The sequence below is a fragment of the Amphibalanus amphitrite genome, unplaced genomic scaffold (genome assembly GCF_019059575.1).
Source record: "Amphibalanus amphitrite isolate SeventyFive unplaced genomic scaffold, NRLGWU_Aamphi_draft 000501F_arrow, whole genome shotgun sequence".
Lineage (NCBI taxonomy): Eukaryota > Metazoa > Arthropoda > Thecostraca > Balanomorpha > Balanidae > Amphibalanus > Amphibalanus amphitrite.
The window spans coordinates 361,528-433,013 of NW_024881995.1; the positions used below are offsets into that span (position 1 = coordinate 361,528).

Genomic DNA, 71,486 nt, shown 5'->3' on the forward strand with positions numbered 1-71,486 from the left:
AGACTCTTCAGGATAACCGCGAACTCCCTGAAGAGTTGACGAGATTCGCGAACCACCCGGGGAATCCGCGGAGTAACGATTCATTCTAGTGAGTTTGCGAAGTTCCTATGCTTTTCGTGCAGCTATCTTATGACAAGAATGCAAGGCATATTGGATAGATCGTCTGCGACTTAACCCTCACCCGTATTGGTGTTTTCCCAGTTGCTGTTGGAATTCACCGAGTAGGTACCGATTCATTCTAGTGAGTTCGTGAATTATTCTTTCATCTCGCTTAGACGTCGCTCGCAAATATTAATATGCAATTAAGTAATGGACGGTAAGCCATTTTTGGCGTGGTTGAACTTCTGCGACCAGTCTGCTTACTTTTCTCCCAACCATTAATGGAAAGCTGGAAAGGCTACCGCGCATCTGAGCGATCATGTGAATGTATGCAAGTATGTATGCATAACAGTAATGCTCACTCTTCTCCAGGGACGAAGCTTCCCGTACAGTTGGTGGGGTAGTTGCCCCCCCCCCCCCAACTTGCCCTTTTACCACAGCCGACCTGACTCGACCGGTCAGCACCGCGCCTATACAGACGCTCCAGCCCGGCGCCACAGTATCTATTCTGGGGAACATTTGGACTGGAGGGGCAATGGCAATGCTGAACTTCGATACAAGAACCCAACACGTACATATCAACCCGCCTTTGAATATAGTTATTTGACCCAAGTTGACCGTAATTGGCTGAAGCCATTGCGTACTTGCAAACAAACTAATGAAAACTTAATCACGCATTGGCATTAATTGAGGTTGTTGGCTGTTGCGTCTCAAAGGCGATTAAAAAGACAGGATGTCCCCTATGCTATTTGGAATCGACCTGGAATGTCAACCAAATACCAATTGGCCTGGGGCCGTATGGTTTGGGTATTATTGGCTTCTTCTATGTAACCACGGAAAGCAAGCTATTTTTTTTTCCGCGAAAGGTTTAGCTCGATCAGGGGCCGCACGGCAAGGGTTCCAACGGAACCCTCCCCCGCGGACCCCTCCTCCCGCACACGGTAGCGTCCGAGAAAACAATAATACGGGCGAGGGATAGCCCTCGCCCCGTTGGGGGAGGCAATTTGCCACCCCCCTATGGTTTATCCTGAATGCCAAATTTTTAGTTCCTTCCCGGGCATCAATTTGACATCTTCACACAAAATTTCAAGTCTTACGTTTCCTTAGGTCAGGAGTTATTGAGGTCAAACTGAGGTCATGTTCGAGCAAAATGACCAAAAAACATGAAATCTTGAAACCATCACAAAAGCTACGGTTACCAAGCAATTTCAAAGTTCTTTATGTGGTTGTGTAGAAATAAAACGGCGCTAAAAAACTGTTATCTCAGATTTTTAAAATTGTGGGATTTTAACCCCCCCCCCCAAAAAAAAAACTTAGTCTTTTTTAGAAAAACGCAAAATTATCCCAAAATTTTACGAAAAAAACGGAATGTGTATGATAGTCCGTGCGCTCTTCTATCTCCATACCAAATTTTAGATCGATATCTCCTTTTTTGGCCAAGCTATGCGAAAAAAACTGTTCAAAATTGATACGTCAATTTTCTTAACTCAATTTTTAGCAATTCTAGACCACGTAGCGCAAAACAAAGACCACCATTAGGCTCCCCGTGACGAGCTGCATCGAATCGATTACCATTTAAAAAAATCAGCTTAAATTTGACCTAATTTGACCTGACCTTGACCTGAACTTCACCAGAACATAACCTTAACTGGCCCCAAAGGCTGCCTGACCCACATAATCGCATTTGTCATGTAAAATGGACCATAAAACATGAATCACTGATATTTTCATATTCTGACCCTCAGTGACCTGACCTGGCATCAGTAACCTCAACTAGCAAAATATGTGTTTAACGAACAATTCCCATCGATGATTTTCAATGACATGCATTTTACTCGATTTTACAACACATTTCTTGAAATGCCTGTAAACGGTGAAAATTCAACATTTGACCTGACCTCACTCGCTTTGACCTAGGTCAATGAAATTGGGTCACAAGGTAGTTCTCCGCCGTGGCTACCCAACACTGTTTGCGGCTTGTTGCTATGTTGCGTGGTTCTCGAGATCTTAGGGGGAGGGGGCCAAAATGCCCCCCCCCCCCCCACAACAGGGCGTGTTGCTCCGGCAGACCCCAACGGGGCGCGGGTTAAGTCGCAGATGATCTACCCAATGCATTCTAGTCTAGGTAGCTGCACGAAACGCATAGGAACTTCGCAAACTCACTAGAATGAATCGTTACTCCGCGGATTCCCCGGGTGGTTCGCGGATCTCGTCAACTCTTCAGGGAGTTCGCGGTTATCCTGAAGAGTCTTGTTCATCCGCGGATCCCCGCCCGTTTATCCGCGAATATACTAGACTTGATGTTCATCCGCGGAGCCACTAGGGACTTCGCGGATACCCTAGGAAATCCGCGGATCCACAGATTTCGCAAACTCACTCTAACATCGATACCGCTATCGTGGCCCTAGAAGAAGTCGAGGTGATCCCTGAAACAGTCAAAAGGGAACTAAAACAGTCTACAATCTTTAGGTACACAAAAACTTGACTCTTCCGAAATGAAGTGAGTGATTGGTGAAAAATGAGTAGGTACCTAGATTTTAGGAAAGTGTGTTTAAGGGTCCCTCTAAGGACCCTTAAACAGTTTGCCAAACTAGGGGATATGAATCTAAATACTGAATCAATCAATAAATTGAATCTCTCATCAGCCATAACCCGCGCCCCGTTGGGGTCTGCCGAGCAACGCGCCCCGCGGGGGGGGGGGCAATTTGGCCCCCTCCCCCTAAGATCTCGAGAACCACGCAACCTAGCGACAAGCAGCAAACGGCTTTGGATAGCCCCAACAGGGGAACCGGTAGGGGTTGTGACGGGTATTCGTAATACGTGTCAACCGCCTCTGACAGCTTCGTAACATGTTACGAAGGCACCAAAACTACTTCGTAAATGTTCAAATGGTTGCTAAATTCGAATTCAGCTAAAAAAACTAGCCTAGAAACATGTAAAACTCGAAAAAGTGAACCGAGGTCACCCGAGGTCACCAAAGGTCAATGACCTGACCTGACCTTCAGGTGACCTTGACAACCACCCTAACGTATGGGAGCAACATCAAATCACATGTTTGGACGTTTGAAACCACGAAAAGCTTGCAAACGCGCGGCTAATGCGAGCCGACATACGCCGAATCGCGATTTCGGCCAAACATGGTCATTGGTCACGGAGAAGAGGTCACAGGTCAAAGGTCATTGGGGTCAGGGTCATGAAATTTTCAGGGTAGGTGTAAAATTGATCAATGCGACGGTACAGAAAGTTTCGTCGCGATCGGCCGCTTTTTACGCGAGTTATTCGCAAAAAAACCTTAGGGGGGTGCATCAACCCCCCCCCCCCCTGTACCGGCGAGGGTTAAAATCCGAGATAGCAGTTTTAGCGCGAAGTCTTTTCTCTACATGACCATATAAAGTACTTTGAAATTGCTTAGTAACTGTAGCTTTTGTGAGCGTTTCAAGATTTCATGTTTTTTGCTCATTTTTTGCTCGAATATGACCTCAGTTTGACCTCAATAACTCCTGACCTAAGGTGACCTTAGACTGGAAATGTTGTGTGAAGGTGTCAAATTGATGCCCGGTAAGGTACTAAAAATTTGGCGGCGCTGTGCGCCGCCGTTTTCTTGCTATTCAGGAAAAACCACAGGGGGGGGGGGAAATTGACCCCCCCAGCGGGGCGAGGGTTAAGTATAAGAAGAGCATACATATACTGTTTAAGCGGCATCACTTTGCATTTGAAAAGAGCGGGAACATACACTGCATAAATGTGGACATGTGGTTGTAAAACGTTGAGCCGGAATATAAAAACATACGCCCTAGTTTTAAAAGCCTGAACTTGGATCCAGGGGGAGAGATTAAGTCATATTACTTAAGTCATAGACCCGCTTTTCACCACCACAGCCCACGCTCCACCCCCCCCCCCCCCGGTCAACGCCTTTTCCACTGCTGGTTTTTCCCTCCCCCCCCCCCGGTCAGCACCTTTCGTCGCCGCCCCCACCGGCGTCCGTGGCTCAGCCCCCCCCCCCCAACCTATTTTGCGATCCTACACCCCTGGCTTGTAGTCCGTACATTTTTAAGTTGCAATGATATATTGACGCGAATCGAGCATTAGCAGCGGTAAGCAGCGCAACGCAAAGACGTAACCGTCCGGCGCCGGCAGTGAAAATCGGCCAGCACCGCCCGCGTCGCCACTCCGGAGGGATTTTTGACTGTACACCCCTGTTACTAAAAAAGAGGTTGCACACCGATTTACTCATTGCTTTCATGGCAAGATGCAGAATTCAATTTTAGGCATGTACTGTACTTAAAATTTGACGTTAACCCGCGACCTGGTGGGGGGGGGGGCTATTTTTTGCCCCCCCCCTCCAGACTTTTCGATATATCTCCAGAACCGCTGCGCCGATCGTCACCAAACTTTCAGTACCCTCCCGGACATCAATTTTACACATTGTGACCAAATATTTTTCCAAAGGCTATGATAGGTTGGCCGGAAATGGCGTCAGAGTGACGTCATATTCTGCCGTTTTCGACCCAAAAAAGGGTTTCGCGGGAAGAGCTATCAGGCCTATAGCTTTGCAAATACAGAAAAATGATAAGGACATAAAAGCTGTAGAATCGACAGGGCTACAAAACTGCTATCTCGGATTTTTGAAATGTTTGGATTTTGACCCCCAAAAATCAAAAAATATATTTTTTGGATAAAATAATCGAAAAATCCAAAAAGTGTTTTGAATTTCGCAAAAACCGGAATATATGTGATATTCCTTACCATCTTCCATCCACATACCAAATTTGAGATTGATAACTCCTTTTTTGGCGAAGTTATAGCGAAAAAACTGTTCAAAATTGATGACGTCAAATTTTCAAACTCAATTTTTAGCAATTCTAGACCCCGTAGCGCAAAACAAAGACCACCATTAGACTCCCCGTGACGAGCTGCATCGAATAAATACCCATTTTATGCAAAACTATCAACTTTAAAATTTGACCTTTTTTGGCCTGACCTTGACCTGACCTTGACCTGAACTTCACCAGAAAGTGACCTAAGCCGTACCTGATAGTCTTATAACCAACACCATTGAGTTGAAAATGAAAAAATTGGCCATAAAACATGCATCACACAACCTCAGTAAAGTTGGCTCATGTGACCTGACCTGTGACCCTTGGTGACCTGACCTGTGACCTGACCTGGTACTGTCAGTGACCTCTAATAACAACATATCTACTAGGCAACTGACGCCCTATCGCTGATTCTCACCAAAATGCGTTTTCCTCGGTGTTATAGCGCTTTCCCTAGAAGACCCGTGAACGGTGAAACATTTCATCTTTGACCTGACCTGTGACGTCATCGGTGACCCCGAGGTCAATGAAATTTGGTTTCCTTCGACAAATTTGACAGGCCTTTCGAACGCCGTTTGAATTTTGTGAATTTTGCGGATCCGTCCAGTAGTTTCGGAGATACGAGGGGGCAAAAAATAGCCCCCCCCCCCCCACCAGGTCGCGTTATAAACAGACCCCACCAGGGCGCGGGTTAATTAGATGATAATGGCGTGAGATATTTGCGAGAAAAAAAACAGGAGGGGTTGGCAAAATTCGCCCCCCCCCCCCTCCACTTCGGCAAGGTCCTGTACTTTCTCAGAAGGGTCAGGTGACATCCTTCACTAATATTTTTGGCGCTCCTACACCCATGGCTCCGATCCTGTATAGTAGGCTTTGGCAATGCGCAACTCTTGCCATCCAGATGATTCGGCATTAGAAATCCCATTTACTTGTAGCATAGCTATTGTTCTCAATATCCTGAAGAATTTAGCTGCCACTTTTTGCGACTCTTTGAGTTATTGAAGTTTTTGTAACACATAACTGGTCGATTTTGGGGGGCACGTCAGCTGGTGAATAGTTAGAGGTGGTTTGGCACACCTTGATATCTCGAGAACCGCCCGACCGACTTCAGTGGAACAAACAACATCCGATTCGTCTAATCAAAAGCTACATTATTCTACCAAAAAAGTTCAAAAATTTGCAATTTGTGAGAACAAGAAATCAAAAACGACTATGTAAAAGTCGCTGTGTTTTTACATATGTTCAGAAGTCTAGGACGTCGTTGTTTCTTGGACAATATCAACCAAATTTTCAAACTAGCTTTCTCAAGAGTGTCACTACGTTTCAATGATAAGAGTTTTAGAAAATCATAGGCGTGTTCAGGTAGGCAAAACGGGAGGGGGAATATTTTGTGTGCTTAACTTTGTTAGCTATATATCGTATGACATGTTTTGCAATGATAATTTAAGACCTGCAACACCTAACAATAATGCCTCTGCCAGGAGAGGTGAATCTGTGCGATATGTTAGTCGTGGGAAGTGCACCACAGAAAATAGGTACCACTTCTGATACCAATCAACACTGTCTTTGTAAATTACCCCCTACCGCCCTCGCTCCCACTCACAGACACAGCACACTCACACATTCCTTTCACTCAGTCATCCTTTCCATCCACCTACTCAAGGTTGCATTGCCTACTATTCCTATGATGTAGAAATGGAGAGACTGTGTGTGTGTGTGTGTGTGTGTGTGTGTGTGTGTGTGTGTGTGTGTGTGTGTGTGTGTGTGTGTGTGTGTGTGTGTGTGTGTGTGTGTGTGTGTGTGTGTGTGTGTGTGTGTGTGTGTGTGTGTGTGTGTGTGTGTGTGTGTGTGTGTGTGTGTGTGTGTGTGTGTGTGTGTGTGTGTGCGTGTGCGTGTGCGTGTGCGTGTGCGTGTGCGTGTGCGTGTGTGAGAGAGAGAGAGAGAGAGAGAGAGAGAGAGAGAGAGAGAGAGAGAGAGAGAGAGAGAGAGAGAGAGAGAGAGAGAGAGAGAGAGAGAGAGAGAGAGAGAGAGAGAGAGACATAATTGTGAATGTCCTGTTGAACACCTACGTAGTCCTATGCAATCATATGATTGCAAAACTGGCCCACGTAGTTTGCAACGAAGTGGGATATCCGTAGCGGACGCCTAGTTGATCGGTACCTAAGTCATTAGTTACTTTGAAAAGGTCACAGTAGTTTTCACTTTCAGCTTTCCATCCTGTTATAAGCCTATGGGGAAGGCATTGTTTGCTTTATTGCATATTGCAATGAAAACACAGCAGTTTCTGACATAAAACACAATGTCAGGTGGAGCGCAATGAAGTGTTCTACAAAATGAGAGGTTACAAGCTCAGTTCTTTGGAGCCTAACTCGAGATATAAGCCATGACGTGCTAGAATAGCGAAATCGCCTACTGTGCGCTGGCGAGAACCTGCGCTCAGGTGTGTGTGGAGGGGAGGGGGGGTAGAGGACATCAGATCCAGCACCTCCCCGCTGGCGAGAACCTGTGCCCAAGTGTGTGTGTGTGTGGGGGGGGGGGGGTAGAGGACATCAGATCCAGCACCTCCCCGCTGGCGAGAACCTGTTCTCTTGTGTGGGGGTGGGGGGGGGGGGGTAGGTAAGGCGCTTACAGAGAAGAGCGTAAGATTTATTGAGGGCAAATAGCCTAGAGACTAGGGTTACCCGCGTGCTCCGCAACGCGAAGAAGGGTTATTTTTCACCCGTGGGTATTGGGTTGGTCTATGTCGATTTGGTTGGTATCCATTTCGTTCGATTGCTTTTTGACGGCCAAGCATTTTGTGATGAAACAAAAAAGATCCATCGCATCGAGGTGCCCGTGTCGGATTATCATGCGTTCTTCTATAGAATGTTTCGAAAACTGTCGTGAAGATGGAAACCAGTATAACGCCTTTTGGGGCGACTAACGGAGCGAGCGAGAGGGTGAGCCTTGCACGTGCGAAATTTCGAGGGGGTACCTCCAGCTGACTTGTGCACGGCACCCTACTAACCGGTCTCTAGCGATGTGCCAAATTTGAGTACAATCGGCCCAGCCGTTCTCGAGATCTGGAAGCGGCACCCTGCACGTGCGCACGTGCAAAATGGGTCCCAACTGACTTTTGCACGGCACCCTACTAACCGGTCCCTAACCATGTGCCAAATTTGAGCGCCATCGGTCCAGCCGTTCTCGAGATCTGGAATCGACCCCTGCACGTGCGCACGTGCAGCAGCACCCCAACTCTGGCACATGGATATGCATTGCCTAGTGGGTGCCTACCTACATGCCAACTTTCAGCGCAATCGGCCAAGTAGTTACCGAGATATTGCAACAATTACAAAAGTGACACCTCTTCGTTTTGCACGTGGCACGTGCATAAGGGGTCACCCACATGCATCGGGAATAGTCCAATACTTGGTAGAAGGAATGAAGCTACCCTACAAAAATTACCGCATGTAAATCGGTCAAGTGGTTGGTGAGATATAAGCGTCGCAGAAGCGTGACCACGGCCGGCCGGCCGGCCGGCCGGCCGCTCATACTCAGAAATTTCCGTTTTTTTTTTTTTAGATTATGATGTATTTGGTCACATAGTTTACATATAACACATTTTTGACTTGAAGAAATAGCACGTGATATCACCATACACTATTTACACGCACGCGCGCACACACACACGACCGCACATACACTCATACGCAAGTAGGCGGTCAGGGTCGTTCCGCCGCCGGTGCCGCTCAGAACCTGTGCCCCCTGCCGCGTCCGTCACAGTGCCCCGTCAGCACCCTCCACGCTGACTACTTGGTTGCATAGGTCTTTGTGGAGGTAAAAGAAAATATAGCCGTTTCTCTGGGGTCCATTAACCAGAACGTCGGTCTCGTCGACACAGCTGACTCGGCGATCGTCATAGTGGAACCATCGGTCCCTGCCGACGCTGTATACGTCCGACACGTAGTGTCCGGAGTGCGTGGCGCTGCCGTAGTGGCTGACGACGCTCACCAGCCGGTAGGTAAAGTCGCCGGCCAGGTCCACTGAAGAGAGAGACTGGTCGTCTTTCATGGAGTCGGCGTCCAGCACCACACGCTCGGCCTGCGCTGACGGCGGCGGCGGCTCGGCACCGGTCGTCGGTGGCGGTCTCTGGCAGGCCAGCGGTACCGGCCGGCACCGACGACGGTCCACGGGCGGTGGACGACGGCGACGGACCCGAGCTGGGCGCCTCAGACTCCTCGAAGTCGGAGAGGGTGTACAAGGGAGGTTTTGTGCACTTCCACTCGGGAGGCCGGGTGACGTCGTCCGCGACGTGCTCGTTCAGCGAAAGGAACTTGGGAATGCCGACATATGCGCAGATTTTCTTCGAGTCCTCCCCAAGGAAGGCGTACCGGTTGAGCTGGAGTATCAGCGTCCTGGGCAGCTGGCTGATTTTGGTGGTGACACGGCACTCGTCATGGCGGCAGTGCTGACAGAGTAGCTCGCGCCGGTCAGGCTGCATGCTCAGCCGCAGTGCGTCCTGCAGCGTGGGCGCCTCTGTGCCCTGACGGCGCGGCACGCTGACAAACCAGCTAATGTCCTCTTGCCGTTTCTGCACGGTTTCATGGCAATTGGTGCACATATAACTCTCGACGGTCTGGTACTGGAAGTTGTCTCGCACCGGGTTGTCGGTTGTCCGCCGCGCGTCGATCTCTTCCTTCGTGGTGTCTAGCAGGCGAAGCAAGAACTCGTTGGCGTCCTGCATCTCACTCCCTTGGAACGCCGGGTCGATGTCGGCGAACACGTTGCGAAGGTCATTAAGATGGTTGGCGACTGATTTGCTGAGCGCCTTCTGGCGCAGCACCATCAGTTTGGCGACGGCGCGCATCGTGCGGCCCTGGCCGCTCTCGTCCTGGCCCGAGATCAGGGAGACCATCTCACTCAGGAACGGACGCAGGCCCAGCAGCGACTGCAGGGTGGCGTTCTGATAGCAAGAGTTTCCGCAGTTGGGTAGGCCGATATACAGAGGGTCCTTACCGTCCTCGTCAGAGTCGAGCGGTCGGATGGCCGGGATCAGCTGCAGGCCGCGACTTGCCGTCTGCGCCTTACTGCAGTGCAGTTGCGGGTTCTTGCCGCCCTCTCCGGACTTGCGCGGCCACGGCGTCGGCCGCATCTGTGGACTTGCAGCGAACCGCGAGCCACCGGCGTCGGCCGAGGCACCGTAGATCCGGCGCGAGCCGACGCTGGCCACCTGCAGCCGCTTTGTGTTCTCCTTGTCAGCACGGTCCGGGCAGCTGGGTGCCCGCTCCACCGATCGCGGACGCTTGGCCACGGACAGATGCGGCGAGTCGCCCTCTCGTCGGGAGGCATCGCTGAGCCGGCGCGGCGACGGCGACTCGTGAGGGTCCTTGTCGGTCTCATTCGAGTCAGTTGCTTGGACGACCGGAACAAGATGCTGATCAACTGGTCTTTGCTTTTCTTCTTCATGTGGTTGCTGCCGCCTGTTTCTTTCTCCGGGGTTACGAGGCTGACCTGACGACATTCTAGGCCTCATTGAGACGTGCCTCTCTTGCACCGAGGAGGCGGTGGCTAGAACGGCGGCGGCGTTTCCCCGGATGATGGCTAGAGACACCCGTTGACGCAGCCAGGTGACTTCACGGCGATCTCCTGTTGCCTCGGTGATCCTCCTTCCGAGCTCCGAAAGGAAGGCGGAGGCTGCTGGGCCCAGGATGCCGGTAGTCTCCACTGCCAGAGGGACAAAGATGTGCTTCTCAGCGATGGCCATGTATTTGTCCCGTTTGCGGCTTTCTGCTGCAACGGCAGGTGAACCTGGTTGAAGAGCAGCATTGACCACTGCACTTTCGGCGAACGTATCCACACAGGTTGCGTCCCATGTGAGACTTTTTCCGCGCTGGTAAGGGAACAGGGTGAGCCCATCAGGCCTCTTCCCATCCCCTCTGTCCAGACCCTGTGGCTCAAGGACCGAGGGCACTCCTGCACTGGACAGCGCCCGCTTCACCACGTCATTGAGGTTAGCGTGACGTGGGAGGCGTCCGACTGACTTCTTGCAAGAGAGCCCGTGGCGTCCATAGCGGTCCACTGGGTGGCAGCACTGAGTGCAGCTGTGCGGCTCGCATACCGGAGCCCCCAAGCGTAAAGCCACTGCGACTCTTACTGTCTCAGCATCCAAGTGGAGACCGAGACTAGCCGCAGGGATCGCCTGCAGCCAGGCGGCTGTGTGAGGTGTAGAGGCTGCGAGGAGACGGGCTCTGTCCACTTGGTTTGCTGATTCGAGTAGCGCATCTCGTGCCATCCCGCACACCAGATCGTCCCACGGTCGTTGATTGGATGCCTGGTCTCCTTCTGGGACATCATCTGAGCGTATGAGCTTCTTAAACTCATCCAGAGCCGACTGAAAGGCCAGAGACGCTTCATTTCTAGTGTTAGGAGGACTGATAGAGGCTACCAGAGACGATGCGGCACGCAGAGAAGCCAGGTAGCATGGGAGAGACAACGACTCGACAGATCGGACGCCAAGCCCCCCGTGCCTTAGAGGTAGTGATGCCTGATCCCAAGCTGGCCCAGATATGTTGACGTTGGTGACATCAGACAGCGTTGACCGAACCTCTTCGTCAATCTCGTGAAGGTCAGAGCTGACTCGATACAGCGGGCTGGACCTCAACAAATAAGTGAGGCGGGGAGCCGACACGTAATGTGCCAGAAAGAAGAGGCCCGTGTGACGATCAAGCAGACGAACGCGCTCACATAGTTTGGAGATGGCTTCGGCTACCATGGCCACGGCGTCTGGGAGGCCGTCATCATGCAGGGGAGATCCTAACAGCTTTAGGCGGGCAACTGAGGCTTCTGAAATCTCAGGAAGGGTTCTTTTCACTTCCTGTATGACCGATTCGTGTTGTTCCGATCCCAGGTTACCCAGAACCGACACCTCACATTTGGTGGGGCTTAGTTGTAGGCCCAGATCTGGGAGTGTTCTTGTGATCAAGCCGAGGTCGGTGACTACATCGGCGACAGGACCACCAATTGTGGCATCATCTAAGTACCATATGTTAAGTGGCGATTTCAAGCTACGTGCGCATGAGTTCACAGCTAATGCAAATAGGATCGGACCCAGTGGATCTCCTTGCTGGACTCCGGTGGATGACCTGACTCTGTGGCCAGCCATTAAGAGCGGGGTGGGTGCACTGTACGATTGATAGACCATCGCGTAGATCTCTGGGCAGGTTTCCTTCACACAGCGCAGCAGGACGTCACGCCTTGCAGAATTGAAAGCGTTCTTAACGTCGACCTTGACCAGTACTCGTGTTTCCTGGTCCGACGAGCTGCTTATGAAGCCCCGCACCGCATGCACTGCTGCCTCGCAGCCGAGAGGAGTGCCTACACCGAGTTGCACGGGTCTCAATTCAGGACCGAGGAGATCAGCTGCGAAGCGTGCGGCGATGCGTGCTGGAAGGCGACGGTAGACGCTGCCAACAGCGATCGGCCGCAGCCCACCGTCTTTCTTTCGGAGGGCACACAGAGATGCACAGTAGAGGACATCACGGGCGCACAGTGGGATGCGACCAGCCAGGACCAGGTTGGCGAGTGCTGTTAGAGAGGTCAGCAGGCGCGAACCGGCCTCTCCTGCCTCTGTTGAGGTGAGCTGCCTCAAGTGGAGGGGCCTGATGCCATCCATTCCGCCTGCGGAACCTGTGGGCATCGCAAGAATCGACTGCTTGACCTGACCTTCCGTGACCGTTAGTGGGGGCGTGTCCGTGGTGCATGGCGGTGGTGGCATGTCTTCGTCCTCCGGGGCGGGTGGATGTTTAAGGCGCAGCATGCTGATGACCTCTTCCGTGGGCTGCGCGAGGGATTCATTAGATGTGAGTATTCTAAGCGCTGATCCGATGTCACCATCTGCGCATTTCGCATGCACTCTACGGGCTATATCCTCTCTCAAACTGAACTGCGGGGCCACCCTGTGCTGGTGCTCTCGATCTTCAGTCCAATCAGAGGATTGTTCTTCGACTACCTGTCGTTTGATAAGTGTCGCGAGGGAACATGTGCGCTTGGTGCCAGGGTCTGGGGATTTCAGAGCGCTAAACGCAAAGGAAAATAGGCGTCACCAGGCATCCACGCCGGAGCTGGAGACAGCGTCGTTTATTCGCTCTGAGAGACTGTTAGCCACTGCCGCTCGTGCTGGCTTCGGGATGAGTCTAGTTACTCTTGTAGATTCTCGGAGTCGAGCCAAACCTGCCACTATGTCGACCGACTGTGAGTCTTCGATCTTTTGGCGTGTCTTCTGTCCAGTTTCTTTGTCTTGAGTAGAACTGCTGTCCTTTTTCACACACGTTGAGCAGTGCCACACGGCAAGGGCCCGTGACTGAGCTACGGTGAGCTTTGCGCAAGAAGTGTGCCATCGCTCACCGCAACCAGAACAGATAATCGCAGCCTTGCGGATCGATAAGTTCTGGCATGCTACGCAGTGTGCAGTGTCTCCTCTGGGTTTCGAAAGCGATGGCATTGTCGTGACCGCATCTCCATTCGTTTTGTTTCGGTTTTGTGCTTGGTTGGAGGATTTTGAGCTAACTTATTTGGTTCAGCCGGGTTTCCGTCATAACATCCGACATAACAATTATTAGCGCCTCTTCATAAATGGCATGCTCAATATCCATTCAACATTTGTTTAAATGGAGGAGTCACGCTCACAACGTCACGTTTCTTTAATTACTTTTTTGCGAGAAATTATGCATGCCTCGGTCAAACTGATTTTCGACAAAATTACACCAAAAAAAAGCCAAACTTTAAACCAATAGATCACTGTGGCTTCTTACCTACATCGCTTGATATTGCGGCCCCTGGGAGAGAATGCATCAACTATTCTTGCTATCAAAACCGCAGCCAGAAACGTTCATCTTCAGTCCTGAACAGCAAAGAACAAAGTCTGCGCCAAAGATCGTCTCAGCTTATCATATTTGTCGAAATGAAGAAGTAGGAGGCTTGTGAGCATATTTAAAAGTTTTGAGGAAGCTTCGTTTGGCTACGTGGTCCAAACAGCAAAAAATAACTGTTCGCGGCACATTTTGTGCAAATGAGTGAAAAAATAGCAAAGATATGAGAAGAAGACGTAAGGAGCTGTTTTCCCTGTCAGAGTTCCCTGTCAGAGGAACTCTGACAGGGAGTTCTGACAGGGAAGTTTTGCAATTTCCCACATGCAAATTTCCCACAATGCATGTGGGAAATTTCCGTTATTCTACGTAAGACTCCGCTCGCTTCGCTCGCTCCGTAATCATATATTCATCGTACAGTGAGATAATAATGGATTGGTGTCTTCGTAGTTTTTGGCGACATTGAGCTCAGGCCTGCCATCTAGCGGGAGAATTGTCGTAAGTTAGGAGCAAGCCGAGTGAACGTCGCTGATTAGCATTGTGACACACGGGAGTGTGGTGTAGTAGCAGGCTTGTTGTGCAATTTTTCAAAAGGTTATGTCTTCATATGTCAGTAAAAGCGAAGAAATTAATAGATTTATGTGCAGGGTCAGTAATAAGATAAGCACTGTAGGGTGTGTCATTCTGTATGGTTTTCTCTTCAATGTTATGGAGACAGCGGTTTTCTATGTCCCATGGCCCTGGAATGTCGACCTGTCAGCATCGCAGCACTTAGAATGCAAAGGCAACTGGCCAAGGACGACTTTTCTGCGACGGGCCCGAATCTATCTTTTCGACCCCAGCGCCACCTACTCATGACTCATTTCTATGGTGGCGCCACCTAGATCAGATGTTTGGCCGTACCGAACCCTGTCCGAAATTCATCGGTTTTTCGATGTTCGACAGGTGAAACATCAGCATGCCGCTAAAATTTGTCGTAAAAGGTATTTTTGTTGTTACTGTGCATTTTCTGTGTTCTAAAGACATCATCAATTTACACACTTTTATTACATTGAGAAAACATTATATTATTGTTCTAGACTGAAAAAAAAATTCAGGCAGCAGATGTAGGGATTTCAAGCATCGGAACCTGCATCCTTTTATTGGTCCCCCCCCCATGTACAGACATTACGTTAATCAAACTTACTCTACAATGCCCGCCTGCCACCCGGGTGTATTAACCCGCGCACCGACGGGGGTCTGCGCCAACTTAGTACCGACGGGGGGGGCGGATGACCGCCCCCCCCCTGAGATCTCGAGAACGAAGCAAGATAGCGACAAGCGGTAAACGGCATCGGATACGCACGGTCAAGATCTACAATTTTTACAAAGGTCATTTTCAGGTCAGGTCAAAGATGACGTCACAGGGGTCAAAAAAGTCAAAATGGCGGCGCTAAATATGGAGAGAGTTTTTCTCGAATAACTTTCGAATTAGTCAAGATAGGAACAAACTAAGGGCATCATCGTGATCCTCTCGTCAATCCGCATCGAATGATATATATGTTGGCCTCGAAAGGTCAAGGTCAAAGGTTGACCTCAGGTCACGTGACCTCGAGGTCATCATGTATATCATTCGATGCGTCTTGACGAGCTGAACACAATGAGACCATCCACGCGTCTGTATCTTGTTCCTGTATGGAGTTATTGGCCAAAAACCTTTGGTGACCTTTGATGACGTCACATGACCTCACAGCTGCCCAACAGCAAAACAGACCTCAAGGTAGTGAAGGTTGATCGTATATGAAGTCATGTATGGTATATGGGGCCATTCCGACCCGTTTTAGTGGTAAAAACAGGGAGTTGATTTTTCCCCCATTGACTTATAATGGGGAGGTCGCGAAATTGACCTGACCTTAGGTCACCGATATCAAAATTCCGAGAAATACAAATTGTAGCTACTAATGACCTAATAACATCCTGCGACTTTCAAAGGCCTCCGACATCTACTGTAGCTCTGGCACGGTGACAAAGTTGCAAAAAAGTGACTTGAGGTTAGGTCATTCAAAGTGACCTGGTGACCTGACCTTGAAAGGTAGGAGGTTCAAACTTGCACACCATGTGTAAAATTGATAAGGGAATAGTCATACCAAATTTCGCGGCGCTACGCGCCGCGGTTTTCCCGCTATTCGCGAAAAACCTCAGGGGGGGCGGATATCCGCCCCCCCCCGTCGGTGCGCGGGTTAAACTAAGCGGCCCGTATGATTGTTCGTTCATGTTCACCGTGTATCAGCCCGGCATCTGCCTTTACCCAATTCAAATATTTGGCTCACATTCCCATTACACTGTATTTTGGTCTTGCGGGACAAAGTGTTAATCTCTCGGATCCTTTCTCTCACGCACACTACACATCACACTTACAATCGCTCACTCATTTACGCCTCGCGCCGCGCCGACCAATTATAATTTAGATGGGACTGTCCTGGATATAACGGGAGTGCCCACCGCTATTTGCGGCGGGTCGGAAAGCCAAATGAAATCCAGGACATTTGTCGGGGACTTCCGCAGCGCCTGGGCGCTGCGGCATTAATTTAGGGGGGAATGAAAAAATTCGCTTACCGAAAGATGTTGCCCCGACGACACCGCACAGGCAAATGCCTCGAGAGGCGGGCCCGCGAGTCCCAGGTGCCGGCCAGCCGCTGCCTTTCACCCGGCGGGCACGCCTTTCCCGCCGGAGGCAATCATACGACGGACTGGCCTAACACGCACTCTGGTTCTCCGGCCCGCCGCTCCACACATCTCTCACGCGCTCAATTTAGCCCTTACACATAACGCCTGCACCGAAGGCTCAAAGAACGTCTACCGCAGCATCGAGCTCCTTCGTGGTCTTCCACAGGATATCCAGGATATCATCAGGCCCGTAATCTCCAGGAATGGCTACTGGGCGCACCCAGAGCAGCTCCTGCTCGCCATGATCGCAGACGAGGATCGAGAGATCCGCACCGCGGCGATCCAGCACATTCGCGCCGCTCGCGAGAGGGAAAAGGAAGGACAGGAGGTGAGGAAGTTCACCCTTCCCACCATCAACTTCGGCGCCCAGCGGTACGTCGATCTCATCGACTCCGCGGCGGAGAAGGTCACAGAGCCACCCCTTCTGCGAGATCTAAGTGTCACTGAACTCCAAGGAATCGCAGCTGCTCCTCTCCGGGTCTCGGCGTATCCTGTGCACACACAGGCCGTGGAGCGAGCCGTGCGCGATGTGACAGAGGCCAGCTTGCGGGTGGTGGGCGAGGAGGCACGACACGGTCGCATCACGGCGTGCATAAAACACCGTAAAAGCGTCCCGAAGTTCAATTCCAAGCGGGATGTGCAAATGTAAAATCCTCTTCTGGGCGTAGATATTTTGGGCGGTGCGGGCTGAGGTGCCACTGCAGATTGTAGAATCGGTGGAATGTGGGTTGTTTTTCACCTGTCAGATTCGTTCGAATTGTCTGCGTCCCTGTTACTTCAGATGCCGATATTAATCGCCACCGGGTCCGCACGGAGCCGTCTAACCCGTCGCGGTTTAGCGTGACATTAAGATGACGGGGGATTACGACTACGGTATAGCTACATGTTTCTGACTGGTTAGTAGGTATATGTGGGGAGGGGGGGGAGGTAGGGGCTCAGTGCGGTGGCCGATAGGCAAATGCGGCTGTGGCGGTCCGTGCCCCCCACGGCGAGCAGGCTAGGGGAGGGGCGAGGGCTGCCACTCAGGCTAGGATTCTGGATTTTTGGCACACGGGATGCACTTGGCTGGTGTTAATGGCGACCTAGTCTGCTATGTTGGTTGTCTAAACAATAGACATAGTTTATGGCAGCAGCTGTTTAGTGTTTGGGCGTATTTTTCGACTACAAAGTCAATGCTTCGGTGGACTGTTGGCTCGGACGACTCTAGCGACATCTGTGTACTTAAGCTTCTCAGAAAGACCACCGTAACTCTGCGCTAAAAAGCAGATGGCGCTGATATCGCGGAATGGGAGAAGCTCTCCGCAGACAATTGTCTGTTGGCCAGTTGCCTTTGAATTGTAAGATGAAAGCTGAATGCCAATGAACTTACTGTGCTTCAGGGACATAAAAAATAGCTGTCTCCAGTAATTTCTTTGTGGTCGACACACCCTAATAAGCAGTTCCATGTTATTTCCTCATTAAATCGTGAAACAGGGAGTGATTGGAGACTTCGCCAGCACGTGTCGTTTTCGCTATTTTTCACATGGGTCTTTACTTGGCCTAAAACAAATAAATTGTCCGATCAAAGAACAAAACGAACATAAGTACTATCTATAAGTCTAACGAAAAAGTTAAACGGAATTGCTTACGTCATTGCCGCTCAATATGTCATTCAAGACGCTCTGTGAAAAGGACCCAACCAGTGTTGCGTAGTCGATGAAAGTTCAGTGACTTTGGCTCCAACTCCGATTCCGGTATCCAAATACCGATTCCGACTCCTCCGGGCAGATCTGTCGATTCACACAGATTGCGACTCTGACTCCGACCCTGCAGTCCTGGTAAGTCTGTGGAGTCGATGACTTTTCGGTGACGTTCGACTCATACTCCGACTACAGCCTTTAAAAATTAAATGGCGCTTATTCAAAGTCGATCATGCACACTCACATCATCAAAGGTCGTCTTCTGTACTACGTCGGCCGAGGACATCCTTTACCTTAGTGCCACTATATGGGACAGTCTCACGCCTCATCCATCTGGCACTCATGCAGTCACCCATGTCCACAAATAGGGGCTGCGCGCACTATAGACATCGAATTTAAAGGAAGACTGCCACCTTCAAAAAGTTTTCTCAGATCGGCCTATGATTTATTCCCTGGACAAAACAAAATTTTATAATTCACCTGACAAAGTATCATCACGTGAATCGCGAAAAAATTGTCGATTATCATACAATTATCAATCGGTTAATGTCTAGCGACAATGTTTACACATCACTAGACTTCAAGGTCATAAGATTATTACATTTTATTTGAAAAAGTAAGGTATTTTATAATTTACTAATATACGATTTTATAAGAAATTGGCCATGTTTAATTTATTTTGCATTTAAGTTCGTAAAACATTTAAAAATCATGGCTCATTTGGAATGGGTCTGGCCCATGTTAAACCCCATTTCCCACACTTTTTGGAAAAAATGAACTACTGAATATATAAGTTTAACTTTTATTTTGACACTCCAAAATTCTTCTCTGATCTCGAAACAATCAAAGTTTTGACATATATTTACCAAAAGATAGGAAAATTCATGTTTCAAAGTTATCGATAAACAGTGGAGATGTCGGTTTTCTTGGACTAAAAAAATGGCATCAAACTGAACTTTGGTCTCCGATTTCTCGCAAACGGGTTCGAATTTCGGAAAACCGACTTCAGTCTGGGACATAGGTGGCTCAGCTCTAGTGAAAACCGTTTTGTGGAAAAAAGGTGGCAGTCTACCTTTAAGGTGATTTGTGGAGGAAAAAATCCAGAACGTATGTAAGCGTTCAGTTGCCTCTGACTGCAGTCGCTGCTAGTATGACAATCAGTTGGGATCTCATGGTGGATCTTATGTTCTGAAATGTTCAAATCTTTCCTGGATTCCAATTTCGGCAATAAGTCGCAGCGTGAATGCATATTCATACTACGTGCGGTCTTAGATTCTAGGCACGGCCACTCCGGTCGACCACAGGCTGCAGCCCACAGGTCACTTTGGATCAGTGAGTGAACCTGTATAATTTTTCGCAAAGAATAAAAAATGTGCTCATCGATTAATGTATGTTTTACCGTTCACAATTCGCATGGATGCGTTTTTTCTTTTAGAATAAAATGTCCGTAGCCTGAGCTCGTTTCCTATATCGTGTTAAATATTCAAAAGATTAAGTTTTTTTTTTTGATAAAACAACACCGGGCTGCAAATTGCATTAATTGGATTAATTTATGACAAATCAGCGAAACCTAGTTTTTATACTCGTATTTTGCAGCACCTAGTAAATCATGCATGAACATGACGTTACATTTTAGACTGACGCCCCTGTCGCGAGCTGACAATGGCGCCCCTCTCAAGGGAAAAAGTCAACCCCTCGAGCACCATGCCCCCCCTTTCGCTGATTTCTGGATACGCCACTGCTTGTTTGATTTGAATGAAATAAACCTTACTGTTTTAGTTAATTTCTAAAGCATTTGTTTAGAATTGCACGTACTTAACCCTCGCCGGCACAGGCCATTTTGCGTCCTTCGACGGCACAAGGGGGGGGGGGGGTGGTACGACCCCCCCTCGCGTTTGGCCCCTGATCGAGCTAGAGCTTCGCGGAAAAAACGAGCGTGTTGCCCGTCACGAGAGGAAGCCGATGATACCCAATTTTAAGGTCCTAGGTCATCGGGTGACCTTCCAGGTCAGGTCAATGACCCGAAAACCGGGAAAACCGGGACCTGTTAGAAAGTCGTAAAGTGTGAATGCTATGTGGTTTTCCGGGGTGCTGATCACGAATATCGTGTTAGTTTTGATCAGAATTGATGTTTTTAAGCATTTAGACCAGGTCGGGTCAGGTCAGGTCAGGTCAACCGGTAGGGGTTGTGACGGGTATTCGTAATACGTGTCAACCGCCTCTGACAGCTTCGTAACATGTTACGAAGGTACCAAAACTACTTCGTAAATGTTCAAATGGTTGCTAAATTCGAATTCAGCTCCAACAACTAGCCTAGAAACATGTAAAACTCGAAAAAGTGAACCGAGGTCACCCGAGGTCACCAAAGGTCAATTACCTGACCTGTCCTTCAGGTGACCTTGACACCCACCCTAATGTATGGGAGCAACATCAAATCACATGTTTGAACGTTTGAAACCACGAAAAGCTTGCAAACGCGCGGCTAATGCGAGCCGTCATACGCCGAATCGCGATTTCGGCCAAACATGGTCACGGAAAAGAGGTCACATGTCAAAGGTCATTAGGGTCAGGGTCATGAAATTTTCAGGGAACGTGTAAAATTGATCAATGCGAGGGTACTGAAAGTTTCGTCGCGATCGGCCGCTTTTTACGCGAGTTATTTGCGAAAAACTATAGGGGGGTTGCATCAACCCCCCCCCCCTGTGCCGGCGAGGGTTAAATATATGACCTCAAAATTTGCTTAACTCTGTTCTTAAGCACAAAAAGTGAAATAGCGAAAAACACGCCACCTTCGATTTCGCTCATTTTTGTATATTTTATTGCCTACCATATTCTTAACAACCTGTGAAAAAAAATTAGAGTGGGCCATTCAGAAGTTTTGAAGAAAATAGCATATATGCAAACGTATGTTAACACGCGCAGTGGAGGCGGAAGGGCGAATTTCGCCCACCCCTCCTGTTTTTCGCCAATATCTCATAATAAATGGTTGCTAAATTCGAATTCAGCTCCAACAACTAGCCTAGAAACATGTAAAACTCGAAAAGTGAACCGAGGTCACCCGAGGTCACCAAAGGTCAATAACCTGACCTGTCCTTCAGGTGACCTTGACACCCACCCTAATGTATGGGAGCAACATCAAATCACATGTTTGAACGTTTGAAACCACGAAAAGCTTGCAAAAGCGCGGCTAATGCGAGCCGACATACGCCGAATCGCGATTTCGGCCAAACATGGTCACGGAAAAGAGGTCACATGTCAAAGGTCATTGGGGTCAGGGTCATGAAATTTTCAGGGAACGTGTAAAATTGATCAATGCGAGGGTACTGAAAGTTTCGTCGCGATCGGCCGCTTTTTACGCGAGTTATTTGCGAAAAACTATAGGGGGGTTGCATCAACCCCCCCCCCCTGTGCCGGCGAGGGTTAAATATATGACCTCAAAATTTGCACAACTCTGTTCTTAAGCACAAAAAGTGAAATAGCAAAAAACACGCCACCTTCGATTTCGCTCATTTTTGTATATTTTATTGCCTACCATATTCTTAACCTGTGAAAAAAATTAGAGTGGGCCATTCAGAAGTTTTGAAGAAAATAGCATATATGCAAACGTATGTTAACACGCGCAGTGGAGGCGGAAGGGCGAATTTCGCCCACCCCTCCTGTTTTTCGCCAATATCTCATAATATTAACCCGCGCCCGGCTGGGGGTCCTGGATTTCCACGCCCTGCTGGAGGGGGGGGGGTTGAACACCCCCTTCTAACTCGGCTCCTGGGCCACGTACCGATACGCGGAAGGCGGCGTTCGAAAGAGCGTCAAAAATAATGAGGAAATCACTTCGGTCAATTTTTTGTCAGGTTAAAAGTCAGGTCACCAGAAGTCATTGAAGGCAAAATTTCGCCGATTTCCAGGTAGAATGTCTAAAATTTCCAAGAAGCCAACGCATAACTCGGGAACCAATAGAGCTACAGCGCCGCAGAAAAGCGCATTCGATAGCCCTATTAACGCCCTTTCTGAGTATTTTCCTCATATTTGACCTAACGTCAACGGTTTTGCCTGCAGGGGGCAAAAACTGCAAAAATAGACGATTTTCTCGGAAACAGTTTTTCTGCAATAACTTTTGACCCAAGCCTTGTACGAGCTTACTTTTACCGGCATCGTGTTCCTCTCGTCAAGACGCATCGAATGAACTATAACTTGACCTTGAAAGGTCAACTTGAAAATTTGACCTCAAGTCAAGGTCATGACCTGACCGGAAAGGGTCATGTTGCATATCAGTCGATCCGTATCGTCGAGCTGAACACATCTAAGGCGTTTTCATCGCTCTAGCATGCCTCTATCAAAACTTATTTGCGAAAAACTGTTAGATACCATTCGTGACCTAAGATGACCTCAGGGCTTAAACAGGGGTCACGGACACGATTTTCATGTTCAGTGTGTCTAAACCACTTGTAATTCAGTGTTTGGGAGTGTTTATAATGTCTTTCGTCCAAAAGAGGCGCATTTCAATTTTCTCCCATTGACTTATAATGGGGAGGTCGCAAAATTGACCTGACCTTAGGTCATCGGTATAAAAATTATGAGATAAACATTTTGTACATGCTATTGCTCTTAGCAATCGCTGAAAGTTTCAAAGCGATCGGTCACTCGGTGTAGCTATGACAGACATTGAAACTTTTTATGAGGTGAGGTCACTTCAAGTGACCTGGTGACCTGACCTTGAATGACCTTGGTCTGAAATTTTCACAACATGTGTAGAATTGATGTATGATAAGGTATACCAAAAACGGCGGCGCTCCGCGCCGCCGTTTTTGAGATATTCGCGAAAAGCCACAAGGGGGGGGGGGTGTTCAAACACCCCCCCCCAGCAGGGCGCGGGTTTATGTGAAATTAATTTTGACTACCTGTCCAGAATTGAATTGCAGATCTCGTCGTGCAAGCAATAAGAAAATCGGTTCACAACTTTTCTAGTAATAGCGGTGTAAAGTCAAACATCCTGTTGCCGCCGTTGCGCGGCGGCGCGGCGGCCGGCGCCAGCCGCTACGCGCCGCCTGAATGGTAGACTGTGCAGGGGCGGAACGGTTCCGTCTTTACATCGCGCTCCTTACCGCTGAATATATTCGATTCGCGTCAAATTTTGTGTGAAAACTAAGAAATGTATACTGTACAGGCAATCTGATGGTGAAAGAATGTTGAAAATCGGTTGGTAAAAAATTGAAATATGAGCGTGCAAACACAAAATTGTGATTGTTGCTTTTCCCGCGTCGGCCGATCCCGCCTCAGCCGGCGACATGTTTCTCTTAGCAGGCTTCTAAATGCCCTATTTATTGTTGGATTAACTAGGGATTCCTCATACATGCTCAAAAATGTATGTTCTTTCGTATAGTAAAATAAAGAAGAAAATCAGCCGGGAACTTTTGAGTTAATGGCGTGTAAACGCAAAAAGTGGCCTATATTGCAGATTTGACCACAGGTGACCTCATTTGACCTTGAAGATATTGACCAAGGGTCATGAAATTCACACACAACAGAGTTCCCCAGGACATCCATATACCCTTCAAAATTTCGTCTTTCTAGCTTAAGTGGGAGCTGAGATCATGTGGGGGGGGGGGGGGGACATTCGCACCCCCCTTCCACTAGGCGTCATACTCGCAACCCTTCCACTGCACGTGTTAAGGGATAAGGAATCAGGTTCGATGATATATTTCGAGCTGAAATTTATGTCATCTATGCTTTGTAGCCTTCACAATGAATTGGAAGGGCAGGCACTCGGCAGTTTCGCCCCACACAGGGATTTTTTTCACACACAAACACTGACTGTCTTTCAAGGTCACGCGCGGTTGCGTGATGTTGATGCATGAAAACGGCGTTTGCCGCAAAAGTTATGAATGGCCTACTCCAATTTCTTCACAGATGGTTAGGAACATTGTGACGGACATAATATGTAAAAATTACCCAAGTCGAAGGTGGCGTGTTTTTTGCTATTTAAGTTTTACTGTTTTAATTCACGGTCAAATGCATGTCAAGGTCACTCAAATTTAATTTTATAATTAAGAATCAAAGCCTTATCAATTGCCTACAAGACCCTGTTAATAGCATTTCGATGCCAGAAGAGGAACCAGAGTTATAGACATTTAAAAAAATTGATGTGTGGCATTTTTGGATATATTCGATGACCTATATCTCAGCGATACTTTATCAAATTTCGAAAATTTTAGACGTAACTCAGTTTTAAGCCATGCCCAGTCTGCCTTCAAATTTTAAGAAAAAAAAAATCGAAGCGCATGACGGATTTCGGTGTTTGATTTGACGTGGAATTATAATGCGTATAACCTGGCCATTTTTTAAGATATCGGGCTAAAACTTGCTGGAGTAAGTCATAATGATGTGTTCTATCATATATATTCCGTTTTTTTTCGAAAAGTCAAAGGTTTTTTTTTAATCTACTATTATAAATCTTAAAAAGTCCGCCGCCGTCGGGGTTACGCAGCCGGCGTTACTCCCAAAAACGCCTATTGCGGCGCCGTCGATTGACGCACGAGGGTGAAATTTTCACGACTCGTGGGTCACGTAATTCAACAGGTCGTATTAAATTTTGGGCACGATGTGGCCGGCGGAGCGCCCGTGGCGCGTGCTACTGTGCGCCATAGGGTTAGCATTAGAATCGCGACCGGCGCCGAGCAGAGGGCACGTGCTTTAGGCTCAGTTTCTTCGCTTGCAAACCTGAGCGAAATCAGAGCCGGGAGGTCGTTGACCTTTGGCAATGAATACCGACGCCGGGCACCGCTCGCCAAGGGGATTCGCCAGTAAATACAATTAATTTGTTTTTGCAATATCTCAGCCGTTTCTGGGCCGATTTAGCTGAAACTTGGACTGTCGGTGGTAGTGTAGTGTAGGGTTGGGTAGGGTAGGGTAGGGTAGGGTAGGGTAGGGTAGGGTAGGGGTAGGGGTAGGGGTAGGGGTAGCGTAGGGTAGGGTAGTGTAGGGGTAGGGTAGGGTAGGGTAGGGTAGGGGTATGGTAGGGTAGGGTAGGGTAGGTTAGGGTAGTGTAGGGTAGGGGTAGGGTAGGGTAGGGTAGGGTAGTGTAAGAGTAGGGTAGGGTAGGGTAGGGTAGGTAAGGGTAGTGTAGGGTAGGGTAGGGTAGTAGGGTAGGGTAGGGACTAGGGTAGGGTAGGGTAGGGTATGGTAGGGTAGGGTAGGGTAGAGTTAGATAGGGTAGAGTTAGGTAGGGTAGGGTAGGGTAGGGTAGGTTAGGGTAGTAGGGTAGGGTATGGTAGGGTAGGGTATGGTAGGGTAGGGTAGGGCAGAGTAGGGTAGGGTATAGGGTAGGGTAGGGTAGGGTAGGGTAGGGTAGGGTAGGGTAGGGTAGGGTAGGGTAGGGTAGGGTAGGGTAGTAGGGTAGGGTAGGGTAGGGTAGGGTAGAGTTAGGTAGGGTAGGGTAGGGTAGGTTAGGTTAGTAGGGTAGGGTATGGTAGGGTAGGGTATGGTAGGGTAGGGTATGGTAGGGCAGGGTAGGGTAGAGTAGGGTAGGGTATAGGGTAGGATAGGGTAGGGTAGGGTAGGGTAGGGTAGAGTAGGGTAGGGTAGGGCAGGGTAGGGTAGGGTAGGGTAGTAGGGTAGGGTAGGGTAGGGTAGGGTAGGGTAGGGTAGGGTAGGGTAGTAGAGTAGGGTAGGGTAGGGTAGGGTAGGGTAGGGTAGGGTAGTAGGGTAGGGTAGGGTAGGGTAGGGTAGGGGTAGGGTTGAGTTCAAAAAGGGCCCAACATACAAAACACTTGAACACCCCGCAACTATCACCATCCCTTACAGTTCAATTAAAAACAGCTACCCAAATCTACCCAAATAATACAGCTAAAAATGCAAGTCAATCACCCAAACTAATGCACCCGTAACATCACATAAATCAAAACATACAGTTATCGCGTAAACCTGTACCTCTAGTCTACTATTATAAATCTTAAAAAGTCCGCCGTCGGGGTTACGCAGTCGGCGTTACTCCCAAAAACGGCTATTGCGGCGCCGTCGATTGACGCACGAGGGTGAAATTTTCACGACTCGTGGGTCACGTCATTCAACAGGTCGTATTAAATTTTGGGCACGATGTGGCCGGGGGTGCGCCCGTGGCGCGTGCTCATGTGCGGCATGGGGTTAGCATTAGAATCGCGACCGGCGCCGAGCAGAGGGCACGTGCTTTAGGCTCTGTTGTTCGCTTAAAAAACTGAGTGGAAATAATCACAGCCGGCAGGTCATTGACCTTTGACAACAAAGGCCGACACAAGGCACCGCTCGCCAAGGGGATTCGCCAGTAAATACAATGAATTTGTTTTTGCAATATCTCAGCCGTTTCTGGGCCGATTTAGCTGAAACTGGGACTGTCGGTGGTAGTGTAGGGTAGGGTAGGGTAGGGTAGGATAGGGTAGGGTAGGGTAGGGGTAGGGGTAGGGGCAGGGTTGTATACCAATCAAGTCGATTGAATTGATTGATTTGTTTCAACGCGTATTTTGAGTTGATTGGATTGAGTCGATTGACTTTTCGAGATGACTGGTTGACTGACTCGTTTGACTTTAGCGACTGGTTGACTGATTTGATTCCTGAAAATTAGAGTGACTCGTATGATTGAGTCGATTGAAAGGAGAGTTCAAATAACTTTTAGTTGACGAAAAATAATGACACCAATTGATGACATCAAAGATCACAAAACTACACTGAAAACTGCTTGTCATCACAACTGCAATATGGGGTAGATGGCCAAATAAAGAACAGGGCCTAAACATGAACAGCCAACTTTGACTTTCAACTGCAATAACTGCACCAATCCTGGTGATAGAACCTGGCGATGCACCTACCTACCTTTCTGCACTCAGCAGGAAACGTTTTTTCTAATCCAGATGATAAAGTGCAAGGCCCTATATACTAATAAAGTGTGATTAATTAATAATTCACATCTCCACATCTCCTCAGAAACAACCCACTGAACTCCATAAATATCTGAAACCCCTACAAAAATAACTGAAACAAAAGCGCCGTTTTCGTCTCGCTATTTACGTTTACGTGCCTAATTAATAGCTAATTTGCTGCATTGTTTAATTTGCAGCAGAACGTTTGTTGATCCTTTTCTCCTGAGAGCCTAAGCATAACATATTTAATATATTTCATTTTCCTTGAAATATTTTACCGAATATTATTAAGTGGTTTTATTTCAAATAAAATAATAACTAAAACGAAATTGGTGTTGTATAACCGATTTATTTTATGATGATCTACCATACTACATGATAATCAATGACGTCATCTTACCAAAAAATCAAAAGACGTAGAATAAGGATTTATAAAAGCTTAGCATACTTATTGGCAAAACGTTTTCATGCAGTCGCACCGTGCCGTTTTCGGACGCCGGTGAAAACAGGGCGCCGGAGGGCATATTAGTCACGTGACATTTGGAAGTGCTCCCCCTTCGTGGGTCTTCTACATGCTAAACGTCACGTGTAAATTTCACCAACCTTGGTCAAATCGCCCAAGGCGCCCTGTTTTCACCGTCGTCCCCGTTTTCGCGTTTTAATTTTCCTCGTTCCCACTTCCTTTGTCCTTAACTTATACTGTGGTTCCAGAGTTCCTGTCCTCTCCATTTCCTTTTAAATATATTTTTTAACCCTCATCCCTATCCCCCAGTCCTAACAGTTTCAAATTGTATTGCAATAAAATTCAAACACAAATGTTTTGATTTCTTCACATAGGTACCTAACATTGACATGCCACGTCCAGAGTCGTGGACCGCTAAATACTTCAAATCTCTTCCTTCCCAATCTGACAACATCCCACGTCTCAAATGCACATTGTGTGGAAAGATTTTTCAGGCTGCCCGTCAGTCTCTGTCTAACCAAAACCGTCACATACAGGTAAGATATTTATTTCTATTTCCCTATGGTTAATATGTTATTGATGCATATAATCCATTGAAATAGACATGGTGTAGGGTAAATGGCCAAATCACGAACACTGCCAAAATCCGAGCAGTCAACTTTCAACTGCAATATCTGATATTTAGTGTAAATGGAGTTGGAATATGGCCAAAATTAAATTGACAACTTTTAGGTGAAAGGTGGTGATTTGGGTTAAGGGGCAAGTCAACTACTGGGTTATTTTGCACCCATTAAATGAAACTTCTGCTCCAATTCTACCCATTGAACCTCAATATCATGATCCACCTGTCCATCACTAGGTATCCTTCCTTATTACATAGAAACTTTGAATGGCATGGCAATTTATAATTTTAAATGACAATATTTTTATGTTTCTTCTGTAGGTAGGTAGGTAGGTAGGTACACCAGACTGCTATGGACACTTTTCCAAGTTGGTGGGCAAAAAACCTAATGTATGTCTTGGTTTGAGTCGTTTGATTGAGTTGATTGATTCCTTTCATTGTCGCGTTTGAGTCGATTGAATCAATTCCCGAAAACTGCTCTGACTTATTGATTTGATTGGTTTCCCAAATTTGTCGTAATTGAATTGATTGCTATTGACTGAGTCGTATACAACCCTGGGTAGGGGTAGGGGTAGGGTAGGGTAGGGTAGGGTAGGGTAGGGTAGGGTAGGGTAGGGTAGTGTAGGGGTAGGGTAGGGTAGGGTAGGGTAGGGTAGGGTAGGGGTAGGGCGGGTAGGGTAGGGTAGTGTAAGGATGGTGTAGGGGTAGGGTAGGGTAGGGTAGGGTAGGGTAGGGGTAGGGGTAGGGTAAGGGTAGGGTGGGGTAGGGTAGGGGTAGGGTAGGGTAGGGTAGGGGTAGGGGTAGGGTAGGGGTAGGGTAGGGTAGGTTAGTGTAGGAGTAGGGTAGGGTAGGGTAGGAGTAGGGTAGAATAGGGTAGGGTAGGGTAGGGTAGGGTAGTGTAAGGGTAGGGTATGGTAGGGTATGGTAGGGTAGGGTAGTGTAGGGTAGTGTAAGGGTAGGGTAGGGTAGGGTAGGGTAGGGTAGTGTAAAGGTAGGGTAGGGTAGGGTATGGTAGGGTAGGGTAGGGTAGGAGTAGGGTAGGGTAGCATGGGCGTCGCCACCAGGGCTGGTAAAGTGTTATGTCCTATTGACGTCGTCGGGGACACAGTACCAGTAAAAGTTCAAGTACCCGGGGTCAAAATTACCACATTTAGTAAACTTTTACAGTAATAAATAACTTTCAAATAAAGCAGAAACTAAACGCAAGTAAAATATATCATTGAATCCACAACGTATATCCCCTTTAACAAGGACATAAAAAGCCCCTATACCTAATACACACCTACAACATGGTTATGAACAATTAGTAGCCACAACTCACTTCCGTTAACAGCAAAACTACCGTCGACAGTTGCTAACGAAAACTAGATCAAACTAAATGATCAAACACATACTAACAGACGCTTAGACACCGACCCCGCTGTCGGCTGTGCTATTTCAAGCGGGGTTGATTGACGACCAGTTGTAGCCAGCTATACGACTAGACAAACGACTAGATTCGGAACCGGGGTCGGACCGGTTGGACATGGTAAATTCATGCGGGGTCGATAGTTTCTAGCCGTCGTCGTTGTGAGCTACCGATACAATAGCGACACCTATTGCATCTGCTCGACGATCGTAGCGCCCCCTACCCTTTCCGGGTTCTTCGTCTGTTACGCTCGGCCCCCGCCGAAGTTAGTTGGTAGCACTGCTGCTCCACGGCGTACATTTCCTACCAGCCCATAGGGTTTACATGTTAAATGGCCTGTTTTCAGTGAGCGATATCTCGGTCAACCTTTGAAGGAATCAATGGTTCTTAGTCTCAAATGATAGATCGATGAATTTTCTTTCGACAATTCCTCTACCATTTTTCACGAAACCCAGCCGATCTTCTACGGCGTACAGGGTAAAGATTTCTCTGCACGCCAGCACCCGCGATCCGCCTCTCCGATCGTCGGCGCGCGGTCCTCGGTAGCGCAGTCGGTAGCGTATCGGGCTACGGATCCGAGGGTCGTGAGTTCGAATCCTGGGAGCGCCGCGTGATTTCGGCTAGAATCGAATGATGTAGATTCTTGAATGTTTGCATAATCAATTATGAATAGCTAATAAAATGTATCTGCCCACTAATCGGCCCCTAAAACTTGTTATTTTAGAAATTTAAGAAATGAAAGTCACGTGCGCGTCACAACTGCCGACCATAAGCGTTACCATATTCTAGTTTGAACTAACTTTTTGCTAGTCCCGACCACATATAGTAGGTTTTCTAGTAGATATACTAGAAATGCCTACCAAAGTTCGTCCTACCCGTCACTCAATATACCCTGGTTACGCTACCCGCTGACCGAGTGATGCCGTGACATTTCATTAACAAACTGGAAATTTCGAAGCGCGAGTCTTATAAGCAATTTAGTACATATGACTGCTCGTAAAAAATAATATAGAAATGAAACCTAATGAAACGCGCATCGTAGTTGCATGCAGCCTGCATAGTGCATACATGAATCGTAAAAAGGTCGGGGTCATTTTTCGCTCTCATTTTTTGGTCGGGGACGCAATTTGCTTTTTTACCAGCCCTGGTCGCCACCACTACGGACACTACGGACAGTGTCCGTACAAGTTTTGGGAGGCCCCAAAACTTGTACGGAATGTCCGTACAAGTTTTGGCAGGAAAAAACAACTTTTTTATCATAAAGTTTTAAAAACGGTCAAACATTTCACAAATCTCGCTATGATTTTGAAAAAGTTTTCTGAATTTCTCAAGATATGGCAAAAAACTTCACGAGATTTCTCAGTTGCAGTAGATTTTTCATTGACAACTATAGTTCGTTTTTTTTTTAAGTTCGACCCTCACTGTAAGTACAAATTTTGGCAGGAAAAAACAACTTTTTTATCATAAAGTTTTAAAAACGGTCAAACATTTCACAAATCTCGCTATGATTTTGAAAAAGTTTTCTGAATTTCTCAAGATATGGCAAAAAACTTCACGAGATTTCTCAGTTGCAGTAGATTTTTCATTGACAACTATAGTTCGTTTTTTTTTAAGTTCGACCCTCACTGTAAACATCTTTTTGGAAACAGCACGAGAATTGCTGGCTGAATTACTGAGAAAACTGGTTAGCGCACTTTGTATTGGAGATATGAACTAATATTTCCAAAATAAGCTTCTAACACCAATGATATACTGTTAAAATTAACGCCGTATGATTTATTAATTAGTTCAGTTATACTTCCTGACAAGTCTTCGATCCTTGTGGGGTTGCAAATACCGAGCTGCGAGTCTGGGAAAAAGGAGCCAGGTAGAAATAATTTTGATACAATTGATCGTCTGCGATATCATTGTGCGCCAACGAGTTTTCTCAGTAATTCAGCTACCAATTCTCGTGCTGTGTTCAAAGAGACGTTTACAGTGAGGGTCGAACTTAGAAAAAAACGAACTATAATTGTTCATACCTTGGTTTACAAGCCTTGGTTCATACCAATGGCATTTCACTTAAACATTTCAATGACGTCATTAGTATTGTGATTTTGATGAACCTAAGTGTAATGGTGATTGGTCTAGCGATTCTGGTATAACTGTGGTACCCAATCATCACACATGATATCTTAGTTGAACAACTGGTCTGATGCATTACGGAATAGCTATTGCACGTGGTGGCCTTGGTCATTCAAAAGTCAGGCGACTGCAGTGCACGTGGTACTGGCGTAAGTAGACAAATGATTGTAACAGATTTACAGGTGATTTGTATAGATAGCAGAAACTATGTTTGTCATACATACCTACGTGATTTTGTAACTGATTGTGGATACTGGATAACTTCTACATTACAAAATGATAAAGGCCTTCACCCTTCAGTAGCTAATGCTTGGGAGGCCAATTGTTCCTGTTGCAAAGGCATAATTGTACCTACCTAGTACCTACATATGTATGTGCTCACCACCAGTGGCGGCGGAGCACCTTCAATTAAGGGGGGCACTGCAAACTTTTGGTCCCATTCTATGATTCTTTCCATGCAACGCTCAAAAATCTGCATTTTACGAAAGAAAAATCTGCATTTCTATTCATACCCAAGTGATAGGTCAGTATGGTGAAGGGCAACAACATGGTTTTATATTTTAGCATGGACATCAGTTATCAAGCAATAACTGAATTTGTAAACTTCAGTGTGCATAAGAACTCTCCAATGATAGTATGAACTTGGTTTGCGGACTGACTCATTTTGAATACCCAATTTATAAAGCATTGCAAAGGCATTGAAGTAGCCCTATTTTCATGTTGTGTTATAAGATTTCTCTGTAGACACAATTATCAGACCTAATTGCAGTTCTCATAAGGAATAATGGCTTAATTGTTTTGTGTCCTTTCTGTGGAGGCCAACTGAAGACAGGTTGCTCGCATAGGAAGCTTCAAGTTCAACAGGCACATGCTGTTGTTTCTATTCTAGTTGTATTTCTGCAAATAATTGCATGTTTAATCAGTTTTTTCCCCAAGCATTCAGATGTCTTTCAAGACCAAACTAATCATCCATTATTGATTGTAGTGTACCTATTCAGCACTACTGCAGTATCACTAGGGCTGGATCTGGGTTGATGTTTGAGTTTGCAAAAAATATGCAAAGTCATGTCATCCAGCAAAAATAAACTGCATTTCATACCCAAATCCCAATTGTACATGGAAGAAGCTTCACAATTGATTTGCTATAAAGTAATCTAGACAAATAAAACATATTCAACAATCATCTTGATGCATGATCTGTCCTTCTCAGTCCATTATGTTTTTAAGATTATCAATTTCCATCTAATGTGTTGATCATACTGATTTGTACAGCTGATTAAAGCAAAAGGTCTAAAAGACTACATGCATCATCAGTGTTGTACTCCCTTGTTTGTGTCAAAGCATTCAATGCATTTATCCATTTATTGCACTTTTGTTGTGCTTTCGAATTGTAAGACCACATTTGCTTGATCTTTACTTGCACTTGCATTAGAGTACACTATTTTCAGCCTGAGCGATAGCTTAGCTCTCAATGTAAATGCATTTTACAACTTGACCAAAAAGTATCCAAATATCTTTCCTAATAATTTGTGAGACTCCCTTACCCTCCCAATCCTTTATTTACACTATCCAACTAACTCCTTCCAGCAACATCACCAAAATGAAGAGAACAGCTGTGGGTCCACTTGACAGATTTTTCAAGAAATCGACCAGTGGCAGAGAGGAGATGTGAGTACCTATCCTACCTAGCATTTTTCTTCATTTAGACTTCATTGTTGATGAGATTCAGACATCCATTGATAATTGAAATGCTGCCTATCTTTACTTCATAACCAGTCCATTTACAGACCTGTACTGTTATCTTTTTCATTCTTGCTAATGCTATCATTCTGGGCTTGTTTTTTATTTGTCCTGTAGTGTACATGCAAGGAACAATTTGTGGTCTTAGTGATGGTCAGTTATACACTGTAAAAAAAGTTTACAAACTACCGTGTTAATTGCTCAACAAAAAGATAGTATTAAGACACACAAAAGCTGAAGATAGCAATGAGGTTAGTAAACGGTTTGTATGTAAGCACATTTATTTGTGGTAAACAAACATATAAGTTACAAAACTAAGCCAAGGTGTGTCAACTAGTGGTGTGTCAGCAAGCACTATGCGTGTTTTATACACTATATGCCACACTTACGCAAAACGTGTTTTCGAACAAACTATACATAGCAGGGGACACTAACATATGACCTTTTGTACAACATGTACCTTTGTGCTAAAACACACTTGAAGTTATTTGACAACTGCGGTGCAACTGCGTCGTCCGCCATGTTTTTTCGGCGCGCGTCCTTTGGCTTGTGCGGCTTGTGCTGTGTCCGCGTCGTGCGGGTCTCTGATGGTGAGTAAGGTGTTGCCAGATATAAATTTGATGTAATTATGCTTCTGTGTTGTATGCCTTGAATTTTGTCAATCGATTCATCTTTATTCGGTGCTAGTGATAACCGTGATGATGCAATGAATGTTGTGTGAATGAGGGACAGCATTATGACCACCAACTGTATCTTAGCAAAATATAGGTTAAAATATAGGAATTCTATAGGTTATTACTGAGGTTACTAGGTTGCTGTAGATTATACTTTGATACAGCCCTCTAATTATTTAATTGCACATGAATAAGGTGGCCCAGTAAGACAAACCCGACAACTATGTCTAAGGACAACTCTAGTAAGATCTGTCTAACGCATTTCAGGTGGCCTTGCAGTCATAGGATAACCTTTATTGGGCAAAAACTGCCCATTTTTGTTCACCTAAAAATATTTTTTATTTAAAATTTCTTTACGTTCTTTCCTGTTCAGTGAAAGTTGAAATGGGCATCATTTTCTGAAATTTATTGGTAGGGTCCCAAATGATAATTTTTGCAACATTGAAGCATGGGAGTTGCAACTTGTCACATTCTCAAAATGACTGGTGAGAGTCAATTTAATTCAGGAAACAGGTTAACTCCCCTGGTTCCACCAGTGTATAGCTGGAATGGAACTTGCATATAAAGGCAATCATTTAAGTATTCGGTTCCAAGGTACAGGGGTGGCAGAAGGTGAAGCACAACAGGGGAATGTGCCACACAAAATTGTGGCTGGGGCACCTGGGTCGAAATTTCCAATAGTACCTTACCTTTCCGCTGTGGCTAGATTAGTTATATCTATTGATTAATGTTAACCAATGGTGTTAACTTCAATAACCACCTAAAATAGCCAGAAAATTTACACCTAAGCCAAATTATGAACACTGATGGGTATAGGCACATAGCTCGGACAAAATATAACCAAACCTAACCTAACCAGACCTAACCTAATCTTACCTAACCTAACCTAAACTAACAAAACCTAACCTAAACTTACCAAAAATACACCTACAACCTACATTGGCAACCGAAAGCTACTTGTGCCGTTATTGAAAGTAGACTAAATTAACTAATAACAGGAAAATCAGCATTTAATTAGCTTTTTGATGTTTGCAAATAACTAACAATGATATTTCACATCGAAAAACACCTATACTATACCTACATTTTTACTAATGTTGGAACAGGTACCGTTGGAACTTTTCAGTGACACCCGACATTTCAAGAAGAGCATATGGAATGGAAGATGAGTTACCGCATTATTGCAGATAAAATTGTTAACATTGATTTTCTTCTATGGGGGTTTCAATTCTTGGGGATGCTTTTCTATGCGAGAATTAGATATTTACTTTGCCCTTACATCCTGAGGTGCCTTCCGCCAGTGGCCCGGGAACGTTTGAAAAGTTGAGGGGGCAGGTTAAAAAGTTGAGGGGGCAAAAGTTAAAACTCAAAAGTTCTATATTTCTTTCTTTCCATGCAACGCCATAAGGCTAATGTTGAATTTTCCCGAAAGTTGGAGGGGCGCTGCCCCTCCAGTCCAAAAGTGGGAGGGGCAAATGCACCTGCTGTCCCTCCTCTTCCCAGGCCTATGCCTTCTGCTGCTGCAGCTTAGACATGTAGTTTAACTACCCACTGACTAAGAATGCAGTTCACATTGCCTTACTTTAATGGATCACAAGGTGAAACTCTTGATTATCACTTGTCTAGATATTAAGTAATCCAGATACTTTTGATATCGATCAATAGAGCAGCTCACACTTAGTGTGTGCTGTAAAATCTGACATGGGAGATGTGTTAGGCAAGGGAAAAGCAAATATTTTAGGCCCACCCCACTTCAGTTGGGAAAACAGTAATATGTTCCTTTTTTTAAAGCTTCTAGCAGGGGCGACGCCACGGTGCAACGTCTGGAGGGGACATTGACCATTTTGGAGGGGACGAGGACCATTTCAAGTCGATTCTTTCCATGCAACGCCATAGGCGTAATGTTAAAATTTTTAAACAGTGGAGGGGACGAGATCCCCTCCATCCCCCCCCCCCTGTGGCGACGCCCTTGGCTTCTAGGGTGGCCACTAAAAACTTACATTCCGAAGTGAACTTCGGCTCACTTCGGCTAGTGCAGAGGCGGGCAGAGGCATTCAGCGTTATGCGTCATGTAGCCACTTCGTCATATCCCGGACGTCACAGATCAGCTTTCGTAGCCGCCGTTTCTAGTCGGAATGTAAATTGGCGGAAATGGCCAAGATAGGCCAAGGTGAAGGAGTTTATGCCCTGGTTTATGGCGGGCAGCATTTTTGGAAATCTAGAATAAAAATTACGATTTTTTATTTGAAACAAATAATGTGGGTTACATTGTAGGTTTTTGGGCAAGTCACTGTAGTATGAATCAACAAATTATCTTCCAAAAATAGCAAGAATGCAAAGCTCTCCGGGTTACCTTGGCCGTTTTTCCGCCTATTATATATGGGCTATCTCGGCATTTTCGACACTACCGCGGGTAACTACTGGCCGCATGACCGGAGATAGGCCTGTTTATCTTTAAGAATCAGTAAAAAAGGAGATTTGTTTGTACAGTGGCTTGCAAAATTAATTTTTGATAAGTAAATCCCTGGCCTAAGACCTATCCCTTTTCGCAACTAGCGAGTAGACCGCATCATCAAACATCCGTAGGTTGTAGTTTAGATATAGTTAGGTTAGGTAAGGTTCTGTTAAGTCTGGTTTAAATATGTTTATTAGTCCCATTTTACTGTTTACACGACATTTAATAGTATATTTCATAGTTTTACTGATATTTCCTTTTTGGTCTTATGACGTCATTATTGCCCACACATTGCATATGTAGTATTTTTCTTTTGTGAGTCATTTCATCCTTGATTAGGCGCGCATTATTGGCATGACCCCGTTACGAGAAGATTTCAATTTTTGTCGATTTTTATAGATTTTAGGTGAGTTAGTTATCAAAGTGTTTAATTTTTGATGTTCTGTGAATAATTGAAAGCCATCAAAGTGTGATCTAATGCACTGAAAGCCATAGGTGTGGGAACAGGGGGGGGGGGACGGCCGGGCCATGGCCCACCCACCTTTCAGCTACGTTACAATCAGATCGGATACTCAGCTCGACTTGCCCCTCCCCCCCCCCACACACTTCTCAAAACGTTCCTACACCTATGCTGAAAGCCATTTTTGGAGGGTGGTGTTATTTTCCAAAATTTGACAAGGCCTTTTCCGTCCCGATTTATGGAAGTTTCATCCCTATTTTTGGAAAATGCCCTTCTATTTTTGGAAGAGCATACTAAAAAAATGGAAGCTTCCAAAAATGAAACAGATGGCCACTGCCACTGTTTACCCAACTGATTTCCAGTCTGCAAAACATGGCAGGGAGCTCGACAAGATTTTCAGGGCAGACAAAATCCTGCCCCGAATCAGAATGCTGAGTCCAGGGGTAGCCCAATTCCTGCCCCTAATGATGCAAATAATGTAATGATATAATGATGTAGGAAGCAATGAGAAGCTGAGAAAATCACTTCCGTCAATTTTTTAAACTTCTGCACCAGATTTTCCTGCTTCTGCCCCAGTATTCCGGAAACCTGCCCCTATTTCTGCCCCGACCTGCGGTGTCTGCCCAGACAAGATCTCGTCGAAGAATGCCACATTTTGCAGACTGGACCAGGACTGATTTAGTGTGGTGATCACCCAGCTATATCACTATTGTTAGCAGGATGATTGGTGTACCTACCTATGTATGGATGGATGTATGGATCAACTTCATGATTTGCCAGCTGATTTGGTTATCAGTATTGTGATCAGCCAGCTGACAGCCTTTTCAAAAAGTTGTTCAGCCAGCTGACTGCATAATCAGCTGGCTCAGGGGCGGAATCGGCTGTGCTATAGCGCCGTGCAGGGCTATAACAGCGTGCGCAGAACGCAGGGCACTGTGAACAGGGCAGCCGTGAAAAGACACCTGAGGTCCGAGCGGTCGGCGTCCGGTAACTGAATAATTTTAGATGTTCCTATGTAACTGGTGCTCTTTATCTTCTTTTAGTTCATTTTAACCTTTTAACCCTGTTTACGTAGCTGCGTGTGAATGTTTACTCATGTCTTATTTTGTGACGTGCGGAAGTGAAAAGCCACACTTTTGAGTGGACCTTTTGTGAATAAATATCTATATCTATATCTATATCATTTTCATGATAAACCATAGGGCTGTTCGGGTGCTGCAAAATATTTTGCGCGACTGTGACATCACACTTGTATGATGTCACTGCCCATCCAGTCGAGCAAAATCTTTCGCAGAACGCACCGAACACCTCCTCAACATATTTTGCGCGAGACAATCGTGCCGCTCCATTCCAGCAAGCAGCGACGTAATAACTAATGAAAAACTTCACCAACCCATTTCCAATTTATGCACCGACAAAATAACACCAAACACTGTATAAATTCACTAGTTAACACTGCACACTTCGCCACTGTACGTTGTCTGCGCCAAGTCTGCACCACTTTTGCCTCCTGCATCCTGAAATTTTAGGATGCGCGAAGCTGAAAGATTTTGCAGATGCCCATGTCACACATGTGACGTCATACGGTGGTGGGCGGAGCATAAGGCCTGAAAGGTCCCTACTGCGCATGCATGCTGCAAAATTTTACAATAGGATGCGCGGGCCGAACAGCCCTCATCATGGAGGGCATCTTTTCCTTATCATGTTTTTGATTGTTTGGGATCTGGCTACAGGTGACATAACCTTTGTGAAATTTTGTGATTTTCCAAAAGTGCTGCAAAATAGGCGTAAAATGATCACATTTGTGATTAATCACATTTGTGATTTCCTCCCCGTAGTTTGCCCAACTGAATCATAAGTCATAACAGGCTTTCCTCTTTTCAGGCAACTGTAGAAGTGGTTCTGCGTTGTACAGTTCCATTATGTCTGTTTTCTTCTAGCTCAATTGCTTTGTTTTGTCAGCATATCAATAACCACTTCAAGGATAAATCTGAGAACTGCAACTTATTTCTCTGTCCGCGTTGTACAAAAGGGTTCACAACTGGATGTTACTGGCTGAGACATTATGAAAGAACCCATGCTGTCAAGCAAAGTACGTCACAGTCGCACAAAGAGAAAGGAAGGCAAAGTCTGGAGGAGGCACCTTCAATCAGTACTCATTGTCAGGAAGAAGCTGAGGTTGAGACTGAGGCCTGGTGCTTGGATGATCAGGGTGAGAAAGGCTCTACAGCAAAAACTGAAGACAGTAGCCGGGAGAAAATAGCACGTTTCTTGCTTCGATTGCAATGTGAGCATGGGATGTCACGGGCTGCAACATCTTTCGTGGCTAGTGAGATAGGAGAAATCGTCGACACCGCTCTTAAGGAGCAGAATGCGAGCAGAGCATCAAAGTCGTCTTCAGTTAAGCAGGCTTGTGAAGAGTTTGCAAGCGAGTATAAATTGAGCAAATTCTGCCATGAGGAGCTCTGCTACATTGCACCTACGACTCAGATCCTTACCACAGGGGGTGGTGAATTCCAATCCAGCTATCAGTATGTGGATGTCAAGAAACAGCTGACAAGTCTCTTGGAAAATGGCAGGCTGGAAAACTGCAAACGGGACAGATTGGTCAAGCTTGTGCTCTACTTTGATGAATTTGGTGTGTGTAACCCTCTGCGGAAGAAAGCATCTGATTATAGTCTGGGTGGTTGCTATTTTGCGGTCGATGAGGGCTTGTCAATGTCGGTGCTGAGTGACATTCATCTCCTCCTACTATGTCCTACAAAGCTCACCAAGCTTCATGGTTTGAACACAGTCATGAAGCCTGTGACAGATTCCCTGTGTGACCTCTTGAACAATGGCCTGGATACTTGTGGCACTCATTTTGATATCAAAGTGGAGTTTGTGTGTGGTGACAACCTGGGAGTGCATAAGATGGCGGGCTTCCAGGAATCATTTTCGTCAGGGCAGCGACCATGCCGAACATGCCACGCCACAAATGAGGACTTTGGTACAAAGCTCACAGAGCAAGAGCTGACCCTTCGTACTGAGGAGGAGTACCAAGAAGAGCTGAGCATGTGTGAGAATGGAAACAATGAGGAATCACGAAAAGCATTTGGTATCAAGTCAAAATATGTGTTTGATGAGCTGAAAGACTTTAAGGTCACAGAGATGTTTCCACCAGATATCGCGCACGATCTGTTTGAAAGTGGCGTAGTCAATCATTCCTTGGCTCTGGTGCTATCATACCTGATTTTTCAAATCAAACTCTTCACATTCGCCTCAGTTCAAAAGGCTATGAAATCCTTCTCATATGCGAGAGTCGACAAAGCGAACACTCCTCCCATGCTTCAAGCAAAGGGGCGCAAAGTGCTCGTCAAAGGCACTTTCAGTCAGTGCTGGACTTTCCTCCGAGTTCTCCCTTTCATGATCGGTCCACTGGTCCCACCAGATCAAAAGGCGTGGCTTCTTGTGACCGGTTTGCTTTCTCTTGTACAACTCATTTGTGCTCCACGTATGGACGGTGAAATTCTTGTAAGAATGCAACCTTCAGTAGAGCAGTGGCTGCGTGAGTTCTGTGGAATGTTCCCGGACTTCAAAATCAAGCCGAAGTTCCACTACTTATTACATTACCGGCACTGGGCAGCACAAATTGGTTCCTTGAGGAAAGCTTGGACTATGCTTTTTGAAGCCAAACACCAGCAGTTCAAGATCTACGCATCTCGAGCACACAACACCAAGAACATTTGTAAAACCCTGGCAGTGCGACACCAAGAAGCGGTAGCTGCATGCGAAGGAAAGCAAAAGAAGATGATGGGGAAGGAATGCAAGCCATGCCTAGTTACAGGTGCATTCGGATGGGAGGTGGATGACCGAGCTACGTACACCAAGATGGCAGTGCTTGCGGGACAGAAGTACTGCGTCGATGATGTGCTGATCGTGAGAAACCCGGCTGCTTCAAGCTCAGAGAGCTGTGATCTTCTTCGCGTAGCATATTTTCAGTTTGATGCAGTAAACCATGTCAAAATCATCGGTGACGTCTTGAGGGCGCTTTCGTTTGATGAGCACTATATGGCATACCGTGTGACTAAGGGCGAGATGATGATGATCCCTTCTGCTTGGATTTTTGACCCCACTCCGCTGGCTACTTATTCAGTGCAGACCGCAAAATACGTGCCCCTCAGGTACCAGATACCAGGTCTCCGAATCACCTCTGAAAGGTGAGTAATCTGTGCATTTTGCTTCAATTTGAAGTATCAGATTTACTGCGAACTCGCGACTGCTTGTATTGAGCAGTATTGCAGCTATTTGCTTCGCTGTTATGGCTATTGTGAGTGCAAACTTACACTCACTCGGGTCTTACACTGGCTCTGATATCTGACAGGTAGCTGGCGGCCAGTTATGTGGCTTCCACGCGTCCATGGGGGTGAAACTATTGCATGAACGCACGTGCACACACCGCCCCTATATCTCGGGAACGGATGAGGCGATTGTGCTCAAATTTGCTACGAAGGTAGAGACTGATCCGACATGCAGCTTCGACAACACTGGGGGCGTCACTGCACGTGCTTACCCCACCTCCTTCGAGCCGGGTCTTGGCTTGAATAGATTCGAGGTTAATTGCTGAATCTTTTTTGAGGATGGAGATGCTAGTTCGGAGCATTGTGTTACATATGATGATGAAGATGATTAGCCAGATGCTCATTATTTAGGATCAAAATTGATAGAATAGTTGTATTACGTTTCACCCACGGGGCTTCTTCGGATACATATGACAAACATATGTATCCGAAGAAGCCCCGTGGGTGAAACGTAATACAACTATTCTATCAATTTTGATCCTAAATAATGAGCATCTGGCTAATCATCTTCATCATCATAATTGCTGAATCTCCAGTCGTTAACTTCTATCCGACATGACGCGTGTAAAATACTCTGCAAAACCTCTCTTTTGCTCGGTCGTGCACCGCCCAGAAGGCGTTATATGGTTATAAAACGTCGTTTTCAGCGTTCTGGATGACATTCAGAATCGGCATTGTCTCAGCTTTTCAAATAAGCTATGTCTGTCTTTTAGGATTGGGATACCCGATGTTATCCAACCACCCGTGAAGTGAGCTGTGCAACCCACGTGTCTAATGTGTGCGTAAATAGTAAACCATGTGCTGTTTCGCTTGCTGTTTCACCCACTCCATGGCTATCGATGATTTTAGGACATTGTAGTTAGATAATTAATGTAACCACTTGTCATATTTTTTTCAGCGGTCAACGATGAAGGCGCTAGTAAACCATCAAAGTGCTGCGAGCGTCTTCGAATTCGAGTCTGTCCTGGACCTTGTTCAAAAGGTTCGAGCGTTCTTCGGTCTGCAGGTTAGTTTATTGTTTGTTTGTTTGTTTGTTTGTTTGTTTTTTTGGAAGAGTGACGGAATAATTTTAGTTAACGGTGGGACTCAATGTCGTGTTTCAAGTAAAAGGCTGAAATAACGTTTTTTTTTTTTTTGCTCACAGACCTTAAAATATAGTACCTAATAGTATTTTGTACTATATTTTAAGGTCTGTGAGCAAAAAAGTCCATATTATGGAAAGTATAATACAGCGGCCTCCGTAAAACAATACCATTTGGAGAAAATTTAATGCAGTGTCCCAAAATTACAATTTACTTGGGTGTCAGAGTGGAAAATTCGAAACCTTAAAGGCCAATAAGAGTGGAAAATTAGAAACAAAATGTGGGATATTAACTCAGTAAATGAGGAAAGCGGCACTGATTCTCAAGGAAGTTTAATATTACATCGCTGGAGTTAGGGGTTTTCCACTCACTTATGCCAAAGAGACATTTGAGAGTGGAAAATTCACTTTGAAAATCAAAAGTGAGAGTGGAAAATTATTCACCCTTGGGTGTCATCTCCCGCCCAAACCAACAAATTTTGAGACACTGAATTTTAAAAAAAAAATTATTTACACAATTTGTTTAAGGTAATGCAAAGCCATATACCTACGTAAACCATAATGTTAAGCTGCTGAACGAGGCTCAGATTGAAAATAGGCTGATGTGTTGGAAATACATAGTCTATCTCAAATGCAACATCAACCATTTACAGCAGCTGTTGTCAGTAGTCTAACAGGAAAGAGAAGAGTGCAACCAAAGGCTCTATGATTATGCGTAATGATTGAGTATGAAAATGTCGGATGTGTTTGCCTATCATTTCCATCCCCCTCTCCACCTTGGAGCGACTAATGTGTGTGGTCTACTCCCGACCTGGCTACGAATGAGGTACACTCGGGGGCAGATTGATGTTCCACAACTCTTTATCCACCGGGTTCCTATGGCTCAGCATTGGCAGCAGCCGCCTGGTACCGGTAGACTGTGCCGCTTCACTTACTTGTCAAGCGGCACAGCCTACCCACCTGTATGACACCGGTCTGGGTCGGTGGCTGGAAGGCGATGTGGGCCGCCTGTGACGTCAGCGCAGCGGTGAGGGCCGAGCCCGGAGGCATGGCTCGGGTCGGCGCGGCGCGGCGGCTGGCGAGGACTGGGGAGTGAGGTGGGGTGGGAGCACGGACATCGCGTGGGTGGGCGAGTGTAGTTAACTTTCGCGTCTCAAGGCGCCAATTATTCTACCTAACAATTGTGCTAAAGCAGTTGTTAAAATGTCCTATCCCCAAGACAGCGCCTATCATCATACTTGCAATGCACATTACGACACACTTAAAGGAAATAGTTCACTTTCACGAAATTATTTTTTTTGCAATGGATTTATGATTTTTTATGTTCAAAATGATCAGCAAAGAAAATAAAACCTATTTATAGCAAAAGATTATTTTCTATATTTTGATATAGGAAGAACTTTTCAGTTTCTGTAAGGCACAGGCGATCCAGTATGAAAAGAGCATGGGTCCCGAAAATTCTTCAGAAACTAGAGAAATCATCGCGGCCACCGGCAGTTGGGCGATCTGCTGCTGCTGAATGTCCTTATTGATCAGTACGAGAATTTCTCTAGAGTTCTCGTAGATAATTTCTCTAGTTTCTGAAGAATTTTCGGTACCCATGCTCTTTTCATACTGGATGCGAATATATGCAAGGCACACATCCTCAACGCAAGACACCTTTTTCGGGACGAGAAATAGAATATCTTTGCCTAGGGTGATCGTTGGGCTGTAAAAGCTCCTGATTTATGCTCGTCTCAGCCCAGGCTACGGAACTGCTATTCCAGTTCAAAACCCATGTTAAAAAGTGAACTATTTCCTTTAAGCGTGGCAATGGGACAGCCGATAGAACTTATGTCACTCGTGCATCGAGGTGCGGAGCTATATTTTGTATAACATATTAGTATTAAGGCTTTGATTGAGCAGATTGGTGTCTATTGTTTCGCACGGCAATCGTCCAGAGACGTGGGAACTGGGGGTTATGAGTAGTGCCGCAGCCAACGCTCCAATTTAAAGCGATTATTACTGTTGCTCTAATATGTGGTCGCAGCCTCCAATAGCAAACCGTTCCAACTAGGAGCCAAAAAGTCGGCCATTCAGGGGGGTTCGAACCGGGCTTCTCCCACCGGCCAATTCACGACACGAGCGTTCATCCACTGAGCTACCGAGAATGGTCCTCGTCTGCACAAAACAAAATGACATTCACCCGCTGACCGCCAATGACAGTATTGTGACATTTGATCGCGTTTGACCGCGGCGGGTGGTCGCTGGTTTCGGCAGCTCAGTGGATACAGGCTAGCGTCGTGGGGTGACCGGTTGGAGAAACCCGGTTCGAACCGTCCCAGGTGCGCGACTTATTTGTTCCTAGATGGAACGGTTTGCTATTGGTGGCTGCGACCACACATTAGAGGAACATAAGAGTTGGGACGCCGCGCTATCCAAAAACCCCAGTTCCCACGTCTCTGGACGATTGCTGTGCGAAATAATAGACACCAAATGAGCTCAATCAAGGCCTTAACCCGCGTCCTGCTGGGGGGGGGGTGTTTGAACACCCCCCTTGTGGTTTTTCGCGAATATCTCAAAAACGGCGGCGCGGAGCGCCGCCGTTTTTGGTACACCTTATCATACATCAATTCTACACATGTTGTGAAAATTTCAGACCAAGGTCATTCAAGGTCAGGTCACCAGGTCACTTGAAGTGACCTCACCTCATAAAAAGTTTCAATGTCTGTCATAGCTACACCGAGTGACCGATCGCTTTGAAACTTTCAGCGATTGCTAAGAGCAATAGCATGTACAAAATGTATATCACAGAATTTTGATATCGATGACCTAAGGTCAGGTCAATTTTGCGACCTCCCCATTATAAGTCAATGGGAGAAAATTGAGATGCGCCTCTTTTGGATGAAACACATTATAAACACTCCCAAACACTGAATTACAAGTGGTTTAGACACACTGAACATGTAAATGGTGTCCGTGACCCCTGTTTATGCCCTGAGGTCATCTTAGGTCACGAATGGTATCTAACAGTTTTTCGCAAATAACTTTTGATAGAGGCATGCTAGAGCGATGAAAACGCCTTAGATGTGTTCAGCTCGACGATACGGATCGACTGATATGCAACATGACCCTTTCCGGTCAGGTCATGACCTTGACCTGAGGTCAAATTTTCAAGTTGACCTTTCAAGGTCAAATTATAGTTCATTCGATGCGTCTTGACGAGAGGAACACGATGCCGGTAAAAGTAAGCTCGTACAAGGCTTGGGTCAAAAGTTATTGCAGAAAAACTGTTTCCGAAAAAATCGGCTATTTTTGCAGTTTTTGCCCCCTGCAGGCAAAACCGTTGACGTTAGGTCAAATCTGAGAGAATTACTCAGAAAGGGCGTTAATAGGGCTATCGAATGCGCTTTTCCGCGGCGCTGTAGCTCTATTGGTTCCCGAGTTATGCGTTGGCTTCTTGGAAATTTTCGACATTCGACCTGGAAATCGGCGAAATTTTGCCTTCAATGACCTTTGGTGACCTGACCTTTGACCTGACCAAAAAATTGACCGAAGTAATTTCCTCATTATTTTTGACGCTCTTTCGAACGCCGCCTTCCGCGTATCGCTACGTGGCCCAGGAGCCGAGTTAGAAGGGGGGGTGTTCAAACACCCCCCCCCCCCAGCAGGGCGTGGAAATCCAGGACCCCCAGCCGGGCGCGGGTTAATACATATCTGTTAAAAACAATGTAGCTCCGCAACTCGATGCACGTGTGATATAAATTATATCGGCTGTCCCAATGTCACGTTTAAGTGTGTCGTAATGTGCATGGCAAGTATGATGATAGGCGCTGTCTTGGGGATAGGACATTTTAACAACTGCTTTAGCACAATTGTTAGGTAGAATAATTGGCGCCTTGAGACGCGAAAGTTAACTACACTCGCTCAGCCGCGCGATGGTCCGTGCTCCCACCCCACCTCACTCCCCAGCCCTCGCCAGCCGCCGCGCCGCGCCGACCCGAGCCATCCCTCCGGGCTCTGCCCTCACCGCTGCGCTGCGTCACAGGCGGCCCACATCGCCTTACATCCACCGACCCAGACCGGTGGCATACGGTGTGGGTAGGCTGTGCCGCTTGACAAGTAAGTGAAGCGGCACAGTCTACCGGTACCAGGCGGCTGCTGCCAATGCTGAGCCATAGGAACCCGGTGGATAAAGAGTTGTGGAACATCAATCTGCCCCCGAGTGTACATGTTTTGTCCCCAGGGTGGCGAGTGGGATCTGGAGATCTATGATGACGACTGGTCCTCGTGGGTCCTGCTGAATGAGGAAGATGCGATAACTGGTGTTCGGCCTCGCATCAGGACCGTCATGCGTGGCGATCTGGTTGTTCTTGAAAGGTAGGACATCGATCTCTGTTAAGTTAGGTTGTTTTGAGAAATAAAATGTTGCTTATGCAGAATGCAGTTATAAAACTCTAAAAGAAAAAAAACGCCCATCATCATTTGCAACTGAATTTGCTCAGTTGCGTTCGTAAGTATTGAACAAGCTCGGCCTATGAATGTTTGCGTAGTTGGAAATTGTCCTGAAAAAAAATGTTATCCTAATCTGGTATTGTATCAAACATCTTCTCTCATCCATTTTCAGCACTGGGACGACATCCACTTCGTCAGTGGTGGTTTCGCAGCTGGATGCACCGGAGCCTCCAAGTTCCAACGTCGCCCGAACTCCGTCGATCAGGGGAAGACGCAGAGATCCGGCCGAAGTCGGGAAGCGACGCTCTGGCCGAATCTCAACAAACCGCAGGAGTGTCTCGGTGAGTCTGTCAGGCTGACTTTGTATTTATGCGTTTGGAATTAAACCTTTCAGCGCTTGTTTAATCGGGTGTGTCGAGTTTTCATCGTTATTTCTACATTTATTTTAATCGAATGAACCACAGGCCTCTATAAACCTCAAGAGTTCTATGAATGAATCTGTATGAAAAGTTACGTAATTTTATATATTTGTTAGTAGATCGACAGTCTTCCTTCCCGCGGATCGCTGCGCCGAACCGTGCCACCCAATCCCAGCTTGTCCACCAGTTTGGTTGCCTGTTGCCAAAATGCTCCTCAGACAGGTGACCACTGGCACTGACATCTATTCCGATCGCGAGGATAGACTATACTGCGCCGCGGCAAGACTTCGACTGTGGTGACTAGGCGCAGTAGTCGGTCTCTGGTGCGGCGACCCACCAGTTACTAATGCCATTTCGGTTCGTTTTCTTCGCAGGATGGATACTATGGAAGTCCTGGATGCCATGGAAGTGATCCGGTTTGACGACAGCCAGCTGAGACCTGGACTCCTCGAAAAGCTTCGAAGCAAAAAGCCCGGCTCACCTCTGACCAGGACGGAGTGGAGCGAAGTGACGACAGTCATCGTGACGTTCGAGAAAGCTTGTAACAGGTATCATCCCCGTAGACAACGTGGTGTTGTTGTAGCGCGGGTTGAGGACATTGAAGTTAACATAAAATACTATTATCATGCATTTTTTGGTACATTTTTTATTCAGCCCTAGCCGTAACCCGCGCCGGGCCGGTACTCCATTTGTAACACAGCGGGCCGCGGGGCAGGGGGTTTACACCCCCCGTCTAACTCGACTCCTGAGCATCGTTGAGACAAGCGATAGGCGGCGTTCGAAAGAGCGTTAAAAACCAGTAGGAAAGTATTTTGGTCATTTTTTGGTCAGACCAAAAACTAGGTCACCAGAGGTCACCGAGGAAAAAATGTTCTTTTTTGCTTTTGATAGTTTTTCTTCAATAACTTTTGATCCAGAAAAGATAGAGGCATAATTCGCACGCCATTGTTCTCAGCTCGTCAAGGCGCGTTGAATGATATATAATATGACCTCAAAAGGTCAAGTTGAAAGTTGACCTCAGGGCAAGGTTCATCTCATTCGATGCGCATTGACGAGACAAACACAATAATCGTCGAACGGAGTTTATCTCAATTCAATCAAAAGTTATTGCACAAAAACCGCTTGTGACCTCAGGTGACCTCGGATGACCCAGTGACACCTTCCTGCCTTCCACCTTTATGTCGGTTTTACTGTCTCGTGTGGTGTGCTTTCATGTTTACATATTTCCTTTAAATGATGTCTTATGTCTATGCCTTGCCCTGAAAACTCCTGTTCTAGCGTCTCCAAGTCGTTAAGCTCTCCCATGCCCTTTCTTTTTCCAAGCGTCCTGAACCTTACTCATGCTCGGTACATGGAGCTGGCTGACCGCGCCCTTGTTCAATGGCCGGCGCTGCACTTTGGGTGCAGCCCGAAACAGGCACTGGTAAGCACTTATTGCCAGCCCCCGTTCACGAGCTTCAGAATTCCTTTACCGTGACGTCATCACGGCGCATGAATTTTCCTTCACCCATAGAAATGCATGCAAAGCATGGTGTGTTTCAGGCGGGCTAAGGAGAAATCTAAGGCCTACATGTGTTCAAAAGACGTACCACTAAGCCAATGGATTCGTCTCATTACGATAAATGGGGTTGAAATCGAAAAAATCGGCCTATATTTGACTAAAATGGGCCTATCAAATGGTCCTTGCAACTCATAATGAAGGATTTCCTCTGCGTTAAAAAAAATTGTTTCTTGTGATTTTTATCAGCTACAGGGGAAATCCTTCATAATTGCTACCAGATTACTACCATATTCCCTGGCATTTCTGTTGCGCATTGCCTCACAAATCAGAGTTTTGTGAAGTTTATATTAATTTAATTGTCATATTTCGACTGATTTTGGCGATTTTCAATTATTTCAACGCAGCATGGATCAGATAGCTCTCATAGTTTGCTGAAGAATCTGGCTTTTGCTTGGTTATTTTCAAGTTATCTGTGATTTGGTGCGCCGTGATCGTAGCATTATACAAATTACCTATATCAACTTTAAAAATTGAATCAACTTTTGAAGTGAAGTTCACATGAAAAATCAAAAGTTCAAGCATAATAATTGTTTAAACATAATGATGCAACATGTGTCTCCCAGATGGAACTTATATTTCAATTAAAAACTGAAAATGGAAAACAGAAGATGGATCTGCGGAGTTACTGAGATCACAAGGTGCTCTTTATTGTTGGTAATTGAAGATGTTGAGAGAACTTGTGAAACTGCATACCAGTCCTGACTTGCTTGATTGTTTAAAACTATTTTAATTCTCATAATTGTGTAATGTGTAGTGACTGTGCACAATGCGCAGCACATGCGCGCAGAAATGTGCAGGTGGCTGGTAGGTGGGTTAAACTTCGGAGATGCGAATTTGGATGTCAGTTATAAAATTAATGGTTATGCCTTGTAGAGTAAGCTCTGCTGTTTTTTGTAATTGTCTTTTTTATAATTGTAACCTACAATGCTGTTAGTTTCATTTTTATTTATTTTGCACTTGTTCATGCATGAATGGCTAAGTTTGGGGTGTTTATTCAACCCTGACTGCTCAAGTTTTTCAAAGGCACATGACACAGTACGGCTAGATCAGCTGGTACCTACCTGTTGACTATTTTTGTTTTTGGTGGTGATGTGTTTGCTGTTTGTCTTTTGCAAGGTGGTCAATGAAATAAAATAATGCATTATTTTGGAATGTTTCCTTGACAGAAGCCAGGAGCCGGATTGATGTGTGCTGGTGAATGAGATGGTTCAAAAGCATTATCTGATGTTTTTCAATGTGCATAAGCCATAACATCCCTTTCATACCCTGAAGTTTTAATAGCTTCTCAGTCTCTGTCATTTTCCTGAAATATTGGTGTACAGTAGATAAGAGATATCAGTACCTTCTCAGAGGTACCTGCCTTCTGCTGGATGAATATTTAATTGGTTGGACGAAATGGACAGGTAGCCTTATGATAATGTAATGTGAAATCTTATTTCTATAAAACTTTGAAAATGAAGTTCTAATTATTCATATGTGCATACATTTTTGATGACTAAGAAAGTTTTCCACAAGAGTAGAAAATGTGGGAAAGTCTATCAAATAACACATTCTGAAGGCTCAATGCTGACAGAGTGCTGCCTCAAAGAATAACTGACTTGCTGGGTTACGAATATTTCTTTATTTTAATCTTCAAATGTAATGTACAATACATTGCAGTGAAATAACAAAATAGTGCAGTAAAATAGCATTGGCGACGATCAAACAACACGTGCGCCATTGATGTCTGCAAAAATTGCTACCAGATTGCTACCAAATCCGTGACGTCACCACGGCGCCTTTATTTCCCTAGTGAACCAGCCTGAGTAGTAAAGTAATCTTGCTTATTGCGTTGCTGTTTGATTCCATCAACTAATAGAAAATGACATCGGTCCAGGTCCGGGACAGTTCGTGAACTTATCTAATCGAACTCAGCTGAATATACTGAACGGAGGCACTTAGTCACCATGTCCTGAATTGGAAAATAGGTAATTGAACTGAACCTCAAGTAAAGTCGATCTGAATGAACTGAACTGAAGCGTTTGCGAACTGCTCCGGCCCTGGATCTGGCCATACTTGTATGTATATTCAGGGCTGCGGAGTCGACCAAATTTTAGCGACTCCGACTCCGACTACGACTCCGTCTTGAAAAAATCGACTCCGACTCCAACTCCGACTCCGACCCGCCCTACTTTGACATACCTACATGACCAATGTTTCTAAATATGGGCGGCTTCTTCGCACTGGTTTAAATGCGGAACAATAGTGGTTAATTTGGAATTAAACTAAACTTCACTTCAAAATTAGTTTTCAAGTTTATTTCCTAACCCGCGCTGGGGTGGAGGTTTGAACCACTTTCGCCTTTGGGGTAAGGTGGGAGTCAGAATGACCTCCCCCACTCCCTGTCCGTTCAACTTGAAATCCAAGAGGACTAGAAAGACGAGACAAAAGCAAACGAAAGCTCGTAATGAATACTTGCGAAAGTGCTCTTTGGACATTGCCAGATAAATGTCCCTGTATGTCGGAAATTATATGGGCTATATAGCCACAAAGAGAATAATTCAACAGCTCTTGCGACCCTATTCAACCGTTTTGCATTCAGTTAACGGTTCGGGCTCCGAATGTCTTGTAAGGTCAGCTTGTAAGGTCAATATGTTGGTCAACATCGCGACAGAGAAGGAAAATATTAAAAATGTGCTGAAACCGACTCCGACTCCGGCCCGGAGTCGGAGTCGGTGAAAAATTATCGACTCCGACTCCGACTCCGGCCAAAACTACCGACTCCGGTCGACTCCGACTCCGACTCCGACTCCGCAGCACTGGATATATGCATAATTATCCATGTATGTATGTATGTATGTGCTATACTATGAAGTATATGTTTGTATGTATGTAAATATGTATGTCTGCATGTGAGGGTTGCAGAGTCAATGTGTTTTTGAGTGACTCCGATTCCGATTCCGACCCTTCGGAATTGTCTCCGACTCCGGAATCAACTCTCACTTGATGACTAGTTAAAGTCAGCATCACAAACGCATAAGGATCAGCTTCATGTGCTTGAAATGCGTGCCTTATATGGTATTGGCAAAGGACAAAGGTTATAAAGTCTACGAGTAATTACGGAGTCGAAGTACCATTTAGTTCAGCCTCCGTGTGAACCATGCATTGCCTCTATATACCAGCTGCAGTGGATGTTGAACGCCCTTAACGTTACATCTACCCTTGGGTTGTAATTTATGCACTGCTTTTCCTGTCTCAGTCGCAGGTCAAAGCAAAAATACAATGGGGCGTAAGGAATGAGAAGCGACGAGACGACGGAAGTGATGCCGAACTCCAAGCGTCATCAAAGAGGTTGTCACGCGGAAAAACATTCAAGGGATCGCGATATGAAGGATTCGAAGGCTACAAGGGTAAGCATTGTGCATTGTGAAATGCAAGACAGCGATGTAGTATGATGTAGTACATGTGACTGATAAGCGACTAGTGGTGAATATTTTGCCCTTCTGCAAGCTTTGCATTGCATATATTAAAGGTAGTGTGCCACTTTGCATTGGCCATATGAAGTTATTGGCATGGGCGAAGAGAGCGGTCTCTCTCTCTCTCTCTCTCTCTCTCTCTCTCTCTCTCTCTCTCTCTCTCTCTCTCTCTCTCTCTCTCTCTCTCTCTCTCTCGCTCTCTCGCTCGCTCTCGCTCTCTCTCTCTCTCTCTCTCTCTCTCTCTCTCTCTCTCTCTCTCTCTCTCTCTCTCTCTCTCTCTCTCCCTCCTCCCCCTCCTCCTCCCCCGCTGGCTCTAACATTTCGTATGAACATTTCGACAGAGTACCTTCCGCCTATGCCGGAGGAAGACGTTCAGCATCTGAGAAACCGCCTCTTGAAGCATCTACACGAGGCTAACCTGACGAGCGAAGGCAAAGCTGAGCGAGAGGCCCTGATCAACTCGACGTTCGCAGACAGGCGCAGGCATGTGGTGACGCTCCACACCAGCATGCGCAAGCTTTTGGAGCTGTATCCAATCTTGCGGAACCCAGACGAAGTAAGTACTAAGTATGCCTTGGAAGTTGTAAAATTGTCATTATATTCCTACTCTCTAATTCCATAAAATGTCCCCTGTGTGTTGCATCGTTTCGGCTTTTATTCGTCGCCCACCATAGCTTTCTGACGTTTTCTCATCCATGGAGGATTCTATAATATGACTTAACTGTCCTCTAATTATATTGTTGATACCGGTTGTTCCAGATCTGGCGTGAGCTGGCCAAACTGGAGGGGGAGACGGAGTCGTCTAAGCTTGGTGACTACAGGCGGCGCCTGAGCGACTTTCTCGCCGCCATCCAACTGATCACAGAATGTCAAGGTAAATACGGTAAACCATTCACGTCAACTATTGCCCCCCCCCCCCCCCCCATTACGACCATGCAAGATTGCTGCCGAACTACTAACCTATGGGCGACGTGAGACACGTCTCTGCTCATTACTTTCAAATATCTATATTACTATTTGAGGAGGGTGCGTCTGTCCGTTACCGAGGTCCCGACTTGGTGGTGCTTTGCGTGGACTACAGGCCAGACCGTTCCACCTAGCGCGGTGAAATTTGCACAACTTATAGATCAAGGATGCGTGACGTGCCTTTGAGGGGTCTGGGCTCGATCGGATTGATAGGGAGCGCGTGGCGCGTGCTCAAAAAGTGCAAATTCGCGTCATAGACTTTACATGTATAAATCGGCGTGCGAAATCGGGCGAAAACGGCTAATTTTGGCCGACACGGGTCCAGTTCCCGTGCAATATCTTGGTGACCAGGGGTCCGACCGGCACGGGGAAAACAGCATCGTGTACAGAATTGAACGGGCTATTGAATGGTGTGCAATGCAGAGGATAGCACGCGCCACGTGCACCGGAGAGGGCACTTTTATTTGAAAAATTGCGGTTTTTGAGGGATTTTGGAATTAATTTTATTTTTAGGTGACCGTTAAATGGAGCGAGTTGAATCAACACCTATTTGCAAGAGAAAGGTACCGCCTCTCATATAAAAATTGTGAAAAGCTGATTGATCCAAATCAAGGTGGTGCAAATCACAGGAGAAAATGGTGTTTGTCAATTTTGTGCCACTTTATTAATCACACGGGGTTTGCTGCATAACCTGATACCTTTGGCAATTGAATATGGTATCATTGGATAGAGCATTCAATTCTGTCCAATATTCACTCTTCATTTTTGCATGATTAGCAACAGTATCCTTAAAAATGTAAATGTTCCAAACCATTACATTGTCATTTTTAGCGAAATTCATCGATGGCCCTCAAAAGACTTCACGCCAGTTTTCGAATCATTCTAAAGTAGAACGCATGATAATACGACGCGGGCACCTCGATGCGATGTATCTTTTTGTTTTCTTACAAAATGCTTGGCCGTCAAAAAGCAATCAAACGAAATGGATATCTACAAACCAAATCGATACAGACCAACCCAATACCCACGGGTCAAAAATCCCCCCTTCGCGTTGCGGAGCACGCGGGTAACCCTAGTATACTCTGTTCCGTTTCAAGTTTGCAGCTGAGGTGCCCTGCTGAAGGCAGTGCGTGATTTCTGTATATACAGCTCTTGCATTTTAAGACCAAATTCTTGAGCGGAGGAGCGATCTGCCGAAGAAACTCCGACTGCAAGCTTGATATGGAACAGACTATAGTACCTAGCAGATGAATGAAAACTAAATTCAAAATACTACTCTGACTTGTGTCGTGTGCTTTGTCTGTGCATTGTTTATCCTTGTTTTCAAAACGGTCTTGACTAGTTAGGTTTAAGCGTGCAAATTACTCTGTGACGCCTGTTTCTCTTGCTCGCTCTTTCATCGCCCATGAGGTGGCTCACGGCTGTTTATTTGATCGAATTAACAGTGATATGGTCAAAAGCAGCCAGCTAGTTCAGTATGCGTTTCATAAACGTGACACCTCTTGGGCTCGTTCGTTCATCGCCGAACAGGTGTTATACTGACATTTGTGCTGTTATACTTCAGCGACCTTTATTGGATTGGCGAATCACTTGATCCTTGACCTGACGACCAGACCAGTTTTCACATGACCAGGTGAAAACTGACCCTCCCCCCCCAAAAAAATAGATATCAAAATTTGTGTTGTTAGCGGCATGGTCTCGAAATTCGAGGCCTTGGTGGCATTTTATACGATATCCGTGAGATCGGAAGAACTCAAGCAGCTAGCAAGTAGCAGTGTTATACTGTTAGAGGTAAATATCAGTCTGAAAATTTACCTCTATTTCAGACACCGACTGCGTGGAGTCTCTCCTCTACTACCTAGACGCGAACCCCGAGGACATCTTTGAGGGATCAGGAAGCGCGCCGCACTACCAGGTCAACGACGACGGGTCCATCGGCCTTTTCGTCGAGGGGGTCTGCTTGACAAGGTCGGTGGACCGGAGCAGCAAGGCTGATCTCCTGCTTCTGTGGGCAGCGATTTTCCCAGTGTTCAACCAGAAGTGTCCCGTGTCTAAGGCTAAGAACGCTCTGATATTTATCACGGTGAACATCTTTGAAAAGGGGGGCAACCAAACTCTTTCCAACCGTGTCCTGGGACGAGTCCAGCGTCTCAAGCAGCTCTGTGCGTAGCTCTGTGAGTAGCTTAGAACGGAACCTGAGAACGGAACGCCTTTGCCGCTCGGCTGTTAACACTTTCAAACCGTGTGACACGTCCAGCGTCTCGAGCAGCTCTGTGAGTAGCTGAGCACAGAACTTGATAACGGAATGTCTTTTCCGCTCGGCAGTTAACCCTTCGAACCGCGCCCTGGGACATGTCCAGAGTCTCAAGCATCTCTGTGCGTAGCTCTGTGCCTATAGCTTAGAACGTAACTTTAGAACGGAGCGCCTTTGCCGCTCGGCAGTTTCCTACAGAAGATTACTTTTTTAGGTTCATTTTTAGTACAATAAGAGAAATATTACTGTATGCAGTTGTAAGCTTGCTGAAAGGAGCTTGAATGCAGTTTTGAATAAACATGTTTGATGAGTTTAATTCGATTCGTTTTTTTTTTTGGGGGGGGGGGGCTGTGAAAAGAGGTGACTAACACGCACATTAGTTAAGTTACACGCCTGTTCTAAAAAATGCAATTAGTTTATTAATACGCACAGCTTAGTTAGCTAACACACAATATGTGTGTTTTGCGTACACGCATATAGCTATAGTGAAAAGTGGCCGTGTGACAAACACATGTGTTACCTAACACGTCTGTAGTTATTAACAAAACACACCGATGATAGTCAATAAACACGCTTACACGGCTTATCTTAGTAACCTGGCAAATATTCGAAAACTAGGAGGTGTGTTTCAAAACACGCTATTCAACCTTTTGCGTGTAATTGAAAACACACTTAGTCATGAAATGCGTGTTTTGCTTACACGCCTATGGTTAGTGAAAAGTGGCCGGATAACTAACTAGTTGGTAAACTTTTTTTACAGTGTATACTGAATTGGTACACTGTATGCCACACCATGGCTGGTAGCCATTGCATGGCAATTGGCAAAACTGGATCAAAGTATATGATCTGATCAATTGCACAGCTATGAGGTACAGCTATTAGCCATCTCATCCAAATCATGTGGAAAACAACAAAAACAAAAGCTGTTAAGTTGTCCTTTCTCCTACTCCCCTGCAGCAGTTGGTCTGATTTGTATCATAACTGGCTTAACTGTTTCATTCCAGTCCTGCTCCTGGAGTAGAAACCTCACTCAGCGAACATCCCGCCTCGTCCGAACCCCAACCGAGCCAGCACCGAGTCTCAACCAGCGACGATTCCTCTAAAAACGCCGCCGCTCCTGAACTGCAGTCCTCGTCTTCGTCCCAGCTCAGCATGCCTGGAGCTACAGCCAACATTGCCACTGCCTCCGTCACGCCACAGCCCCAATCCTCGTCTCAACCGTCTGGCATCAAAGACAGCTTGCTGAGCCAATGCAATCAGCCTCCTGCACAATCAATTCCAAAAATGACCACCCCAAGTGGAAGGACCTTTGGCTTTGTTGGGGCTTGGTACAGTGCATATCCTTGGATAACTTATGATGCTGAAAAGGGGAAAATCTTGTGCGTGATCTGTCAGAAGTTCGAAAAGCTGCACCCGGAAAAACCATGCACCAAGACGTCCTTCACCAAGACTGGTTTTGGAAATTTGAAAAGCCGTAATCGCCACGCCATATGTGGAAGGCTTTTGGTGTCAATACATACATACATACATACAAATTGGAAGGATGGGGCAAGACTTTTGAGAGGACACAATGTCTCGGATTATCACAAGGATGCTTTAGCTAGCCTGCTCAACAACCGAGAGTCCGTAGCTGCCCTAGTGTCTACGGTGGCTGCGAAATCTCAGGCTCAGGCCCAGGAAGCCCTGATGAAGATCGTGACAAGTGTCATGTTCTTGGGCCAACAGGGACTTGCACTGAGGGGCCATGAGGGGGAAGGGGGAAATCTTTCAGAGTTGTTGAGGCTCCGTGCCGATGATTCGTGTACCCTAAAAACGTGGCTTAAGCGATCCAACCCATACACAGGGGCCGAGGTCCAGAACGAGCCATGGGTGGAGCTTTTCCAGGGAAGTTGGTGGGGCAAAAAGTCGTCAAACCCACAATGTCCGATTATAAAGTTGAATAAAATGCCACACTGAATCAATTCATATCATTACAGACATATTATTTTGCATCAAACAGACATTCCAAAGCTATTCAATGCGAAAAAAGATTAATTTGCCAAGCAACAAAGTCTTAAAAATCAGCTTAAGTTGGTGGGGCAAAACGCTTATTGGTGGGGCAAAATACCAAGTTGGTGGGGCAGCCGCCCCACCAACTGTATAGGAAGCTCCGCCCCTGGAACGAGCTTCTTGTACTAACCTCTCATCGCGTGCTCAGAGGCATCGTCCATGACATAAGCGCAAACGGTCCCACACCGTTCGCCCTGATAGTTGATGGGACCCAAGATGTCAGTGGCGTGGAGCAGCAGTCAATCTGTGTACGATACACCACTCAAAACCTGGACACCCAAGAGCAGTTTATTGGATTCTATGAGCCGGAGTCGACTACTGGAGATGGGTTGTCAAAAATGATGCGAGATGCAATGCTACGGCTGGGCCTGTCTCTCGACAACCTAAGAGGTCTCGCCTTCGATGGAGCGGCCAACATGAGCGGATCCTTCAAAGGAGCTCAGGCACTGATACGTGCCGTGCAGCCGAATGCTTTGTACGACTACGTACATTGTGGTGCTCACTGTTTGAACTTGGTCGCCAAGGACAGTTGTGAGGCATCCGAGCTTGTGCGGAACTTTCTGCATAGCGTAAATGAGCTTGGAGTGCTTTTCTCAGACTCCATGATCATGAGAAAAAAGTTTGACAACATCTGTCAATCAGAGCAAGTGTCTCCAAGAAAACTGCGTCCTCTGTGCCCTACGCGCTGGAGCATCCGACTGAAAGCCGTAGAGGCAGTCATGGAGCAATATCCGGTGGTCACACGGGCACTTGAAGAGCTAGAAGAGAACGGCGGCCATGTCGCCATCAGAGCGCAGGGGCTGGGCAATACGTTTGCCAAAGGGGCCACGTACGTCGCTTTGGGACTGGCACGCTCTGTGCTGCAGCCTCTGCATCGAGCCACAACAAGTGTGCAACGGTCCACGTGCACGGTGTCGGAGCTGGTCGAGACGGTTGCTGGTTTGAAAGCCCACATTCAGGTCCTGCGTGAGACCGCTGATAGCACCATAGAAGGGCTGCTGAAAGAGGCGGAAGATCTGACATTGGAGAAGCCCGAGCCTCCACGGCGGAGGGGTCCGCCTTCAAGACTGACAGGACGAGCAGCACACAGTGCTCCCTTATCAACTCAGGAATGGCTGCGGAGAGAGTATATCAGTTTCCTTGACGCATCAGCCATGGAGCTCCACGAACGCTTTGAGGGAGATGGCATTCATGAAGCACTAAAGCTCGAAAGTCTCCTCCTGAACGTGTCTACACAAGACTCCACACGGGCCGTGCAGCGCACGATCAAGCACTGGCCACCTGAGATTGACAAAGGAAGCCTGGCCACTGAACTGGAAGTCTTCAAAAGCCACAAACTGTCCAAGTCTCTGAGCGAGGCTGTGGAAACATTCCGGAATCTTGGTACCGCTTCAAAGCTGCTACCAAACGTGGAGCGACTCATCCGTCTGCTTTTGGTGCTTCCCTCCAGCTCGGCCACCGCCGAGCGTTCCTTCAGTGCTTTGAGACGGCTGAAGACTTGGCTACGATCAACTATGACCCAGAAGCGGCTTAACTCCGTCGCTGTCCTTCATGTTCACAAAGACCGTGTCAGGGCAGTGGAAGCACGTGAAATCGCTCGTGAGTTTGTAGCTCTCAATGCTCAGCGTCAGAAGGTGTTTGGAAAGATGTGAAAGCTCAGGGTCCTCTGAGAGCTCGAGATGCTCTGAGAGCTCAGGGTGCTCTTTCAATGTTGATGATTGAAAAAAGTTTTGTTTTGTGGTGGACTGGTCTGGTCACTGATTGTGTCCTGCAGTAGTATGGAGATACGTGAACTGACACGAACATTTACGTTGCTGACTCGCATAAAGTGTTTTGACCAAGTTTTGACAAATGAGATCACGAGCACGAGGGCAATCTGATGAAAGGTCCTCTCATTCCGGAGATAGGTACTGAATGCTTATGTATATGTTCAATAAATTGTTGATCGGCTCCAGGGTAGGCATATACAGTATATCGGTTCCTTAACGGAAACTTTATAAATTCGCAAAAGAAAGACAGGCACCCACGAAGTGAGAGAGCTTCACTCGTTTCTTCAAGTCATTGGTTGGATCGGATGCATTTTTGCTACCCAGCCACATGGTTTTGATGAGCTGTGCTCACTGTACATAAATAATTCACATCGTAATAAGTTTTTACCGCGAAATATTCGGAAGGAAGTATTGTGTTCAACAACCAACGAGCAACAACTAATTCTCAATAACATGAAAATAGTCTGGTGTCGGTGTGCTCCGCGTGAGCTTGCCACTAGTAGGATAGACGCTAGTCCTGTTCTGGCACATTTCTTTGATAGCGCAGTGTTATTAACAGTGTTTTACCTGTTCTTGCTTGGGCCTTTGAGCAAAAAATCACCTCTTTCATTGGCTCAGCAACTCATTTGGCAGATTAAAACCTGTATTCCAGGTTGCCAAAAAGTAGTTTCTTCACTCAGCTGAGACGGAATGCCTCACTTTTTCGCAAATGTTTTCGTTTTTTTTTTTCGTTGAAAATGCCAAGGGCTGAAAAATAAGTGGCCTAAAACCGATGAGAAAACTAGATTTGGGGGTACCCTAGGTTGATCTCCATCATGGTGGGCTCCCGCGCCACTGTGGAGGACCGACTGGCTGTCCGTACAAGTTTGGGAAACGTGGCGACGCCCCTGTAGGGTAGGGTAGGGTAGGAGTAGGGTAGGGTACGGTAGGGTAGGGTAAGGGTAGGGTAAGGTAGGGTAGGGTAGTGTAGGAGTAGGGTAGGGTAGGGTAGGGGTAGGGTAGGGCATGGTAGGGTAGGGTAGTAGGGTAGGGTAGGGTAGGGCAGGATAGGGTAGGGGGTAGGGTAGGATAGGGTAGGGATAGGGTAGGGGTAGGGTTGAGTTCAAAAAGGGCCCAACATACAAAACACTTGAACACACCGCAACTATCACCATCCCTTACAGTTCAATTAAAAACAGCTACCCAAACCTACCCAAATAATACAGCTAAAAATACAAGTCAATCACCCAAAACTAATGCACCCGTAACATAACATAAATCAAAACATAGAGTTATCGCGTAAACCTGTACCTCTAGTCTACTATTATAAATCTTAAAAAGTTCGCCGCCGCCGTCGGGGTTACTCCCTAAAAGGCGTATTACGGCGCCGTCGATTGACGCAGGAGGGTGAAATTTTCACGACTCGTGGGTCACGTCATTCAACAGGTCGTATTAAATTTTGGGCACGATGTGGCCGGGGGTGCGCCCGTGGCGCGTGCTCATGTGCGCCATAGGGTTAGCATTAGAATCGGCATAAACACTTATTAAACAGGCTATTGCTCGGAAACGGTGAGGGCTACGGGGGTGAAATTTTCATGCTAAGTCGAGCGCGTGCACTCATTTGTCGTATTAAATTTTCGACGGTGTGGGTTCAGCGGTGTGCACGTGGTGGGGCCGCGACCGGTGCCGAGCAGAAGGCACGTGCTTTAGGCTCAGTTGTTCGCTTAGAAAACTGAGTGAAAAGCATCAGAGCCAACGAAGGCCGACACAAGGCACCGCTCGCCAAGGGGATTCGCCAGTAAAAACAATTAATTTGTTTTTGCAATATCTCAGCCGTTTCTGGGCCGATTTAGCTGAAACTTGGACTGTCGGTGGTAGTGTAGTGTAGGGTAGGGTAGGGTAGGGTAGGGTAGGGTAGGGTAGGGTAGGGTAGGGTAGGGGATTGTAGGGTAGGGTTGGGTAGGGGATTGTAGGGTAGGGTAGGGTAGGGTAGGGGATTGTAGGGGATTGTAGGGTAGGGTAGGGTAGAGTTAGGTAGGGTAGAGTTAGGTAGGGTAAGGTAGGGTAGGGTAGGGTAAGGTAGGGTAGGGTAGTGTAAGGGTAGGGTAGGGTAGGGTATAGGGTAGGGTAGGGTAGGGTAGGGTAGGATAGGGTAGGGTAGTGTAAGGGTAGGGTAGGGTAGGGTAGGGTAGGGTAGTGTAAGGGTAGGGTAGGGTAGGGTAGGATAGGGTAGGGTAGTGTAAGGGTAGGGTAGGGTATGGTAGGGTAGGGTAGGGTAGGTTAGTGTAGGAGTAGGGTAGGGTAGGAGTAGGGTAAGGTAGGGTAGGGTAGGGTAGGGTAGGGTAGGGTAGGGTAGAGTAAGGGTAGGGTATGGTAGGGTAGGGTAGTGTAAGGGTAGGGTAGGGTAGGGTAGGGTAGTGTAAAGGTAGGGTAGGGTAGGGTATGGTAGGGTAGGGTAGGAGTAGGGTAGGGTAGGGTAGGGTAAGGGTAGGGTAAGGTAGGGTGGGGTAGGGTAGGGTAGGGTAGGAGTAGGGTAGGGTAGGGTAGGGTAGGGTAGGTTTGGTAGGGTAGGGTAGGGTAGGGTAGGGTAGGTAGGGTAGGGTAGTGTAGGGGTAGGGTAGGGTAGGGTAGGGTAGGGTAGGGTAGGGTAGGGTAGGGTAGTGTAGGGGTAGGGTAGGGTAGGGTAGGGTAGGGTAGGGTAGGGTAGGGTTGCGTTCAGTAACATCTTAACTTACAAAGGGCTCGAAGAACTCGCATGCATTACCATCATACTTTACAATTCAATTAAAAGCAGTTACCCACTTCTACAAAAATCATACCAATAAAAATGCAAGTTTCTACACCCAAACTAATGCATCCGTTAATCATAAATATCAAAACATACAGTTATCGCGTAAACCTGTACCTCTAGTCTACTATTATAAATCTTAAAAAGTCCGCCGCCCACGCCGCCGCCGTCGGGGTTACTCCCAAAAAGGCTTATTGCGGCGCTGTCGATGGACGCAGGAGGGTGAAATTTTTGCCACTCGTGGGTCACGTAATAAAACAGGTCGTATTAAATTTTGGGCACGATTCGGTCGGGGGTGCGCCCGTGGCGCGTGCTCATGTGCGCCATAGGGTTAGCATTAGAATCGGCAAAAACAGGCTATTGCTCGGAAACGGTAAGGGCTACGGGGGTGAAATTTTCACGCCAAGTCGGTCGCGTGCACTAATTTGTCGTATTAAATTTTCGAGGGGGTGGGTTCAGCGGTGTGCACGTGGTGGGGCCGCGACCGGCGCCGAGCAGAAAGCACGTGCTTTAGGCTCAGTTGTTCGCTTAGAAAACTGAGTGAAAAGCATCAGAGCCAACGAAGGCCGACACAAGGCACCGCTCGCCAAGGGGATTCGCCAGTAAATACAATTAATTTGTTTTTGCAATATCTCAGCCGTTTCTGGGCCGATTTAGCTGAAACTTGGACTGTCGGTGGTAGTGTAGTGTAGGGTAGGGTAGGGTAGGGTAGGGGATTGTAGGGTTGAGTTGGGTACGGGATTGTAGGGTAGGGTAGGGTAGGGTAGGGGATTGTAGGGTAGGGTAGGGTAGGGTAGGGTAGGGTAGGGTAGAGTTAGGTAGGGTAGAGTTAGGTAGGGTAGGGTAGGGTAAGGTAGGGTAGGGTAGGGTAGTGTAAGGGTAGGGTATGGTAGGGTAGGGTAGGGTAGGGTAGGGTAGGGTAGGGTAGGGTAGTGTAAGGGTAGGGTAGGGTAGGGTAGGGTAGGTTAGTGTAGGAGTAGGGTAGGGTAGGGTAGGGTAGGGGTAGGGTAGGGTAGGGTAGGGTAGGGTAGTGTAAGGGTAGGGTATGGTAGGGTAGGGTAGGGTAGTGTAAGGGTAGGGTAGGGTAGGGTAGGGTAGGGTAGTGTAAAGGTAGGGTATGGTAGGGTATGGTAGGGTAGGGTAGGAGTAGGTAGGGTAAGGTAGGGTAGGGTAGGGTAGGGTAAGGTAGGGTGGCCGGTGGGGTAGGGTAGGGTAGGGTAGGGTAGGGTAGTGTAGTGTAGGGGTAGGGTAGGGTAGGGTAGGGTAGGGTAGGGTAGGGTAGGGTTGTATTCTAGGTAGGGTAGGGTAGGGTAGGGTAGGGTAGGGTAGGGTAGGGTAGGGTAGGGTAGGGTAGGGTAGGGTAGGGTTGTATTCTAGGTAGGGTAGGGTAGGGTAGGGTAGGGTAGGTAGGGTAGGGTAGGGTAGGGTAGGGTAGGGTAGGGTAGGGTAGGGTAGTGTAGGAGTAGGGTAGGGTAGGGTAGGGGAGGAGTAGGGTAGGGGTAGGGTAGGGTAGGGTAGGGTAGTGTAAGGGTAGGGTATGGTAGGGTAGGGTAGGGTAGGGTAGTGTAAGGGTAGGGTAGGGTAGGTAGGGTAGGGTAGGGTAGGGTAGGGTAGGGTAGGGTAGTGGTAAGGTAGGGTAGGGTAGTGTAGGGGTTGGGTAGGGTAGGGTAGGGTATGGTAGGGTAGGGTAGGGTAGGGTAGGGGTAGGGTAGGGTAGGGTAGGGTAGGGTAGTGGTAAGGTAGGGTAGGGTAGTGTAGTGTAGGGGTAGGGTAGGGTATGGTAGGGTAGGGTAGGGTAGGGTAGGGTAGTGTAGGGGTAGGGTAGGGTAGGGTAGGGTAGGGTTGCGTTCAGTAACATCTTAACTTACAAAGGGCTCGAACAACTCGCATGCATCACCAACATACTTTACAGTTCAATTAAAAGCAGTTACCCAGTTCTACAAAAATCATACCAATAAAAATGCAAGTTTCTACACCCAAACTAATGCATCCGTTAATCATACATATCAAAACATACAGTTATCGCGTAAACCTGTACCTCTAGTCTACTATTATAAATCTTAAAAAGTCCGCCGCCGTCGGGGTTACGCCGTCGGCGTGACGCCCAAAAACGGCTATTGCGGCGCCGTCGATTGACGCACGAGGGTGAAATTTTTACCACTCGTGGGTCACGTAATTCAACAGGTCGTATTAAATTTTGGGCACGATTCGGCCGGGGGTGCGCCCGTGGCGGCGGCGGTGGCGCGTGCTCATCTGCGCCATAGGGTTAGCATTAGAATCGCGACCGGCGCCGAGCAGAGGGCACGTGCTTTAGGCTCAGTTGTTCGCTTAAAAAACTGAGTGGAAATAATCAGAGCCGGCAGGTCATTGACCTTTGACAACGAAGGCCGACACAGGGCACCGCTCGCCAAGGGGATTCGCCAGTAAATACAATTAATTTGTTTTTGCAATATCTCAGCCGTTTCTGGGCCGATTTAGCTGAAACTTGGACTGTCGGTGGTAGTGTATGGTAGGGTAGGGTAAGGTAGGGTAGGGTAGGGTAGGGTAGGGTAGGGTAGGGTAGGGTAGGGTAGGGTAGGGTAGGGTAGTGTAGGGGTAGGGGTAGGGTAGGGTAGGGTAGGTTAGGGTAGTGTAGGGGTAGTGTAGGGTAGGGGTAGTGTAGGGTAGGGTAGGGTAGGGTAGGGTAGGGTAGGGTAGGGTAGGGTATGGTAGGGTAGTAGGGTAGGGTAGGGTAGAGTTCGGTAGGGTAGGGTAGGGTAGGGTAGGGTAGGGTAGTAGGGTAGGTTAGGGTAGAAGGGTAGGATAGGGTAGGGTAGGGTAGAGTAGGGTAGGGTAGTAGGGTAGGGTAGGGTAGGGTAGAGTAGGGTAGGGTATGGTAGGGTAGAGTAGTAGGGTAGGGTAGGGTAGGGTAGGGGAAAGTGGGGTAAGACGGGCGGGGTAGGAAAGACGGGCACCGGCCCTCTAGCCCAAACCGTTGGCGCTAGCAACCTCTTGTTGTGGTTGGTAATCGGCCGTGTGGTTCTTTGCTGTGAGGTGAAGGCAGAGGTACGCATCTTAAATAGTTTTTGAAAAATTGTGGAAAAGCTAAAAACGTGCCTTGCACTCTAAGCAGAACTATCGTGTTTCGTAGTGTTTTCTGACCTCGCTGTTTCATATTTTGTTTTGGAAATTTGATGAGAGTTTCGTCTTAGGGTGTCATCCAAATGTGTATGCTGGCGAATGAATCCTTTAATTTGGTGCCCGGAGGCGGTGTGATATCCTTATTGGCAGCCGAATGGGGTAAGACGGGCAACAATGATGAAAGGAATGCAAACCATCTGATATTGTTATTTTAAGCTAACTTACGCTGTTCTACATCATTTGCAACGCATTTCCATCGAAATTATTTAAATAGACAGCTTTGAATTTGTTTAATTTTTTCATTACATCGATCAATACCATTACGCCTATAAGTAGCCGTGCGATGCTACGAACCTTACAATATTGACTGTAAGATCAAAAGCCAGATGTGTAAGATGTATTAGCATAATTATTCGGCAGTAAATATGTAAAGAAGTTCAAACTAACGTTGTGCCCGTCTTGCCCCAACATCAGTGCCCGTCTTACCCTCCCCGGTGGGGTAAGACGGGTTTTTGCAGGGTCTTGCTAAAAACACTCTCAATTGAAAAGTATTGGATTTAGACCTTAGGTGTCAAAGGGGCACTGAAAGAAAAATGCCTGAAGATGGTTGTGCTAAATTGGTGAAGCAATCGAAGAAAAGACTTCAGAGGTACAGACCCGCAAAACTAACATGCCCGTCATACCCCACTTTCCCCTAGGGGTAGGGTAGGGGTAGGGTTGAGTTCAAAAAGGGCCCAACATACAAAACACTTGAACACCCCGCAACTATCACCATCCCTTACAGTTCAATTAAAAACAGCTACCCAAATCTACCCAAATAATACAGCTAAAAATTCAAGTCAATCACCCAAACTAATGCACCCGTAACATAACATAAATCAAAACATACAGTTATGGCGTAAACCTGTACCTCTAGTCTATCTATACTATTATAAATCTTAAAAAGTCCGCCGCCGCCGTCGGGGTTACGCAGGAGGGGTTACGCCCAAAAACGCCTATTGCGGCGCCGTCGATTGACGCACGAGGGTGAAATTTTGACGACTCGTGGGTCACGTAATTCAACAGGTCGTATTAAATTTTGGGCACGATGTGGCCGGGGGTGCGCCCGTGGCGCGTGTTCATGTGCGCCATGGGGTAAGCATTAGAATTTAGAATCGCGACCGGCGCCGAGCAGAGGGCACGTGCTTTAGGCTCAGTTGTTCGCTTAAAAAACTGAGTGAAAAGCATCAGAGCCGGCAGGTCATTGACCTTTGACAACGAAGGCCGACACAGGGCACCGCTCGCCAAGGGGATTCGCCAGTAAATACAATTAATTTGTTTTTGCAATATCTCGGCCGTTTCTGGGCCGATTTAGCTGAAACTTGGACTGTCGGTGGTAGTGTAGTGTAGGGTTGGGTAGGGTAGGGTAGGGTAGGGTAGGGTAGGGTAGGGTAGGGTAGGGTAGGGTAGGGTAGGGTAGGGGTAGGATAGGGTATGGTAGGGTAGGGTGGTGTAGGGTAGGGTAGTGTAGGGTAGTGTAAGGGTAGGGTAGGGTAGTCTACTATTATAAATCTTAAAAAGTCCGCCGCCGCCGCCGTCGGGGTTACGCAGGAGGGGTTACTCCCAAAAAGGCTTATTGCGGCGCCGTCGGTTGACGCACGAGGGTGAAATTTTCACGACTTGTGGGTCACGTAATTCAACAGGTCGTATTAAATTTTGGGCACGATGCGGCCGGGAGTGCGCCCGTGGCGCGTGCTCATGTGCGGCATGGGGTTAGCATTAGAATCGCGACCGGCGCCGAGCAGAGGGCACGTGCTTTAGGCTCAGTTGTTCGCTTAAAAAACTGAGTGGAAATACCGGCAGGTCATTGACCTTTGACAACGAAGGCCGACACAAGGCACCGCTCGCCAAGGGGATTCGCCAGTAAATACAATTAATTTGTTTTTGCAATATCTCAGCCGTTTCTGGGCCGATTTAGCTGAAACTTGGACTGTCGGTGGTAGTGTAGTGTAGGGTAGGGTAGGGTAGGGTAGGGTAGGGTAGGGTAGGGTAGGGTAGGGTAGGGTAGGGTAGGGTAAGGGTAGGGTAGGGTAGGGTAGGGTAGGGTAGGGTGCGGTAGGGTAGGGTACGGTAGGGGTAGGGTAGGGTAGTGTAGGGGTAGGGGTAGGGTAGGGTAGGGTAGTGTAGGGATAGGGGTAGGGTAGGGTAGGGTAGGGTAGGGTAGGGTAGGGTAGGGTAGGTAGGGTAGGGTAGGGTAGGGTAGGGTAGGGTAGGGGATTGTAGGGTAGGGTAGGGTAGGGTAGGATAGGGTAGGGTAGGGGATTGTAGGGTAGCGTAGGGTAGGGTAGAGTAGGGTAGGGTAGGGGTAGGGTAGGGTAGGGTAGGGTAGTGTAGGGGTAGGATAGGGTAGGTTAAGGGTAGGGTAGGGTAGTGTAGGGGTAGGGTAGGGTAGGGTAGGGTAGGGTAGGGTAGGGTAGGGTAGGGGATTGTAGGGTAGGGTAGGGTAGGGTAGGGTAGGGTAGGGTAGGGTAGGGTAGTGTAGGCCTAGGGGTAGGGTAGGGTAGGGTATGGTAGGGTAGTGTAGGTAGGGGTAGGGTAGGGTAGTGTAGGGTAGTGTAGGGTAGGTTAGGGTAGGGTAGGGTAGGGTAGTGTAGGGGTAGGGTAGGGTAGGGTAGGGTAGGGAAGGGTAGGGTAGGGGTAGGGTAGGGTAGGGTAGGGTAGGGTAGGGTAGGGTAGGGTAGGGTAGGGTAGGGTAGGGTAGGATAGGGTAGGGGTAGGGTTAAGTTCAAAAAGGGCCTAACATGCAAAACACTTGAACATCCCGCACCTATCACCAACCCTTACAGTTTAATAAAAAAAATAGCTACCCAAATCTATCCAAATAATAATCTAAAAATACAAGTCAATAACCCAAACTAATGCACCCGTAACATAACATAAATCAAAACATACAGTTATCGCGTAGCCTAAACCTGTACCTCTAGTCTATATTATAAATCCTAAAAAAATCCGCCCACGCCGTCGGGGTTACTCCCTAAAAGGCTTATTGCAACGCCGTCGATTAACGCACGAGGGTGAAATTTTCACGACTCGTGGGTCACGTCATTCAACAGGTCGTATTAAATTTTGGGCACGATGCGGCCGGGGGTGCGCCCGTGGCGCGTGCTCATGTGCGCCATAGGGTTAGCATTAGAATCGGCAAAAACAGGCCATTGCTCGGGAACGGTGAGGGTTAGGGGGGTGAAATTTTCACGCCAAGTCGAGCGCATGCACTCATTTGTCGTATTAACCCATTTACGCCCTTCGTTGCGTTTTCGCAACACAAGCAAGCGTCGAAGTGATCAAATCTTGAGAAGTGTATAATAACGTCTCACCGATGAGACAAGTTTCAGCGCGTTTAGCATGGATCCGCGCATGATGCTACGCAGTTACAAGTCTGTGCGGCCGGTAACTTACCGTCCAGAGCTCCCAGAGGGAAGTCAAAGGTCCCGTCAGTGATGACGTCACGAAAACCAAAATAAGTAGATTAAGTGATTAATTATATCGTAATGAATAATGTGTGAACATATTCTGCAGAGTCCCTACAATAGCTAGAATATACATTTTATTAACAAATTATGCTGCAAATAGGGTTTGTGACTATTTTCAAATATGACTACAGTCGTGTTGCGGTAACGCAACGTTGGGCACATCGGAAAGACAGGGGTGTTGCGAAAACGCAACGAGGGGCAAATTGGCAGGGCAGCGGAAGTATAGGAACATCAAATAGACTTCACTTGAGATACGGTGTGGGTTCTTTCCTTCTCTCCCCAATCTTCCTCCCTCTCTTCCACGCTCCCCCAACTCTCTCTCCTTCCCTCTCTCTCTCTCTCTCTCTCTCTCTCTCTCTCTCTCTCTCTCCCTCCCTCTCCCTCTCCCTCTCCCTCTCCCTCTCCCTCTCCCTCTCCCTCTCTCTCTCTCTCTCTCTCTCTCTCTCTCTCTCTCTCTCTCTCTCTCTCTCTCTCTCTCTCGTTTTGTAGTCGTGAGGGATGTGTAGGTATGTAAAGTGCAAGGTGCATTTGCACGTGAATGTTGCGACACGTTTCACATTAACTCACTTAAACAGCTATCAAACACTCATTTCTTTTTCTCGCAGATTATTGGGCTATTCGAGCAATGGGTTTTCGAGCATCTGAAAATCGCATGGTAGGAAAAGGACCTGCATCAAACGCTCGGCGATGCTAACAGAGCTGAGAGATAGCGAGGTACTTTGAAAATTGGATCTACTTTGTACTAAATAATGGGTACGTAGTCTGGTATCAGACGACAGATAGGCATTGTCATTCTCTGGATGCAATCCGCTGGCCCTTACGTTAGAAAAGATAACTCCCAGAAGCGGCAAATGTGGGATATGCCCCCTCGGGGGGGGGGGGGGCAACAGACCCCTTCGGCAGGAGTGATGAGGGCGTCTGGAAAATAATAGTTTATTTTTTAGAATTCATGGTTTGCACGGATTGATAAGATGGTTGATGTGAAGCATTGCTTGTTTGTTTACTGAGGGTAGGCCTTTTGTCTAATCAGACCATTTTAGAGCTAGAAGCATTATTGGAATTAGGGAAAACATTGGTCAGAGCGGGCATGGTGAATCGTCGAGGCTGAGCCCATCCATCCAGGCCACCCATGAACCAGCCCCCCCCCTTCCCAAGCACTTTCTGTATCCGGCTACAGACCTGTGCTCCTATGGGAGCTGCTCGAATGTCGAAATTCGAGATAGCAGTTTGATAGCGCAGTCCATTTTGAGTCCTCTCATGTAAAGAAATTGGATTTAACTCAAAAACTGAGCTCTTGGGAGCGATTCCCGTGATTCAATGTTTTGCGTCGAAATCGGCCGAACATGACGTCACTCTGACGTCATATCCGGCCGAACTATGATAGATACAAGGGTAAAATTTTGACACAAGGTGTCAAATCGATGCAGCCGAAAGTACTGAAAGTTTGGCGGCGATACGTCAAGCGGTTTAGAAGTTATTGCAGAAAAACGAGAGGGGGGCTATGAACAGCTACCCCCCCCCCCCCAGTGGGGCGCGGGTTAAGTTTCTCAGTGCTTGTGCGAGTATCATATTAGAACATTTTAATTGGTGACCTTACCTTCGTAATTTAAAAAAGTTAAATACAAACACTTGCTTATTAGGGGAAGTTGGGGGAACGCCGAATACTTTTATTCTGACGCCCTATAGCACTGAGAAAAAAATTGACTCCATATGGGTCATATGGGGGGTCGACATGTGCCTATGACGTCACGCATGGTGTGATCCAGGGATCCATTTTGGGACCTGTTCTATTTTTACTTTTTACGAACGACCTGACCGCACACATGCCCTACGGCAAAGTGATTTTGTACGCAGATGACGCCCAATTCCTGGACACAGAACTGCCTTCAAACAGTGACATTCTTAAAAATCGAGTCGAACGTAACCTCTCCACTGCATTTAAGTGGTTCACTCAGAACAGACTGAGGATAAATCCATCCAAAACGGAAATGGTTATTATTAAATCGAAGCGGAAAATTTTTGAGGAAAATTTCTCAGTTAAATTTGGAACAGATACGATTCTCCCAGCTCAAAGTGTCAAGGTTCTGGGCGTCATCATTGATCGGCATCTGACGTGGGAAAAACATGTATCAGCAGCTGTGCAGCGCTGCTACGCTGTGTTGATAGGCCTGGCCAGGATGCGTCACCGACTACCAGAGGATACCAAGCGCCTGCTCGTTGAAGCGCTAGTCCTTCCACATGTGCGCTATTGTATCAGTGTTTGGGGTAGCTGCACGGTAGAGCAGAAGAAGCGGATCCAGAAGGCTGTGAACTTCGGTGCTAGGATTGTAACTGGACTGGGCCGCCGCGAACATGTTACACCGGTGCTGCAGCAGCTCGGATGGGGAAAGCTGGATGACATGCTGAAGGATCATGATATCTCGATTGTAAAACGACTCCTCACTGCGTCAGACGCATCGGAGATCCTGAGAGCGAAGCTCGTGCATCGCTCTGAGATATCCGGCCAGAGTACCCGAGCAGCAGCGAGTGGCCAGCTGCAGTTGCCACGCGTCAAAACAGAGATGGCGCGACGCAGTTTTCTTTTTAGAGCAGTTGCTGCATGGAACAGTGTTCTAAAGTGATAGGTCTGTCCTCGTGCCTTTTATTTTTTGATCTATATAGTATCTACCTACATGTATGCATTTTAGTAGTTCTTATTTTCTTTAAGGATTTCTATCTATTTTGTAGCCATTTATATATTTTTTCATCAGCTTGTATGCTGATGTCATGCACCTATTTCAGTGC

General features: G+C 46.9%; 2 protein-coding genes across 7 annotated transcripts; one reads left to right on the forward strand and one right to left on the reverse strand.

Annotated features, from left to right (window-relative positions):
• Positions 1 to 8,672: 8,672 nt before the first annotated feature.
• On the reverse strand, positions 8,673 to 10,659 carry LOC122392792 (ubiquitin carboxyl-terminal hydrolase 37-like). The gene is made up of 2 exons (XM_043388061.1): positions 9,063 to 10,659; positions 8,673 to 9,001 (listed from the first exon to the last, which is right to left on the reverse strand). The coding sequence occupies exons 1-2, from the start codon at positions 10,657 to 10,659 to the stop codon at positions 8,673 to 8,675; spliced, it is 1,926 nt and encodes a 641-aa protein (XP_043243996.1).
• Positions 10,660 to 33,961: 23,302 nt separating this feature from the next.
• Positions 33,962 to 55,804, forward strand: LOC122392784. Of its 6 annotated transcripts, none has more exons than XM_043388052.1 (10): positions 33,962 to 33,979; positions 42,217 to 42,324; positions 46,625 to 46,758; positions 47,006 to 47,174; positions 47,627 to 47,800; positions 48,531 to 48,675; positions 52,052 to 52,202; positions 52,610 to 52,824; positions 53,028 to 53,142; positions 55,061 to 55,804. In XM_043388052.1, exons 4-10 carry the CDS (start codon positions 47,050 to 47,052, stop codon positions 55,402 to 55,404), a joined length of 1,269 nt encoding a protein of 422 aa, XP_043243987.1. In that variant the 5' UTR covers positions 33,962 to 33,979; positions 42,217 to 42,324; positions 46,625 to 46,758; positions 47,006 to 47,049; the 3' UTR covers positions 55,405 to 55,804. The 6 variants fall into 6 exon arrangements, 5 of the variants coding, with proteins under 5 accessions (XP_043243987.1, XP_043243989.1, XP_043243986.1 ...); XM_043388054.1 differs by lacking the exon at positions 33,962 to 33,979 and adding an exon at positions 36,628 to 36,645; XM_043388051.1 differs by lacking the exon at positions 33,962 to 33,979 and adding an exon at positions 36,893 to 36,924.
• Positions 55,805 to 71,486: the final 15,682 nt, after the last annotated feature.

Bases quoted from the DNA above. Each gene is read 5' to 3' on its own strand.
- LOC122392792 (XM_043388061.1), bottom strand. From the start codon at position 10,659: ATGGCCATCGCTGAGAAGCACATCTTTGTCCCTCTGGCAGTGGAGACT. The intron at 9,002-9,062 runs GTACCGCTGGCC...CGCCGCCGTCAG, and splicing joins ACCGTCGTCGGTGCCGGCCG to CGCAGGCCGAGCGTGTGGTG.
- LOC122392784 (XM_043388052.1), top strand. From the start codon at position 47,050: ATGCACCGGAGCCTCCAAGTTCCAACGTCGCCCGAACTCCGTCGATCA. The intron at 47,175-47,626 runs GTGAGTCTGTCA...TTTTCTTCGCAG, and splicing joins CAAACCGCAGGAGTGTCTCG to GATGGATACTATGGAAGTCC. The intron at 47,801-48,530 runs GTATCATCCCCG...CTCCTGTTCTAG, and splicing joins TTCGAGAAAGCTTGTAACAG to CGTCTCCAAGTCGTTAAGCT.